The 72,089-nt window shown below is 41.5% G+C and overlaps 1 protein-coding gene across 1 annotated transcript; it reads right to left on the bottom strand.

Annotated features, from left to right (window-relative positions):
• Positions 1-16,940: 16,940 nt before the first annotated feature.
• On the bottom strand, positions 16,941-17,477 carry LOC145410459 (putative CENPB DNA-binding domain-containing protein 1). Its single transcript, XM_080280612.1, has one exon. It carries the CDS (start codon positions 17,475-17,477, stop codon positions 16,941-16,943), a length of 537 nt encoding a protein of 178 aa, XP_080136738.1.
• Between the last annotated feature and the right edge of the window lie 54,612 nt (positions 17,478-72,089).

Genomic DNA, 72,089 nt, shown 5'->3' with positions numbered 1-72,089 from the left:
CCCCGTTCCCAACTCACATCCCCCTCTCTCATATACCTCTCCACCCCATCCCTCCATCTCGTCCTCGGCCTCCCCCTCCCTCTTCCCCCCTCCACCCCACTCACATACACTCTCTTCATCAGTCTTTCACCCTTCATCCTCTCCACATGGCCAAACCACCTCAGTGTATTCCTCCCAACGTTTCCTATCGCATCCACATCCACACCACAACGGTCTTTTATGTTCTCATTTGTCAGCCTGTCTCTCCATGTGACTCCACAGGCTCCTCTTAAATAACTCATTTCCACTGCTCTCACTCTTGACTTGTGTCCTTCCACCAACGTCCAAGCTTCACTTCCATACGTTAGAGTTGGTATCACAATACTGTCATGTAGTAACTTTTTCACTTCCATGCTCACTTCCCTGCTTCTTATCACTGCTTTCAAAGAACCAGCAACCTTTCTTCCCTGCTGTACCCTCCAAACCTCCATCCTTACTCATCACACTACCCAAGTACTTAAACATACTCACATTTTCCAATTCCTCATCATCCAACCTCGCTGTACATTCACTGACTTCACCTCTCTCAAAGACCATCACTTTACTCTTCCCTACATTCACCTTTAGATTCCGTTTCATACACACTCTCCCAAACTTATCCACCAAGCCTTGCAGCTCTCCTTAGTCTTCACTCAACAACCCAGTATCATCTGCAAACAACAGTACAGGGAGTTGCCAAACACTACCCTCTCTCACCAGGGCCACTCCAACATCCACTACCCTACCTTGTACCTCTTTTATTACCCCATCCCTGTACAGATTGAACAGCCATGGAGACATGGCACATCCCTGTTTCAACCCAACCTTCAAAGAGAAAAATTCACTCAGTTCACCATCCGCACGCACTGCAGCCCTAGCTCCATCATACATACTCTTCACAGCATTCAACAACTTCCCATCTACTCCATATATTCTTAATACTTTCCACAATCCTTGTCTATCCACCCAGTCATATGCTTTCTCCAAATCCATGAAAGCCTCATACAACTTCCTCCCCTTCTCTAGAAACTTTTCCATTAAAGCTCTAAGAATGAATATCTGATCTGCACAACCTTTTCCCTTCCTAAAGCCTCCCTGTTCTTCTCCAACTAATTCCTCTGTTCTTTCTCTAACTCTGTCAATAAGTATCCTATCATACACATTTCCTATTTTACTAAGAAGACAAATGCCCCTATGATTACCACACACTTCTTTTCCCTCTTTTCATTTGTACAAGGGAATAATTATACCTGACTTCCAATCCTCCAGGACTCTACATCCTCCCAGGCCAATCTGCACATTTTCCATATCCATTCTACTACTCTCTATCCCCCATACTTCTGCATTTCACCACACACTCCATCAATTCCTGAGGCTTTCCCCAATTTAACTTTCTTCATTGCTTCCACAACTTCTGTCCTACTGATTTCTTACTGTCTTCTCACCTCCCTTCTCCTCCCAGCCATTCTCCAGCCACTTATACTCACATTACTTCCATCCTCTATGATCAACAATTCCTTAAAGTGTTCTCTCCATCTGCTCACTTTTTCTCCCTTCTCCACGAGTAATCTACCATTTTTATCTTTCACTCCCCTGCTAACTTCACTTCCACCCTGTCTTACTCTTTTCACCTCTTTCCAGAACATTTTCTTACAGTCCCTCCACTTTACACTCAAATTCCTTCCAAATTCCTTATCCTCTTTCTTCTTACTCTCTCTTACTAATCTTTTCACCTCTCTCCTTCTTTCTACATATAACTCTCTCTTCCACCTCTCAACTTCTTCCATGCCCCTATTTCTCATCCATTCATTGTATGCTTTCTTCTTTTGTGCCACAGCCTGTCTCACCTCTTCATTCCACCACGCTGTTCCTTGCACACCCCTCTGTCTTCTCTTCATCCCACACACCATATCACATGCTGCACATATTTCTTCAGTAAATATCCTCCACACACCCTCCACGTCCCCCATGTGCTCCAATTCATATTTGCCCAATCGTTCCTTCACTTCTCTCTTATACTCTGCCTTTTTCTCATCCTCTTGTAACCTTTCCACTCTCCTTACAAATACTCCTTCTTCCCATCCCTCCCTTCTTCTATTTCTCCATTCTAATTGGACCTTGATTCTGGCCACCACCAAGTAGTGGTCAGAAAGTCCACTCCCCCAACCTCTATAAGCTCTTGCATCCATTACACATTTTCGCATCCTTTCATTCACACACACACAATCAATCATTGCCTTCCTTTCACTCAATTCACCACCCACCCTTCTCATCACTCGCCATGTATACCTGTGGATCGTCTTGTGCCTGAAGAGGGTATTGGCTATCACCAACCCCCTCCCAGCACAAATGTCCACTAATGCACTGCCATTCTCATCTATCTCAGCAGGCACACCTCACTCACCAACTATTCCATCCACCTTCACATTCCCTACTTTGCCATTCTTATCACCAGTCAAAAACACTCTCTCATTCCTTCCAAACTTTTCCATGCACACTTCCACATTTGTCCAGAACTCTTCTTTCGCTCTGCTTGGACGATCTTGCGTTGGCGCACACACACAATCGCCCACATTTGTATTCCAACTTTCTATCTTACCCACACAATCCTTGACCCAACTGATCCATACTCTCTTATGCTCTTCTTCCATCTTTTACTCACAACTATACATACTCCTTCTTTTGCATTCTCATTCTCACCTACTCCTGCACATATACCCCATCCATAGTGGTAAGTAATGTCCTTCTTTGTGGTTAACAGGGAATTCTACCTCTTTTATAAATTTATTCTTCAGTTGATCTTTTATAATATTATCATATATGGTTAGATGTTCTGGTTTGTCTCTCAACTTTCATAGAAGAGAAATTAACTGAGCCTTAGCTGTTGGTAATTTGTTAGTAACTCTGAATGGTTTAGCTTCCATGGTACTCCTACCCAATACTGTCCATCCTTCATTTCCACAGACTGATTATACAAATCCAAAGTTATTTTATCTTCAGGGGTTGGTTCTTCAGAGTGTATTCCTACATCGTCAGGGTCCCATAAATTGTGTACATGTTCAATATTTTCATCCAGCAAGTCATTTATCTGAGTAGGTTCTAATTCTGCACCTCTTTTAGCTACCATAAATGACTGTGGGGGGGGTAACAAAGACTGAGTCTACCAGTTTGTCCTCTCTTTTTGCTTGCTTTGGAAAAGGCAACTGACCCACAATAAGGTTACCTCCTGGACTCTTGAACAACTGTACTTTATTCTTTTTGAAAGTCCTATGTAGGAATCTTCCACAGTAATCTGAACCAGTTATCATTTTTATGGGACCCACAGTTTCTGATTGCACATTCAGTTTAGCCAAACTAATCCTTGAGCTCTGTAGATGATCAGAGGTTTTCTTCAGTCCTTTTATATATATATATATACTTCTTTCCATATTATCCAGTACAGCTGCAGTTATACGGCATTTATATCTGCCAAGCTGTATTACAGGTCTAACTGATTCAAATGACTGAGCGTCCTTAGTAGTTAAAAACCCTGTAATGGCTAGATTTACTTTGCCAATAATAAGTAACTTTAATTTCTTCACAATGTCTGCAGAAATGAAGGTTTTTCTGTTCACCTATATCAAGAAGAGTACATGCTAATATGTTTCTATTTTCTGTCATCACCTTCACATCTGCAATTGGAACTGCAGCGGCATTATTACTGGAGTATTTGTTTTTGCAACTGTCATATTGACATGTGCAGTTTTAGGAACTTCATAATAATCCTTGGGCACAAATCACTGTGATGATTGTCTTTTTTACATTTGAAACAAAGATCTAGTTTAATCTTGCAGTCCCACGGAAGTGTGTTCAGAATTCATGCAAATCATACAACACGACAATTCCTGAAGCCTCACTATTCTAAAAGCGTAATCGGGTTAATGTTGACAAGATGCACTGGAATGTTGTTCACCACAAAACACAGACCTTCCTGGCCTTTACCATAGAAATTTTTACCTCTTTTTTTTCATCAGTTTGTTTATTCCTTGTCCTTAATGCTTTATCCTCAGAATTTAAAGAGCTAAGAAAAGTACAGTAAACCCTCTCTAATTCGAATTAATTGGGGGGAACCCCATGTCAAGATATCCGAAAATTTGAATTATCAGAGCACATGCCTGTCCCTGTCCCTGAAGCATACCCACACTCACTAAAACATGGCTTTTTCACAAAAAGATTGAACAATACAGTACAGTACTGTACCCATGTCCCATACCACCTACCACTGGCTGCCTGTGTTGTGTGAATGGTTGTTCTGATGAGAAGCATTTATTTGCTTACTTCCTGCTTCTGATTTCCTCTCAGAACTCTGAACACGTGGTTCCAAACTAACTTTAGTTAGGCTTAAGCACTCTGAAAGTGCTGTAAACACAACGAAAGTATTTATTCCAAAGGAAAATGTAAAATTGTTGGACAAAGTGACGTGTGATGTAGTTTAAATGCAAACAATCAGGCATAAAACGAGTCGGATGTGTTTACGATGTGGATAGTTTCTTTGCTGAAAAAAAAAAAAGTTAATGGTGAAGGAGCAGTAAAATTCATGTTTTTGCCTTTAGTGCAACAAGTGTGAAGAAAAAAAAAAAAAGGCTTTGTGCCTGACTTTTGTTATCAACTGACGGTCTTTGGTCGAGAAAATTCTGCTCTTAAAGGTATGTGAAGACACTACGTGTTGACGTAAATAGTTGGGTAAGATTATTATGTGAGTCCAGTTCTTGTGATTTATACTGTCATACAAATTATACTGCTTGGCTGACTTGTGTATTATTCACAATTACTGCATTCGTAGAGATACACAATCACTCCATGCTGACAACTTCAGTATAGTTTTTTTTTCCTTTATTGTTGATGACTAATGACTTTCAAGAATAGTTTCACACTGCATTTTTTTTTTTTTTTTTTAATGATTGCGTCAAAAGTGGTTCCTGGCAAAATATGCGTGATGCAAGGCGGCCATTGACGTGTTGGTTTGGTCAAGTTTTTTCTTGATTGGTAATAAGGACTTTCAAGTGGCTTAGTGGCAATCCTTGGTGGTTAGAATTTTTATGGGGAGTAGTAGGGGGCAAAACTAGTTGGTTAGGTTAGGTTGGAATGCACTGGTGTGTCCAGTCGGCGACATCGTATGTAAACACACTGCTTTGGGTGTCTTGTGGCTGACATATTAATAATAACCTATCTTTAAATATATTTATAACCAAAAATATGGGGCTCCTAGAACGTAACCTCCTATTTTACTTGTAAACATATATCACGTTTTAGGATGGAAACTACTCAGAGCATGTCTGTTACGGAGAGAGACTCGGTCAGAACTGAGCAGTGTGACGAGGAGACATTGGCAGGAATTCCCCGACTGGAACCCTTGTTCGGACTTGTCTCAATTCGCATTTCTTCCGAATTAAAATGATCTGTCTGATGGTCAAAAGGATTCGAATTAACCGATATCCAATTTATTTGGGTTCAAATTAGAGAGGGTTCACTGTACCTGTCTCTTCTTTAACCCGTGGATTGCGCAATTGCCTATTTTTATCCCAGTGGTGTGCAAAAAATGAAGGGAAAAAAAGTTTTTTCGTTTAGATTTTGTTTATTATAAACTTAAAGATAAACACCCAGGGCATCATCTGGTGAAAAAAAAAAAAAAAAAATCTCTCTCCATTTTTGCACAGGGCCATGCCTAAGTTTATGTAGGCAAGTAATGGAAAAAAAAAAAAAAAAAAAAATAGTTTTTGTTTTTATAAACTTGAAGATAAACATCCATGGCATTATCTAGTGAAAAGAAAAAAAAAATCTCTCTCCAGGTCTTTGCATAGCACTATGCATAAGTTTGCATGGGGGTCAAGTTAATATTAATGGTGATGCACGACCGGCACAGCCTGAGCTATGGCTCGCAATCCATGGGTTAAGTTACTTAATTCAGCCTTCTGTTTAATTTCAGCAGGCTTTACTGTTCCTTGCAAATGTTTACAGAGTTGCATTAAGCCGTCCTCAGTTTCCTCACGGGAGAAATCATCCTTTTGGTACCTACCATACAAGGTATCCTTGGTTCTAGGCAGCAGCTTTAAAGATACAATTGTAGAAAACACCCAATCCGTTGCTTTAACAACTTCGTAAGTATGTAAAGCCTTTAAATTACAACTCATCGCAATCTGAAAATTTTTCAAGGAATCAAAATCATGTTTAGGTATGGGTAATTCAATTAGAGCCTTCAGTAATTGGGTAATGACCTGCTGCCTGTCTTCATAATTCTGTCTATAGTAAGGATAGTCAAAGCCGCCTCATAATTTTTTCTTCCACAGGTAATTCCCGTATCAACTTGTAAGGCATCCCCTTGACCTATCCTAACAGATATGAGAGTTTACTCACATTGAGGAGATCTGTTCTGTCATGGACTAAGTATTAAAACTGATCCCAAAAGGATTTCCAATTTTGCTCCCTATCAATCTCTGGAAGCATAATTTGTTGCAGTGCAGCTTTACTCCACTGTTCCACAACTTTTGTTTGTGCGACAGTGTTAGCCAATTTTGACTCAGACAGCTTCACAATTGTTATATATTCCTCTAATTTACCTTCAGATTTGGTAGTCACTGACTCCAAAAGATCTTTATCATCATCTTTCACTATTGCTGTTTCTAAATTAATGTAACTTTCTTCATACTTAGTCCATCTGTCATTTAGTATATTCAAAACACTACTTAATTTCTCCCTTGTCTGAAGTGTTTCATCTAATAATTGCCTACAGTCATTTAAGGCTCTCGTTACCCATCTAGCCTTACCACTGGATGACCTCTGTAACAAGGAAATAGACATTTTAACTTTTTTTTTTTTTTTTTTTTTTTTTTTTAAATGTGAGGAAGAAGGAACCAAAGGCCATGAGCCTGCAGTAACAGTTCCCTCCAAGAGGAAAACAAAATACAATAGAGAGCCAAATTCAAGATCCGATCATTTTGAGATGCCTGGACACACTGCGTTTGAAAGACTGGAGATCATAGGCAGCAGGAAATACAGACAGAGGGAGACAGTTCCAGAGCTGACCTGTTGCATAAATGAAAGACTGGGAGTAACGGTTAACTCTTGCATTAGAGAGTTGGACAGAAAAGGGATGAGAGTTTGCTGCCAGACGGGTGCTACGCCCCCGTCGTAGAGGTGGAGGAATGCAAGCAGACAGTTCAGAGGAGCAGTGACCATTAAAGTAGCGATAGAAAAAAGATAAAGATGCAACAGTGCGGCGAAGAGACAGAGGTTGAAGGGAGTCAGTAAGAGGAGGAGAGTTAATGAGACGAAAAGCCTTAGACTCCACCCTATTGAGAAGAGCTGTATGTGGGGAGCCTCCCCACACATGAGAGTTGTACTCCACACAGGGGCAGATAAAACCCCTGTATAGAGTCAACAATTGTGCAGGGGTAAAGAAAGAGTGGAGTCGGCTTAGCACACCCAATCTCTTGGAAGCAGATTTTACAAGAGATGTAATATGATCTTTCCAAGATAAGTCCCGAGTAAATGAAACCCCAAGCATTTTCAAGGATGATGCAGGATTAAGCTGAATATTATTAAACATTAGTGGGTATACCTGTGGAAGATTTTGTCGGGTTGATAGGTGTAAGAACTGAGTCTTAGATGCATTAAAAACAACCATATTATTTTTACCCCAGTCAGAGATACGAGCCAAGTCAGACATTAGGTGTGCCATAGCTTCATCCCTTGTTTGTTGAAGTAACTGTTGAGATGGGCGTTGCGGGAACCAAATGGAAAGGTGAAGGGTGGAGTCATCAGCGTATGAGTGGATAGGGTTAGATGTACAGCTTAGATCATTGATGAATAAAAGGAAGAGAGTTGGTGATAGGACAGAGCCCTGAGGAACACCACTGTTGATAGATCTAGGAGAAGAACGATGGCCGTCTACAACAGTGGCTATAGAACAACCAGAAAGGAAGCTAGCGATGGAGGCACAGATAGAAGGATAGAAACCCTAGGAGGGCAGTTTGGAAATTAAAGATTTATGCCAGACTCGATCGAAAGCCTTTGAGGTGTCAAGTGCAATGGCAAAGCTTTCGCCAAAGTCCCGAAAGGAGGATGACCAGGAGTCTGAAAGGTAGGTGAGAAGATCGCCAGTGGAGCGTCCCTGACGGAACCCGTACTGACGATCGGAAAGAAGGTTGTGATAGGAAAGATGCCTTAAAATTTTTCTATTGAGAATTGACTCGAAAACTTTTGAAATACAGGACGTTAAAGAAATTGGACGATAGTTGGAGGGTTGGGAGTGGTCACCCTTCTTTGGGACTGGCTGAATGAGAGCAAACTTCCAGCAAGAAGGAAAGGTACAAGTTGACAGACAAAGGCGAAAGAGTTTGCCTAGGCAGGGTGTAAGCACAGAAGCACAGTTCTTGAGAACAACAGGAGGGACCCCATCAGGCCCATATGCCTTGTTAGCACTGAGGCCAGTGATGGCAGAAAATACATCAACTGAAGAAATTTTAATGTAAGCCATGAGGAAGTCAGAGGGGGGAAGTGATGGAGGAACAGCACCGGAATCGTCTAAGGTGGAATTGGAGGAGAAAGTCTGTGCGAAGAGATCTGCTTTATCAATAGAAGAAATAGCTACAGAACCATCAGAGTAGAAAAGAGGAGGGAAGGATGATGAGGTAAAGTTGTTAGAAAGATTTTTGGCAAGGTGCCAGAAGGAGCGGGAAGAATTTGAGTTGGAGAGTTGAGAGCATTTAGTATGGATGAAATTATTTTTAGTAGAGCGAAGAACAGACTTAGCACGATTCCGGGCAGAAACGTAAAGATGATGTGATTCAGGGGTGGGTTGGCTCCGGTACCTTTTGTAGGCCCTCTCCTTGTTGCGGACGGCATTAGAACAAGTGTGATTAAACCAAGGCTTTCTTGCGTTAGTCAAAGGATATGAGAAAGGAATGTATGCTTCCATGCCTGAGAGAATAACCTCCGTAATGTGCAAGGCACACTCAGATGGCTTCCGGCCATAGAAGCAATAATCATTCCAGGGAAAATCAAAGAAGTACTGCCTGAGGGCCTCCCAGTCCGCGGCTCCAAAATGCCACAGATGACGTTTCCCTGGAGGGTCCACAGGCCGTACTGGAGTGATAGGACAGGTTAAGGTAATAAGGTTGTGATCGGAGGAGCCCAACGGAGAGAAAAGATTAACAGAGTAAGCAGAAGGATTAGTTGTGAGGAAGAGGTCAAGTATGTTGGAGCTCTCTCCAAGGCAGTCAGGGATATGGGTAGGGTGCTGTACAAGCTGCTCTAGGTCATTAACCTGCCCCGTCCCGTCGACGTATGGGTACGTTGCAACGATTTGCATTTGCCAGTCCCGGCGACATACCAGTACGTCGTGCAATTGCAAGGTCCCTAATTTGCACAATTTTCAATTCGCGCATGATTTTTCGTATGTATACGCGGGACACCTTCCTCTATTCCTCTACAAGATGCCAAGCAGGGACAATGCCTTACACCGCATAACCTCCCCCCTCCCCCCCTCACGCCATTGTCTTGGCAAAGGACCTGTTACCAGTGACCTGGCTAGTAAAGATATTCAGGGCCAGAGTGATTCCCCAATCGATGACAATGTGGAGGACAATGTTTACATAGCATTAGAAGAAGAAACAGCCAGAAATAATGATCAGGTAATGTGGCAAACAGAGGTCAGGTATGGTGATTAATTGGTGAGTGAAACAATGCTTATAATGCCTTTATTACTGCTTGAAAACCAATATACTCTCATACTACATATACATTCGTACCAAGTAAATAAATAAATACTGTTTATGAGTGGATTTAACAGTTACCCTCCCATAGAACTCGTTTTCTTTGGTGCCAGCATGTTAGAAAACCCAGTCAGGTAAGGAGGAACTCCTACCTGGATTGGGTATTTTAAACCTCAGGTGAGCGATTTCTCTATGAATTTTCGATGTTTCTCACCAAAAGTGAAGGTTTTAGCCAAAAAATTTTTTTCGAAAATACCTCGGGACTGGGGGATGTCGGTTGTACGGAAAACCTCGGGACATGATGGGTTAACGATAGAAAAGATGTAGGCTTGTTCACCAGGTGGATCCATGAAAGGAGAGGAGAGCTGAAGGTGGTGGTGAACATTGAAATCTCCTAGACTGGAGATTTCAGAGAAAGGAGAAATGGATAGAATGTTTTCCATCATAGAAGTAAGATAGTCGAAGAATTTTTGGTAGTCAGTAGAATTAGGGGATAAGTAAACAGCACAGATATATTTAGTCAGAGAATGACAGGAAAGCCGAAGCCAGAGTGTAGAGAATTCAGAAGAATCGAGTTCAGGAACACGAGAGCAAGATAAGTCGTTGTGTATATATACACAACAGCCACCTTTGGCTTTGAAATGAGTATAGAGAAAGTAGGAGGGTACAGAAAAGGGTTTGCTGTCAGTTGCCTCAGACAGCTGAGTCTCCGTCAGAAAAAGAAGGTGAGGTTTAGAGGAGGAGAGGTGGTGCTCAACAGAGCGAAAGTTAGAGGAAAGGCCGCGAATGTTGCAGAAATGAAGAAGAAGAGAGTCAGACAGTGGTTCCAGGCACCTCAAGTCGTCACCGGGAAAGGGGCGGATGGTGGGGGCATTTATGGTCCCCCCCCCTGGGGACTCCGAGGCTTGGTGAAGAGACGCCATTTTTTTTTTTATTTTGAATAGGAAGTGTAGTGCGTACTGTGCATGTAGTTTGGTGTAGATAGTTAGAGAAATTTGTACTGGAGAGCATGCTGGCCTACTCTCTGTGTAACTGAGACACTGAAAAAGTTCAGCAAAGGGGGATGGTCAGGAACTAGTCCTGAGGGCTGATGAAACAGGAGCTCCAGCACTCCCTGTCATCAGCTTTCCATCCACCTCAGGGGTACTGCCCTACTCGACTGGTGCTACAGTCTACTCCTGATTTCTAATTTACTTGAATTACCATTAATTTCAATTTTACAACCACAAATTTACCTAAGCTTAGTAGTTATTAATAATTTTAAATTTTGAGGATTATAGGGATTGGGTTTAAGGTATTAAACCTATCTCCTTGGGTTGTTAAACCTCAGGGGTTATGTCTTTATCCCTACACTCAGTTTTCAAAATAACTCATATTTCCCTGAGCTCCGAACCAATTAACATAGGACCACCCAAACCTTGTACTGCGTAGAATTGTTCTTTCTTGAACTCAATGTAATTTATAAATTTCGCCAGAACCACTTCTCCTCCATGGTGATTCCAGTGTATACCATCGGCATTGAAGGGTTTTGCATTAAAGTAGGTAAAATCCTTTCCCTTACATATCCTGTGTAACTTTCTGTTTATGGCCTTCTAACTAATTTTTAAGTACCATAACAAACTCGTAAACCATGTGGTAGGTTTCTAGGCTCAAGAAAGATTATGGTTACCGAGGATTTACCCGACCCTTCAATGGTTCCCACCACGGCTAAAATGCACTCAACAGTTTCATTAACTTCCACATCTTCATGTCATTTCCTCCCAGGATAAGGATAGTGTGATCATGTTCCCAGTCCAATACGGCATTTAGACACTTATCATCAGAAAAGGAACTTGCTCTTCCACCAGGAGCCCTGTAGATACGTACAGAATTTCTGTGTCTGCTCCTTCTACGGGACACAGAAGTAGACTATGCTCCACAAACTTGACCTTGAAATTGTTCAGTGCATCTGCATATATCTGTTTCCTCACTCGGGGCACCAGAAATGTCAGAAATTTTATACACTCCTTTATCTGACGAGTGTTAGTCTAAACATGACCAATAGTAAATTTACATAAGTCTCTTAGGAAATTAAGGTATAATTAATACTCTAATTTGCCAGTAATTATATCCTTATATCCTAGCTAGTTCTCCCTGATTTGGCCAAATCATAAAGGTTACTTAGCTAGATAGAGTCGAAATAACAGATGACAACAAGCCTGAGGTCTTGGTTGGTTTGCCTGGGTCTTCCAGGCATCCTTAGGTGCGTATTTTGAAGCATGCAGCTTGAATGAGCTTTTTGAAGAGTGGTAAAAATGGTGAGTCGCTTCTCCCTCATAGGATTCAGAGATGCCAATTATTTATTAATGACAATTGGCTAAATACAGTTAAATTACTTCATGAAATATATAAGGCAAATCTGACAATTTTAGTTTTAATTAAACTAAAGCCAAATATTCCCTTTATCTTTGTAAATGTGTATCACGTGAAGGCACGTTATCTCACCACACAAGTGCAGTTAGGTCAGTGGAAAATTCCTAAGTATTTACATGTATTTACAATATACAGATATTCACAGAGGAAATATGTGGAGCATGTGAGGTGGTGTGTGGGGTAAAGAGAAGACGAAACGGGGTGCAAGGAACAGCATGGTGGAATGAAGAGGTGAGACAGGCTGTGGCACAAAAGAAGAAAGCATATAATGAATGGATGAGAAATAGGGGCGTGGAATAAGTTGAGAGATGGAAGAGAGAGGTGAAAAGATTAGTAAGAGTGAGAAGAGACGACGTTCGTTTTTAAAGGCTCCAACATGCTTGCATGTGTCGGCCTTGGTCACCTAATGGCGGCTCTCCATGCTGCACGATCCATTGCAGCCTCCCTGTTCAGTCCCTTAACCCTAAGGTCACACTTAATGACCTCGTCCCATGTCTTTCTCGGTCTACCCCTCATAACCCCACCCCCAATACTAACACTTCTTACCTTCCTCACCCAACTATCATCCCCCATCCTCTCCACATGTCCAAACCACCTCAATCTACCTCTCCTCATCACAACACCAATACACTCCAGTCCCATCCTACCTCTCAACTCTTCCATTGTAAACCCAATGTAACGAACGTAAGAGAGAGGATGAGGAATTTGGAAGGAATTTGAGTGTAAAGTGGAGGGAATGTAAGAAAATATTCTGGAAAGCAGTAAAGAGAGTCAGACAGGGTGGCAATGAAGTTAGTAGGGGAGTGAAAGATAAAAATGATAGATTACTAGTTGAGAAGGGAGAAAAAGTGAGCAGATGGAGAGAACACGTTAATGAATTGTTGAACATAGAGAATGGAAGTAATGTGAGTAAAAGTGGCTGGGGAATGGCTGGGAGAAAGAAGGAGGTGAGAAGACAGGAAGGAATCAGTAGGATGGAAGTTGTGGAAGCATTGAAGAAAGTCAAAATGGGCAAAGCCCCAGGAATTGATGGAGTGTGTGGTGAAATGCTGAAGCATGGGGGAGAGATAGTAGTAGAATGGATGTGGAAGATGTGCAGATTGGCTTGGGAGGAAGGTAAAGTCCCAGAGGATTGGAAGTCAGGTTTAATTATTCCCTTGTACAAAGGGAAAGGGGAAAAAGAAGTGTGTGGTAATCAAAGGGACATTTGTCTTCTTAGTGTAATAGGAAAAGTGTATAGTAGGATACTTATTGACAGAGTTAGAGAATAACAAAGGAATTAGTTGGAGAAGAACAGGGAGGTATTAGGAAGGGAAGAGGTTGTGTAGATCAGATATTCATTTTTAGATCTTTAGTGGAAAAGTTTCTAGAGAAGGGAAAGTTGTATGCCTCCTTCATGGATTTGGAGAAAGCATATGACAGGGTGGATAGACAAGGATTGTGGAAAGTATTAAGAATATATTAGAGTAGATGGGAAGTTGTTGAATGCTGTGAAAAGTATGTATGAGGGTGCTAAGGCTGCAGAGTATGTAGATAGTGAACTGAGTGAATTTTCTATTTGATGGTTTTGTTGAAACAGGGATGTGTCACATCTCCTTGATTGTTCAATCTGTATATGGATAGGGTTATAAAAGAGATATAAGGTAGGGCAGTGGATGTTGGAGTGGCCCTAATGAGAGAGGGCGATGTTTGGAAACTCCCTGTACTGTTGTTTGCAGAAGATACTGTGCTGTTAAGTGAAGACGAAGGTGAACCTCAAGGCTTGGTGGATGAGTTTGGGAGAGTGTGTAAGAAATTGAATTTAAAGGTGAATGTAGGGAACAGTTATGGTCTTTGAGAGAGGTGAAGTCAGTGAATGTACTGTACAGTGAGGTTGAATGATGAGGAAGTGGAAAATGTGAGTACATTTAAGTACTTGGGTAGTGTGATGAGTAAGGATGGAAGTTTGGAGGGTGAAGTGCTTGAAAGGGTACAACAAGGAAGAAAGGTTGCTGATTCCTTGAAGGTAGTGGTAAGAAACAGGGAAGTGAGCATGGAAGTGAAAAAGTTATTACATGACAGTATTGTAATACCAACTCTGACGTATGGAAGTGAAGCTTGGACGTTGTTGGAGGGACACAAGTCAAGAGTGAGAGCAGTGGAAATGAGTTATTTGAGAGGAGCATGTGGAGTCACATGGAGAGACAAACTGACAATTGAGGATGTGAAGGAGTTTTGGGGTGTGGACGTGGATGTGATAGGAAGCATTAGGAGAAACACACTGAGGTGGTTTGGCCATGGGATGTGGACGTGGATGTGATAGGAAGCAATAAGAGAAACTCACTGAGGTGGTTTGGCCGTGTGGAGAGTATGGAGAGTGAGAGACTGATGAGAAGAGTGTATTTGAGTGAAGTGGAGGGGGAGAGAGGGAGGGGAAGGCCAAGGATGAGATGGAGGGATGGAGTGGAGAGGTACATGAGAGAGGGGTGTGTGATTTGGGAGCAGGGCAGTGAAATGGTGGGGGACAGGGTGACACGGAGGCAATTTGTTTGTGGCCACCCCATATAAGGGATTAAAGCGTCTGGCAATAGATAGATAGTTAGGCATACCCCGGTTTAACGATCTAATTGATTAGGTAAGAGCCCATCATTAGGCAGGGTATTGTATATCAGGGTAATTTTAACATGTATTTCAATGTGGACCGTTTACCAGCCTTGGGTTTCCCCCCAGACTAAGTCCAAAACCCACCCTGATGAGCCCAAAAATAGTTTTAAAGGCAATCTAAATGGCCTAACAGCTGTCAAAGAAGCTAACCCAAGCCTAACACCTGTAAATAACTCACTGATAGCGACAAATAAAACCTGGAAATCATAAGGAATAGGTTAGAGAATATCAAACACTTCTCATCACTTACTTCTTGTAAGTCCATGTCCAGTCCTGGTCATCATCCTTGCTATCCACCCTGGGGCTAGGGGACATGTGGTGCTCCCCAACACTCAGTACTCCTCCTCAAAGCCCTCAAACCCTATCTCCAGGGGAGGGTTAGAGGGGGTTGGCGGTGGAGTGCGATGCAATGACTCAGGTGGAGGGAATGGGGTGTGATGCGCTGACTCAGACGGTGGCGATGAGGTGTGATGTGATGGCTCTGGAGGTGGCAATGGAGTGCGATGCGATGATAGAAGAGGTGGTGTGGGAGACAGCTGCGATGTCCGGTGAGGTGGTGAGGGAGACCACTGTGATAAATGATGAGGTAGCGATGGAGTCAGTTGCAGTAGCTCTCGTCGTGACAAGGGAGACAGAGGCAGTGGCTAAAGTGGTATGGGAGATAGAGGGTGGGACGAGGAAGGCAGCGATGGAGTAGCAGAGTGCCTTAGTGGAGACACAAGTGTCACGGGAGATGGCAATTGGCTGGAGGTTAGGTCCAGCACAACGGGCCGAGCACGTCCTCGGTGGGAGGTGTCCCTCGGTGTTTCTCTGCTGGTTGAAGGTTGGGGAGATGCTCTGCTGGTTGAAAGCTGGGGAGATGCTCTGCTGGTTGAAAGCTGGGGAGATGCTCTGCACGTTGAGGGCTGGGGAGATCCTGTGCGACTTGCTGGCCTGGTGGGGGCCTGCTGAAAGGAGGCTGTGATCATTGTCTGCCTGGCCGCCCTCTTCTTCTCCAGCATCGTCCTGTAGACTTTCATACCCTCCTCGAGCTGATTAGCTGTGTCCCTGCTTCGTCCTGGGAGGGGGTCGTATGTTTTCATTGAGTCTGTGATTTCATCCAGCTTCGTTAGCATCTCCTTGAGGATCTTGATGTTGAGAGCTTGGACCTCAGGCACAACCTCCTCCTCCTCCTCCTCGCCTCCTGGTGCACCCACTGGATCTCCATATTGAGGAGCTTCTCATTGCTGAGCTCCTCCCTGTGGCTCTTGAGAACCTCCTTCACGTCATTCTTGTCAACCTCCCCGAAGCCCGCCTCGTGTGACAACTCGACAATGTCCTGCCACACATGCTCGACAGGCGGAATGTGCACGCCCTCGGGGAAGCCGGTGAAAGAGTGAGCACACTCAGGCCACAGCTTTTTCCACACACCGTTCATTGTCGTCTGGCTCAGCTCATCCCATGCAGCAGTTATATTCTCCAAGGCGTGGCGTATGTTGTACCTCCTCCAGAACTGCTATACTGTAGTCCTGTCATCACTGTTACAGGTCCTTACCAACTGCTTCATCATGTGGTGGAGGTAGTAGGCTTTAAAGGCAGCGATCTCCCCCTAGCCCTTCGGCTGCAACAAAGACATGGTGTTGGAGCACCACCTTAATATTGCTGGCCCATTCCTTCATCATAGGTGGGTGGCTAGGCGTGTTATCCACCACCAGGAGAAATCTGTTTGCCAGATTTTTACAAGACACATACCTCTTCAGTACACGAGAGAGGTGTGAGTGGAAATAGGATGAACAGATACACCAAGCCTTCTTGTTTGACTTCCAGATAACTGCAAGGTTCTCCTTAACATACCCCACCAGAGCCCTGGGGTTCTCCAAGTGGTAGATTAGGAGTGGTTTCAACTTGAGGTTGCCCTCGGCGTTTGCCCCCAGCAGCGGTGTCAGCCAGTCCTTTGAGGCCTTGAATCCTTGCGTAGACCTTTCTTCTGTTGCTAGATTTGTCTTGGAGGACATTCTCTTCCAAAAGAGCCCAGTCACGTCAAAATTCAAGACTTGGTTTGCACAATAGCCACGCTCCGCGATGATGAGTTTCAGCTCTTGTCAGGAAACGCTGCTGCTGCCACCGTATCTGCACTCACCGCCTCACCGTACAATTCACGTGGTGGAGATTTGCCTGCCTCTTAAACTGGTCAAACCATCCGCAGGTAGCCCTAAAGGTCTCGCTTTCCTCAAGCTCATGCCTGACCTTTAGCTCGTCCCAGAGCAAGAAAGCCTTAGTGCAAATAATAGCCTGGCTCATGGGTGCCTTGCGCCAGTTCTGATCTTCCATCGACTTGCACAGCATCCGCTCCAGCTCATCCATCGCAAGCTCTTGTTGACGGGTGATATGGGAGGCAGATGAGGTTGCAACCTCCCCAGCAGCAGCCTTAATGGCTTCCTTCTTCTTTATGATCGTGGAGACAGTCAACTGGGCCAGGTGGAGAGCCGAGGCAATAAAACACACACCTTCGCCTTTGTCATGCCGCTTAAAGATGTCCAATTTCACCTCCAGTGACACAGTCTTAAGTACATGCTTCACGGGAACATCACCAGCACCACCACTAGCAGGCCGCTTACCACCACGACTAGGGCCTCCACTAGTCCCACCATGTGCAGCACCTTTGCCAGACATTATCTCACTTATTTGCGCCCAAAATCACACAGTGTTGCACTCCACACACGATTAGTATCATTGCTCTGCTCACAGCACTGCCCGAACACAGTTACGATGCACTACGATAGCAACTTGCGTAACGTTGGTGGTGCAACACGATGCGTGGTGGGCGAGCATAAGGGAGATCCTCATTGTGAGATGGCTGGTGGAAGAAGAGCGATATGGGTGAGTGCGGGGTGAATGATGGCTGTGGGGCCTGCGCAAGTGTTTCTGCGCATCCTGGGAGGTGAGTGGGCTCAGCTGGCTGTGGGAACATGTGCAATTAAAAATTTTGGCCTGTTGTCCACGGGTGAGACATCAGAGGGCCCATCATTAAACCAGGGCTCGCCCATCAGGTATCGGGGCCTAGTGCAATTTGTACCCCCATCGCTAAGCCAAGGTATCATATCTAGGGATATCATGTATCGGGTTATTATTGTAGTTGTCCACAAGGGTTAAATGCAGTAGCATTTAATTTATTAATAATAAGAATGATTAAACAGAGCATAATTTCTGGGTTATAAACCACTTCAGTTAGTCATTAAAGCTCTCCGTGTTTTCCTCTGGTTTCAACAGGGACAGCTATTTTAACCCTTTGTTAGTCCTGTGGGGTATTCAAACATGGTTATTCTAGTGGGGTGTTACAACACCCCAGTACAAAAATGCATGTGTAATATATATTCATACTGCCTCTTCAACATATCTCTACAATCACTGATAAAAAGATTGAATGCTTTGCAGGTGGTGTTTATTAATTTATAATAATAAAATACAATAAATTATCTATCTATCTATCTATAGCCCGACGCCCTAATCCCGCAAAGGGTGGCCGCAGACAAAACGCCTCCAAGTCGCTTTGTCACCCACCATTTGACTACCCTCCCCCCAACTCACCCCCCCCTCCCTCATATACCTCTCAACTCCATCCCTCCACCTCATCCTTGGTCTACCTCTCCCTCTCCCTCCTCCCACCTCACCCACATACACCCTCTTAGTCAGTCTTTCATTCTCCATTCTCTCCACATGTCCAAACCACCTCAGTGTATTTCTCCTAATCTTCTCAACCACATCCACATCCACCCCACAGCGTTCCTTCACTTCTTCATTCGTCAACCTGTCCCTCCACGTCACTCCACATGCTCCTTTCAAGTAACTCATTTCCACTGCTCTCACTCTTGACTTGTTCCCTTCTTGTAAGGTCCATGCCTCGCTTCCATACGTCAGGGTAGGGATCACAATACTATCATGCAGTGACTTCTTAACTTCCATACTCACCTCCCTATTTCTCATCACTGCTCTCAGTGTACCAACAACCTTCCTTCCCTGCTGTACCCTTTCACGCACTTCATCCCCCAAAGTTCCATCCTTACTCATCACACTACCCAAGTACTTGAATGCACTCACATTCTCCATATCCTCACCATCCAACCTCACTGCACACTCTGTGACTTCATTCCTCTCAAACACCATAACTTTACTTTTGTTTACATTAACTTTCAGATTCCTCCTCCTACACACTGTCCCAAATTCATTCACCAAACCTTGCAACTCCCATTCATCTTCACTCAACAGCACTGTATCATCAGCAAACAGCAACACCGGAAGCTTCCAAATCTCACCCTCATTCATTAGAGCCACCCCCACATCCACTGCCCTACCCTGCACCTCCTTTACAACCCCATCCATGTATATATTAAACAGCCATGGAGACATCACACAACCCTGTTTCAGTCCCACCTTGAGATCAAAGAACTCACTCAGCTCACCATCCATTCGCACTGTAGCCCTAGCTCCCTCGTACATACTCTTCACAGCACTCAACAATTTCCACTCCACTCCATATATTCTTAATACCTTCCACATACCTTGCCTATCTATTCTGTCATAAGCTTTCTCCAAGTCCATGAAGGCAGCATACACTTTCCTTCCCTTCTCTAGATACTTCTCCACTAAACATCTTGGAACAAATATCTGATATACACGCCCTTTTCCCTTCCTAAATCCCCCTTGTTCTTCTCCAACTAGCTCCTGTCATATGCCTAACCCTATCAGTGAGTATTCTACCATATATTTTACCAGTCACACTAAGTAGGCAAATACCCCTATGGTTACCACATACTTCTCTCTCTCCTTTTCCTTTGTATAAAGGAACAATTATACCTGATTTCCAGTCCTCTGGAACCCTTCCCTCTTCCCAAGCCAATCTACACAACTTCCATATCCACTCCACAACAATCTCACCCCCATACCTAAGCATTATAATATCAGTAAAAAATTAGCAAATGGACTCATATCTCATTTGTCAGATAAACACGCACAGGAAAATACATTTTGTGATTTTTAAAATCAGTATAATGATTATCAATAAGCAAAAATAAGATCAAAAACCAATCTATATCACAATATGATCTAAATGGTTAGTTTGATGGAGTGACTGGACATCCCAGGGGGGGAGGGGGGGGAAAGTGCCCCTCTCTCTCACTACAGTAGAGGCAGGACTAAACCAGTCCACATGCTCCCTCCCTTCACTGAATCAGGAGAGTACTGGAATGGGGAGAAATGTTCAAATTACGGGCTAGAAAATACGAGCCAAAACATCCCACCTGACTAACGAAGGCTTAAAAGTAAAGAGCACAACCACTCTGGGGGAATATGTTTCCCACACTTATACTCAGAAAACCCATGAAAGATTTACAAATCATCATTATCATTTTCATCATCTGGACCTCCTTTCCCACCTAGGGCAGAGTGAGGAGTAGCAATGTCCAGAGAGCCAAAGTTTACCCACTCCAATGGGCCATGCTTCCAGTCACTCATCATTCAAGCCCTTGGAATCCTGGCTTTATCTAATATGCCAAAAACTTTTAACCCCTTCTGTAGCTTCACTTAAATGTATCCGATAGAGTCCGTGAAGTAAACATAAACAAGATTGACGTACTGTATTTATAATCAGAAACCCCTGAATGATTTTAACATGAGATAAGTCATTGCAGGTGTCAATATCAGCATCAGAAATGAGAGTATCTCCTACAGTTCTGCCCCGCTAACTGTAAAATTTGTCAGCATTCAGTGACGTGGTCAGTAATACCTAGACTCTGGGGGGGGGGGGAGTTACACGGAATGCTAGGTGGGGTACCGGACGACCCCCAATGAAGTTTGCACCCTCCTAACTCCGGAGCTAAAAGAGTCTCTCACTCAAATGTTGTGTGCTTATACACTGGCCAAAGACAAAAGAAGTCATGGTTTGCCAAATCTCTAAAACAATAAGTGGCTGAAAGGCATCATTTTAAAAATATGTCAGGGTCAATCTGACCCCACATGGCGTACGAAGGGTTAAGGTTTAATGCCTACATAATACCCCAGAGATGAGCAAATGGTCACTTACCCTTAGTGTCTGGAAGGAGTAACCTACCCCCGAGTCCGTATACTCCTTATGGGGCAGTAAAGGATTGAATGATGAGTGGATGGATAAGTTTTATAGGTGATTTATATAATTAAAGTTTCTTGTTACTTGAGGTTGTGAATGTATTGATGTAGTTCTTCTGGGAATATAGAGATATATAACCCTTTCACAATGACAGTGTTTTGCTTGGGTTGTTTCCAGGCAGTTGTATTGAGTGTAGATTAGCTCCTGGTGATGAGATGTTTAACAAAGGCTGTTGTCTGCCCCAGCCAGAATAAAATCTGTATCCAAAACTGAATAGTAATAAAAAAGAAAAATTAGGTAAAATTTTCAATAGAAATTATCATCATCATCAATATGACCCCTATTTCTGTTTTCATGATTGGATGAGGTAGGATCTAGAAACAAGGAAAAGTACAAAAATGAGAGAACTATCAACAGCATGGCCAGTGAGATCAGATACAGTACACGTTATTCACACATCATTCAAGCTGCCTGAATCCTGGATGTGTGTGTAATTCACCTGGTCGGTCAGGATCACTTGATGGTCGTTATCGTCAACTTTTACCCTCCTGGAAGGGAGCTGGGAGCTCATATAGTCCGATCTAACGGCAAGGCTGTGACCTTCACACACACACATACAGCGAACAGTCACAGTGAACAGACGTATCTTGACTGCTCCCAGGCCAAGGCTCAACCACCGCTGCAAACCTTAAGTAGTTTTCAGGAATGTATGTTTATCCTGTCTCCTATGGTCTTGTATTCAGTTTAAAATATTGTAAGTTAATATAGACCTCCAAAAATGTAAAGATTTATTGGCAAGAGTATACATGAATGTTTGTAGTATTTTCGGTAACAGCTGTTTTGGTACTGTAAGTTGTAACCAACCTCAATCATGGCCGAAAATGTAAACACGGAGGGACTCGAATTTCCAGGATTTGATAGAAATACTAATGTCATGGATCTGGTTAAAACATTGATTATGAGGATTAGTGAACTTGAAAAGAAAGTGGAGAATCTAGTGTTAAAAGATGTGTCTGAGAATACGGAGATTACTATACAGAGTTTTATCCAGTCTAATGAGATGGCGAATGAAAAGATCAGAAATTTGAAGCGTGAAAATATTGAATTGAGGAGAAAACTAGAAGAGAGTACTAATAAAACGGAGAAGGTGAGCAATGTATTGGAAGAGCAGAAGGCTAAGTGGGCACATGTAGAAGAAGAACAAAAAGAAGTGGTCAGCTTAAGAGAAATCATCCAGGAAGAAAGAGAAATGAGCAAGATAAAATTGGAAGAAAATGTAGTGAAAATAATGAAGAAAAAAGAGAAAATAGTGAGAGAAATTGTAGAAAGGAACAGATGTATGGTAATATTTGGAAACAGGGAGGAGGAAGAAAAGGTTAGATCCGTGAGACTCGAGAAAGACACAATCTTGGTAAGAGGAATATTAGGAAAGATTGATCCCGAAGGAGACAAATCGGTAAAAGAAATTGAAGAAGTAAGGAGAATAGGGCCTTACAAGAAAGGGGAAACAAGACCAATGAGAATCAAGTTGTCAGCAGAAAGTGTAGTAGATGACATACTGAAAGTGACCTGGAAATTAAAGAAAGAGGCAGGGATGGAAAATATTATAATAAGAAAAGATTTGAATGAAGAAGAGAGAGAAGTTTTAAAATCATTGAAAGAAGTAGTAAAGGAAAAAAATGATAGAAGGGCAGAGGAAGAATGTAATACTTTTTTTGGAGAGCAATGGATATGAAAGTAAGGAAGTGGTATTTAAGGAAATAGAAGTGAAGGAAACTAAGGGGGATGGCTGTGAAAGATCAGAAGTTGAGGAAGTGGTACTGACGGAGAGTAGGAGAGAAGAGGGTATAAAAAAACATCAAAAATAATTTGACGGTGATATATACTAATGTTGATGGTTTAATATCGGCAAGGCTCGGAATTAACGATTTCTTGAGAGAACATGAACCTGATGTCATATGCTGTGTAGAGACCAAATTAAGAGAAGATACTGATGTTCATTTGGGAGATGGTAAATACAAACTGTGGAGAAAAGACAGAAAAGAAAAAACGGGACGAAGAGTGATGATAGCAGTGAAGAACAACATAAATGTAGATACCGTGGAAATGGGAGAAGGCAGGGCTGAAGTGATGTATATGAAATTAGAAACTGGAGAGAATGTTAAGAGAGATATGGCGGTAGTGTATGTACCCCCTAAGACGAGAGCATGCAATGATGACTAATACCATGAGATGTTGTCAGATATGGCTAGCTATTTACAAAAAATAATTGAGAAAAGCAATAATATAATTTTGGTGGGTGACTTTAATTGTAAAGAGGTGAACTGGGAGAAATGGTACTCGGGAGGCGGCGAGGATTCATGGGGCACTATGTTATTAAATATAATAATGAATAATGTGATGATGCAGTGGGTCAAAGAAGAGACACGGTTTCGAGGTGAGGACACACCAGCAAGGTTAGATTTACTGTTTACCAAAAAACCCGATGTAATAGAATCATTGAAATATCTCTGTCCTTTAGGAAAAAGTGATCATGTGGTCATTGAGTTCCAGATGATAATAGGGAACATCAAGCCAAGAGACAAGCTTCATAGACAGGGAAGATACAACTTTGGGAAAGCAAATTTTACAGGATTGAGAAACTTTTTTGAAAATGCAGATTGGAGAAAATTCAGAAAAACAAGAGAGATACAGAGGAAGTGGGATATCTTTCTAGACCTCTATAATTTGGGAGTGGAAAAATTTGTACCAAGAGTAAGAGGTAAAGAAAACAGGAAAAAGGAGTGGTTTAATGGAAGGTGTATGATAGCAAAAATAGAGAGAGATAAGGCAAGGAACAATTGGAGAAAGAGAGGTTACAACAGAACAAAGGAAAAATATAAAAGAATTAGAAATGAATACACAAGAATACGTAGAGAAGAAGAAAGGAATTTTGAAAAAGGTATAATAGACAAATGCAAGGATGAACCCAAACTGTTTTATAGATTTGTTAATGGCAGACTGAAACAAAAGGAAGGAATCACCAAACAGAAAGTAAAAGGAGAGGTCTATAAAGATGCAGCAATGCAAGCTGAAATAACGAACAAATGTTTCCAATCGGTTTTCACTAATGAAAAAGAGTTTGTGGAAGGGGAGGGAGTGATTAGAAATGTCCTGGTGATAAAAGATATAAAAGTGGAGGTACAGGAAGTGTATAAATTACTGGAAACTCAAGATGTCAGGAAAGCCCCAGACCTGATGGAATTTCTAATTGGGTACTGAAGGAATGCAAAGAACAACTGGCGGATAAAATTCACAGTTTAATCGTGTGTTCTCTGGAAGAGGGGAAAGTGCCACAAGAATGGAAGAGGGCAAATGTGGTACCAATTTATAAGGGAGGAAACAGGGAAGAACCCCTGAATTATAGACCAGTGTCTCTAACCAGCATGGTCGCCAAATTGTGCGAGAGAATCCTGAAAGACAGATGGATAAAATATTGGGAAGAGATGAATAAATTGGCTGATAGTCAGTTTGGATTCAGAAGTGGAAGGTCATGTGTTTCTAACTTGTTGAGCTTTTACTCAAGAGTGATTGACGTGGTACAGGAGAGAGATGGTTGGGTGGATTGTGTATACTTAGACTTAGAGAAGGCCTTTGACAAGGTACCTCATAAAAGACTAACGTGGAAACTAGAATATATAGGAGGACTGAAGGGGAAACTTCTGGAATGGATGAGAGACTTTTTGAGAGACAGACAAATGAGGACAGTAATAAAGGATAGGATGTCTGGATGGAGGGAAGTAACAAGTGGAGTCCCTCAAGGCTCGGTGTTGGGCCTAGTAATGGTCCTGATTTACGTAAATGATATGGTAGATGGAGTGAACAGTTATGCAAGTCTGTTTGCTGATGATGTAAAGATCTTGAGGAAGGTAGAGGTTGAGGAGGATTGTAAAATGCTGCAGGAGGATTTGGATAGGATACATGATTGGAGCCTGACGTGGGAAATGAAATTTAATGTAAAGAAGTGTAAAATATTGGAAATGGGTAAAAGTACCAAGAGGCCATCACTGAATTATTTGTTGGGTAATGAATTAATCACAAAAATGAGAGACGAGAAAGATTTGGGAGTGCTGGTCCAAGATAGTTGGTCACCAGAAAAGCACATTAACAGGATAGTTGGAGAGACTTATAAACTCTTGACTAACATAAGAGTAGCATTTCATAATATGGATGAGATGATGAAAAAATTAATAATGGCCATGATCTGCCCCAGGTTAGAATATGCAGTGGTAGTGTGGTCCCCACACAAAAAGAAAGATATAAACAAGATTGAGAGAATACAAAGAACAGCAACCAAGATGGTCCCCAGTATGGCAGACCTGTCGTACAGAGAGTGGCTGGAAAAGCTGGATTTGCCTTCCTTAGAGGAAAGGAGAAAGAGGGGAGACATGATTGCAGTGTTCAGGACCATGGTGGGAGTAGATAAAATTGACAAAGAAGATCTGTTTGTATGGGATAAGAGAGTAACAAGAGGACACGGAATGAAATTGAAAAAGTCAAGCTGCTTGAAGGATATCAAGAAATATAGCTTTCTTTACAGAAGTATAGACTTGTAGAATAGCCTGGACAAAGAGATTGTCCAGTCTAAAAACTTAAACGAGTTTAAAGCTAAATTTGACTTATTGAGAAACAGTGACGGAAACCCACGAGCATAGCACATTCCGTGTATATCACAATTAGGTATATTAGGTAAATACATAAATATTTGGAACGATTTAGACGAAGAGGTGGTGCATGAGAAAAACATTCATGTGTGTAAAGGTAGACTTGATAAATGTGGATTTGGAGACAGGACAACACGAGCATTGCTCAATTCATGTATACTACAAATAGGTAAATACAAATAGGTAGATATCCGTCCCCTTGCTCAAGGGGGACAGGAACCACCAACTTCGTCAATGAAACTTTTCGCAACCTGAGCGAGGCGCGAACTCCCATCTACCAGATGGCAAGCGAGAACGCTACCACTGAGCCAGCGAGTGTGTGTGTGTACTGTGTGTGTGTGCGTGTGTGTGTGTGTTTGTGTCACAAACCTAGCCATGTCCTGTATGTATACAATTATTTTACCCTCCTGTAATGGGAAATGACTACATACATGAGGGATGTGCACATATTATTGGTATTTGTATGATTCTGATATTTATATAATACTGAATGGTAAGTGAATGAGTGTGTGGCCCATTTCACTGGGCATGCTGTTAATTACTCCCTCCTCTGTTGCATTTTCTCTTTCCATGCTTTGTGTATCCTTCTTTGCCCAATCCATAGGTGGGTAAAAGAGGTTGGGAGTACCCTTTATGATATGATGTTCTGCAGGATATGTTGATACTGAATTAGTTGTGTTTTTCAGGCATTCTTGACACCTGAGTACATAGCGAGCCACCCAGAGGATGAGGACAACTTGGAATCGCTAAAGCAGCTCATTGCTGCCCAGGTAACTTTCTTTTTGACTTGTAGAGGACAGTTTGGAGTCTCTGAGACAACTTCTTGCAATCCTTGTAATTTCTTTCTCACAAAGAATTTAAGAAATTCTATCTTAGGCTTATGAGCATATTCAAGCTCAAGAGCCAGTTCAAGCTTCATTCAGCAGAAGTGCTCAGAAATATAACACCTTTATAATTAAAACATTTGCAGTTGAAAAGATTGAACACATTTTGTAGAATTGATTTGTTATTGAGAGAAAGGTTGTGAATACCTAATTATTTTTTAATTGGATGTCAGAGGAAATAGATAATTTTATTTATTGTAAAACATTACTGGAAGCTCTGAGTAAAGTAATATCATTTAGTAATACACTAGAGTCACAATTGCAGACAGAGAGAAGCAATGATTGTGCAATAAGATCATATTACCTTGCTTGTAATATCTGCTTCCAAGAGATTAGTTGTGTTAAGCTGACTGTGTGCCCTCTTTATCCCTGTACAGTCATTGACTTGATACAGGGATTTGCCCCTGTGTAAAGTACAACTTCCATGTATCAGCAGGTTCCTCACATATAGCTTTTCTCAGGAAGTTGAAGTCAGAGGCTTTTTGTCTCATTTGTAAAAGTGAATGTATGTGGAATACCTGAGACAAAATTGATACGTGAGACTGTGAGAGAATGGGAGTATGGATGGGTATATGTGCAGGAGTAGGTTAGAATGAGAGGGCAAAAGAAGGAGTTTGTATTGTTGTGTGCAAAAGATGTAAGGAGAATTTAAGACAGTATGGATCCATCGGCTGAAGGATTGTGTGGGGAAGACTGAAAGTTGGACAACAAATTTGTGTGTATGCGCCAACACAAGATCATGCAAGTAGAATGAAAGAAGAGTTCTGGACAGATGTGGAAGAGTGCATGGAAACGTTTGAAAGCAGTGAGAATGTTTTTGATTGGAGATATGAGTGGAAAAGTAGGGAATGTGAAGGTGGATGGAGTAGTTGGTGAGTGGGGTGTGCCTGCAGAAGTGGATGAGAATGGCAATGCTCTAGTGGACATTTGTGCAGGGAGGAGGTTGATGATAGCCAATACCCTCTTTAGACACAAAATGATCCATAGGTGTATGTGGTGAGCGATGAGAAGGGAGAATGGTGAACTGAATGAAGGGAAGGCAATGATTGATTATTTGTGTGTGGATGATAGAATGAGAAGGTGTGTAGTGCATGTGAGAGCATACAGATGTCAGGAGAGTGGACTTTCTGACCACCGCATGGTGGTGGCGAAAGTCAAGGTTCTAATGAAATGGAGGAGGAGAGGGGAAGGACAAGAGGAAGTAGTCCATACAAGAAGGGTAGAAAGGTCGCAAGAGGATAGAAAAAAGGCAGAATATAAGAGAGAAGTGGAGGAATGATTGGGTAAGTATGATTTGGAGCAGATGGGGGTCGTGGAAGGTGTGTGCAGGATATTCACAGAAGAAATCTGTGCAGCATGTGAGGTGGCATGTGAGGTGTAGAGAAGACTAAAGTGAGTTCATGGAACAGCATGGTGGAATGACGAAGTGACATGTGGTAGTGCAAAAGAAGAAAGCATATACAGTAGTGAGTGGATGAGAAACGGGCGTAGAGGAGGTTGAGAGACGGCAGAGAGAGTTACATGTAGAGAGGAAGAGAGAAGTGAAAAGATTAGTAAGAGAAAGAAGAGAGTGGATGAGGAATTTGGAAGAAATTTGAGTGTAAAGTGGGGGTAATGTAAGAAAATGTTCTGGAAAGAGGTAAGTCGAGGAGTGAAAGATAAAAATGGCAGATTGCTAGCAGAGAAGGGAGAAAAAGTGAGCAGAAGGAGAGAACACTTTAAGGAATTGCTGAACATAGAGAATGAAAGTAATGTGAGTATAAGTGGCTGGGGAATGGTTGGGAGGAGACGGAAGGTGAGAAGAGAGGAAGGAATCAGTAGGATGGAAGTAGTAAAAGCAGTGAAGAAAGTCAAAATGGGGAAAGCTCCAGGAATTGATGGAGTGTGTGGTGACATGCTGAAGCATAGAGGAAAAATAGTAGCAGAATGGATATGGAAGATATGCAGATTGGCCTGGGAGGAAGGTAAAGTCCCGGAGGATTGGAAGTCAGGTATAATTATTCCCCTGTACAAAGGAAAAGGGGAAAAAGAAGTGTGTGGTAATCATAGGGGTATTTCTCTTCTTAGTGTAATAGGAAAAGTATGTTGTAGGAGGCTTATTGACCAAGTTAGGGAAATAACAGAGGAATTAGGTGGAGAAAAATAGGGAGGTATTAGGAAGGGAAGAGATTGTTTAGATCAGATATTCATTCTTAGGTCTTTAGTGGAAAAGTTTCTTGAGAAGGGAAAGAAATTATATGCGGCCTTCATGGATTTGGAGAAAGAAAATGTCAGGGTGGATAGACAAGGAATGTACACAGTAATGGAGTAAATGGGAAGTTGTTGAATACTGTGAAGAGTACTGAATGTATGAGGGTGCTAAGGTTGCAGTGCGTGTGGATAGTGAACTGAGTGAATTTTTCTATCTGAATGTTGGATTGAAACAGGGATGCATCATGTCCCAATGGATGTTCAATCTGTATATGGATGAGGTTATAACAGAGATACAAGGTAGGGCAGTGGATGTTGGAGTGACCCTAATAAGAGAGGGCAGAGTTTGGAAACTCCCTGTACTGTTGTTTGCAGATGATACTGTATTGTTATGTGAAGACAAAGGGGAACTGCAAAGCTTAGTGAATGAGTTTGGGAGTTTGTGTAAGAAATGGAATTTAAAGGTGAATGTAGGGAAGAGTAAAGTTATGGTCTTTGAGAGAAGTGAAGTCAGTATACTACTGTGAGGCTGGATGAGGAGGAAATGGAAAATGTAGGCTGGATGAGGAGGAAATGGAAAATGTGAGTTCATTTAAGTACTTGGACAGTGGGATGAGTAAGGATGGAAGTTTAGAGGGTGAAGTGCTTGAAAGGGTACACCAGTGAAGAAAGGTTGCTGGTTCTTGGAAAGCGGTGATAAGGAACAGGGTAATGAGCATGGAAGTAAAAAAGTCACTGCATGACATTATTGTGATACCATCTAACTTATGGAAGTGAAGCTTGGATCTTGTTGGAAGGACAGAAGTCAAGAGTGAGAGCAGTGGAAATAAGTTATTTGAGAGGAGCATATGGAGTTACGTTGAGAGAGATCGACAAATGAGGAAGTTAAGGAGTCCTGTGTTGTGGATATGAATGTGATAGAAAGTGTTAGGAGAAATACGCTGAGGTGGTTTGGCCATGTAGAGAGGATGGAGAGTGAGAGACTAGTGAGGAGAGTGTATGGAGTGAGGTGGAGAGGGGGAGAGGGAGGGGGAGGCCAAGGATGAGGTGGAGGGATGGAGTGGAGCGGTATATGAGGGAGGAGGGGTGTGACATGAGAGCTTGGCAGTGAAGTGGCATTGGACAGGGCAACATGAAGGCAGTTTGTTTGTGGCCGCCCCTTACGGGATTGAGACGTCTGGCAGTAGATAGATAGATAGAACTCTCCTCCTCTTACTGGCTTCCTTCAGTCTCTGTCTCTTCCCAGCACTGTTGGATCTTATCACCTTATCAATTGCTAATTCAATGGTGACTGTCCCTCTGAACTGTCTCCTTGCATCCCTTCACCACTATGGTGGGTGCATAGCACCAGTGTGTGTGTATGTGTGTGTGTGTGTGTGTGTTTTTTACGTGTCCGACACTGGCAAAGGCTCAGGGCCTATTTCTTGGGGGCAGTGGCCTATCCCAAGGCCCAGTAGTCCTCCTACACCTCCACTTGTCATCACTTCGGCACTAACACCCACCGTCCATATTGAATACATGCTGGGGCTGTCTCATACAGGATTGGTGTATTGGTATTAGTGGGGGTACTTTACGACATGTCGACGGGTCATCTGGTAGGTCAGGAAAGTCTGCTTTTTTAGGAAATTCAAATCCTTAAACTGTTCCCTGTCCCAGCCGGGATTCGATCCTGGGTCCATTAGGACTGCAAGCCACCTCTCTATCGATTCACCCACCGCCTCCCCCAATTAGCAGGAAACTCTCTTCACTTTTCAGCACAACTCTCTAATGCAGCAGTTAGCCATTAATGCCAGTCCTTCATGTATGCAGCAGATCATTTCTGGAACTGTCATCCTCTGTCTGTATTTCCTGTTGTCTATGGCTTCCAGTCTTTAAAGTGCAGTGTTTCTAGGCATCTCGAAAGGATCTTGAATTTGGCTCTTTTATCTTTTCATTTTTTCAAGGGGGAGACAGTCTTGCAGGCTTCTGGTCTTTGGTTCTGTCTTCCTTGCATTTTCATGGGGGAGACAGTCTTGCAGGCTTTTGGTCTTTGGTTCTGTCTTCCTTGCATGAAAAAGAAATTAATTTCTCTTGTTATTTAGTAACATGATAATTTTGCTCTGTTGTCTGGGAGAAACAAAGTGGGTCCATTTAGGTACTGGATATCCAGATGGTTGTGATTGTTTCCAGTTTGTGCCTTGTGCTTTTGTCGATCACTACAAGGGTTCTGTGTCCCAAGATTGCCCACACAATGCATGTCATATGCCTGCTTGCCACAGCCTCTGTCATTGTGTCTCAAAGCATTTTTTTCTTGCTCCTCATTTCATCCCAAAACTCTGACCATTCGGCTCCAGATTAACTCACTTTTGATGCCTAAGTGCCCAGCAAGTGCTTCATCTCACAGTGAAAGTACTGAAAACACAAGAAAAGCATTTATCCCTGAGGAGAAAGTAAAAATATCAGACAAAGTAGTGTTTGGTTTGGGAGCTTAACCTTTATGTTCTTGGCTTTTTCACGCTGCTTCCGCGCAGGTTACGGGCAATTTTCACACAGTGGCTCTATTTCATTTACTCATAGCTCAGCAACCATACAACTTAGTTTGTTCAGATAAAGCTTATATTACTCATCAAGTCTTCCTCTTTCCAATGGAAGTTCCCCAGGTTGCTAGATGGTGGCATTTTGGAGTGAGGATGAATTGATTGGAGGTAATTTTTGGCTTTTGATTGTGTCAAGTGACAGGACCTGGCACTGCCCTGGGGCATGAGCTGTGCCACCCTGTCACTCATCAGGACCCAGAGTGTAAAGGTTAATAAGAATGAGAGATTAACATTCAGACAGCCAGAAAGAAATGAGCCAAGTGTGTGTGTGTATAATGTGTAGAGTGATAAAAACTCTAAAGAGGTTAATGATGAGGGAGCACTAAAATTCATGAGCTATTATGTTTTGTGCAGTGAATGTGGACAGGGTTTAGTCATTGACTTTTGTTGTGAGTTGATGGACTCAAGGTTAGAGAATTAGGCTCTTACAGTATGTAATGAGTACATGTTGACATACGAAGTTTGTTAAGATAATTATATGAATTCATGTGAATTGTGTTTTCACACACATTTATACTCCTTGACTGACTTGTTTATTATACGGGATTACATGTGGGTCCCATTATATGAGCATCCACTCCATGAGAAAACAATGACATGACAGTGGGGTATTTAGATCCAAATTCAGTCATGGAAGCACACAAATACGATGTTGTGAGAAAGTGGCTTGGCACGTGGAAAATTTGACAAGCGTTCTGTTTCCCACCACAGACTAAGCAAGTTGTGATATAGAGGTGTGTGGGAGGACCTAGCGAGCCCCCACCTCACATCCTCTCCTTCCACTCCCCGCCTCTCTCTCTCTCTCTCTCTCTCTCTCTCTCTCTCTCTCTCTCACACACACACACACACACACACACACACACACACACACACACACACACACACACTGTACCATCAAGGAGGAATTCGAGGCAAACTGTTTTGTTGGATGCAAGATTTTCTCATAAAAAGAGAAATGAGAACAGTACTAAGAGGAAACTACTCATCATGGAAAGAAGTGACTAGTGGAGTACCACAGGGTTCAGTGCTGGCACCAATCATGTTTTTAGTGTATATAAATGATATAAACAGTAACACTGGAAATGAGAGCTATCTGAATATGTTTGCAGATGATGCAAAAATACAAAGGAGAATTACTAACACAGATTCTTCTAAAGAGCTACAAGAAGAATTAAATAAACTTCATGAATGGAGTAATACATGGCGAATGGAATTCAGTGTGGACAAGTGTCATGTAATCAAGTTTGGTAAAAGTGGAAAAAGACCTGATTGGGATTATAAGTTAGGAAATAAAACCCTATACACATCAGAAAGAGAGAAGGACCTAGGTGTGATTATCAATAACAGACTATCTCCGGCTGACCACATCAGCGAGAAGGTACGGAACATGTATACACTGCTTGCAAATATGAGAATAGCATTCACATACAAAAATGAAGACATGCTAACAAGGATAATAACATCATTCATTAGACCAACCCTGGAATATGCATCAGTAGTCTGGAGTCCTCATCTCAAAAAACACATAGACAAGATTGAAAAAGTTCAAAGGGCCGCTACAAGATGGATACCAAGCTTAAAGGACCTAAGCTACAAAGAAAGACTAAATAAACTGAATCTACCAACACTACAGGAGAGAAGGAAAAGAGGTGACATGATAATGCTATATAAGTGCATATCAGGGAAGGAGAAACTAGACATAAATGATTACTTAACATATGGAGAAGCATCAGCAAGAGGACACTGCAAAAAACTGCATAAGAAGAGAGGTGATAAAGACGTAAGGAAATTCAGTTTCCCAAACAGAGCAATTGATCAGTGGAATGCACTACCAAATGAAATAGTGTGTACCAAAACAATTCACAAATTTAAGGATATGTACGATAAATATGGTTTAAGACACGGGACAGTACAAGCTTGACTCATTCCTGTAAAGATACAATTAGGTAAGAACAATTAGGTAAGAACACACACACACACACACACACACACACACACACACACACACTCAAAAAAAAAGTAGAGAATCTAGCGATAAACGATGTGTCAGGAAATACGGAAACCACCATACAGAGTCTAATCCAGTCCAACGAAACAGCCAATGAAGAGATTAGGAATTTGAAGAGGGAAAATGTTGAACTGAGGAGGAAACTTGAAGAGAGTACTAATAAAACGGAGAAGGTGAGTAATGTATTAGAACAACACAAGGCAAAGTGGGCACACGTAGAAGAAGAACAGAAAGAAGTGGTCAGCTTAAGAGAGATCATCCAGGAAGAAAGGGAAATGAACAAGAAAGAAATGGAAGAAAATGTAGTGAAAATACTGAAGAAAAAAGAGAAAATAGTGAGAGAAACTGTAGAAAGGAACAGATGTGTGGTAGTATTTGGAAACAGGGAAGAGGAAGAAAAGGTTAGGTTCGCAAGACTCGAGAGAGACACGAACATGGTGAGAGGAATATTAGGCAAGATTGACCCCAAAGGAGAAAAATGGGTAAAAGAAATTGAGGAAGTAAGGAGGATAGGGCCTTATAAGAAAGGGGAAACAAGACCAATGAGAGTCAAGTTTACATCAGAAAGTGTAATAAATGAGATACTTAAAGTGACCTGGAAATTAAGCAAAGAGGCGGGGATGGAAAATATTATAATAAGAAAAGATCTGAATGAAGAAGAAAGAGAAGTTTTAAAATCATTAAAGGAAGAAGTAAAGGAAAAAAATGATAAGAGGACAGAGGAAGAACGTAATACTTTTTTTTGGAGAGTATTGGATATGAAAGTAAGGAAATGGTATTTAAGGAAATAGAAGTGAAGGAAACTAGGGGGGATGGTTGTGAAAGATCAGAAGTTGAGGAAGTGGTACGGACAGAGAGTAGGAGGTGATATATACTAATGTTGATGGTTTCATATCGACAAGGATCGAAATTAATGATTTCTTGAGAGAACATGAACCTGATGTCATGTGCTTTGTAGAAACCAAATTAAGAGAAGATATTGATGTTCATTTGGGAGATGGTAAATACAAACTGTGGAGAAAAGACAGAAAAGAAAAAAAGGGAGGAGGAGTGATGATAGCAGTGAAGAACAACATAAATGTAGATACTGTGGAAATGGGAGAAGGCAGGGCTGAAGTGATATATATGAAATTAGAAACTGGAGTGAATGTTAAGAGAGATATGGCGGTAGTGTATGTACCCCCTAAGACGAGAGCATGGAAGGATGACGAATACCATGAGATGTTGTCAGATGTGGCTAGCTACTTGCAAAAAATAATTGAGAAAAGCAATAATATAATTTTGGTGGGTGACTTTAATTGTAAAGAGGTGAACTGGGAGGAATGGTACTCGGGAGGCGGCGAGGATTCGTGGGGCACTATGTTATTAAATATAATAATGAATAATGTGATGACGCAGTGGGTCAAAGAAGAGACACGGTTTCGAGGTGAGGACACACCAGCAAGGTTAGATTTACTCTTCACCAAAGAACCCAATGTAATAGAATCATTGGAATATCTCTGTCCTTTGGGAAAAAGTGATCACGTGGTCATTGAGTTCCAGATGTTAATAGGAAACGTCGAGCCAAGAGATGAGCTTCATAGACAGGGAAGATACAACTTTGGCAAAGCAAATTTTACAGGATTGAGAAACTTTTTTGAAAATGCGGATTGGAGAAAATTCAGAGAAACAAGAGAGATACAGAGGAAGTGGGATATCTTTTTAGACCTCTATAATTTGGGAGTGGAAAAATTTGTACCAAAAGTAAGAGGGAAAGAAAACAGGAAAAAGGAGTGGTTTAATAAAAGGTGTATGATATCCAAAAAAGAGAGAGATAAGGTGTGGAACAATTGGAGAAAGAGAGGTAACGACAGAACAAAGGAAGAATATAAAAGAACAAGAAACGAATACACAAGAATACGTAGGGAAGAAGAAAGGAATTTTGAAAAAGGTATAATTGACAAATGCAAGGATGAACCCAAACTGTTTTATAGATTTGTTAATGGCAAACTGAAACAAAAGGAAGGAATCACCAAGCTGAAAGTAGATGGAGAGGTCTTTAAGGATGTGGCAATGCAAGCAGAAATAATGAACAAACGTTTCCAGTCAGTTTTCACTAAAGAAAAGGAGCTTGTGGAAGGGGAGGGAGTGATTAGAAATGTTCCGGTGATGAAAGATATAAAAGTGGAGGTGCAGGAAGTGTATAAATTACTGGAAACTCAAGATGTAAGGAAAGCCCCAGGACCTGATGGAATTTCTAATTGGGTACTGAAAGAATGCAGAGAACAACTGGCGGATAAAATTCACAGCTTAATTGTATGCTCACTGGAAGAGGGGAAAGTGCCAAAAGAATGGAAGAGGACAAATGTGGTACCAATTTACAAGGGAGGAAACAGGGAAGAACCCCTGAATTATAGACCAGTGTCTCTAACCAGCATGGTCGCAAAATTGTGTGAGAGAATCCTGAAAGACAGATGGATAAAATATCTGGAAGAGATGAATATTTTGGCTGAATGTCAGTTTGGATTCAGAAGCGGAAGGTCATGTGTTTCAAACTTGTTGAGCTTTTACTCAAGAGCGATTGACGTGGTACAGGAGAGAGATGGCTGGGTGGATTGTGTGTACTTAGACTTAGAGAAGGCCTTTGACAAGGTACCTCATAAGAGACTAATGTGGAAACTAGAATATATAGGAGGACTAAAGGGGAAACTTCTGGAATGGATGAGAGACATTTTGAGAGACAGACAAATGAGGACAGTAATAAAGGAAAAGATGTCTGGATGGAGGGAAGTAAGAAGTGGAGTCCCTCAAGGCTCAGTGTTGGCGCCAGTAATGTTCCTGATTTACGTAAATGATATGGTAGATGGAGTGAACAGTTATGCGAGTCTGTTTGCTGATGATGTAAAGATCTTGAGGAAGATAGAGGTTGAGGAGGATTGTAAAATACTGCAGGAGGATTTGGATAGGATACACAATTGGAGCCGGACGTGGGAAATGAAATTTAATGTAAAGAAATGTAAAATATTGGAAATGGGTAAAAGTACCAGGAGGCCATCACTGAATTATTTTTTGGGTAATGAATTAATCACAAAAAGGAGAGAAGAGAAAGATTTGGGAGTGCTGGTCCAAGATAGTTTGTCACCAGAAAAGCACATTAACAAGATAGTTGGAGAGACTTATAAGCTCTTGACTAACATAAGAGTAGCATTTCATTATATGGATGAGGAAATGATGAAAAAATTGATAGTGGCCATGATCCGCCCCAGGTTAGAATATGCAGCGGTAGTGTGGTGCCCACACAAAAAGAAAGATATAAACAAGATTGAGAGAATACAAAGAACAGCAACCAAGATGGTCCCCAGTTTGACAGACCTGTCATACAGAGAGAGGCTGGAAAAACTGGATTTGCCTTCGTTAGAGGAAAGGAGAAAGAGGGGAGACATGATTGCGGTGTTTAGGACCATGGTGGGAGTAGATAAAATTGACAAAGAAGATCTGTTTGTATGGGATAAGAGAGCAACAAGAGGACATGGAATGAAATTGAAAAAGTCAAGCTGCTTGAAGGATATCAAGAAATATAGCTTTCCTTACAGAAGTATAGACTTATGGAATAGCCTGGACAAAGAGATCGTCCAGTCAAAAAATTTAAATGAGTTTAAAGTTAAATTCGACTTATTGAGAAACAGCGACGGAAACCCATGAGCATAGTACATTCCGTGTATATCACAATTAGGTATATTCTTAAATATTTGGAACAACTTAGACAAAGAGGTGGTGCATGAGAAAAACATTCATGTGTGTAAAGGTAGACTTGATAAATGTGGATATGGAGACAGGACAACACGAGCATTGCTCAATTCCTGTATACTACAAATAGGTAAATACAAATAGGTAAATACACAATTGGGATCATGGAAAGAATATAACTATCAACATGTTGCAGCAAGAAATTAATGCATTATGACCTTGACAGTAAAACAAAAACATTAACAACGGCCACCTCAGGCCTCCTGTGTTGGGTGCACTGCTTTGCAAAAACACACACACACACACACATACACACACACACACACACACACACACACACACAAAATATCTAGAAGAGATGAATATTTTGGCTGAATGTCAGTTTGGATTCAGAAGTGGAAGGTCATGTGTTTCCCACTTGTTGAGCTTTTACTCAAGAGCGATTGACGTGGTACAGGAGAGAGATGGTTGGATGGATTGTGTGTACATAGTCTTAGAGAAGGCCTTCAACAACGTACCTCATAAGAGAGTAATATGGAAACTAGAGTATATAGGATGACTGAGGGGGAAACTCCTGGAATGGATGAGAGACTTTTTGAGAGACAGACAAATGAGGACAGTAATAAAGGATAGGATGTCTGGATGGGGGGAAGTAACAAGTGGAGTCCCTCAAGGCTCGGTGTTGGTGCCAGTAATGTTCCTGATTTATGTAAATGATATGGTAGATGGAGTGAACAGTTATGCAAGTCTGTTTGCTGATGATGTAAAGATCTTGAGGAAGGTAGAGGTTGAGGAGGATTGTAAAATGCTGCAGGAGGATCTGGATAGGATACATGATTGGAGATGGATGTGGGAAATGAAATTTAATATAAAGAAATGTAAAATATTGGAAATGGGTAAAAGTACCAGGAGGCCATCGCTGAATTATTTGTTGGGTAATGAATTAATCACAAAAACTAGAGAAGAGAAAGATTTGGGAGTGCTGGTCCAAGATAGTTTGTCACCTGAAAAACATATTAACAAGACATTTAGGGAGACGTATTAACTCTTGACTAATGTAAGAGTAGGATTTCATTTTATGGATGAGGAGGTGATGAAAAAATTGATAATGGCCATGATCCACCCCAGGTTAGAATATGCAGCGGTAGTGTGGTCTCCACACGAAAAGAAAAATATAACCAAGATTGAGAAAATACAAAGAACAGGAACCAAGATGGTCCCCAGTATGGCAGATCTGTCATACGGAGAGAGGCTGAAAAAGCTGGATTTGCCTTCCTTAGAGGAAAGGAGAAAGAGGGGAGACATGCTTGCAGTGTTCAGGACCATGATGGGAGTGGATAAAAGTGACCGAGAAGATCTGTTTATATATAGATAAGAGAGCAACAAGGGGACACGGAATGAAATTGAAAAAGTCAAGCTGCTTGAAGGATATCAAGAAATATAGCTTTCCATATAGAAGTATAGACCTGTGGAATAGCCTGGACAAAGAGATCGTCCAGTCTAAAACATTAAACGAGTTTAAAACTAAATTTGACTTACTGAGAAACAGCGACTTGATAAATGTGGATATGGAGACTGGACAACATGAGCATTGCTCAATTCCTGTATACTGTACTACAAATAGGTAAATAGGTAAATACACACACACACACACACACACACACACACACACAGTTATTGGCAGAGAGTACACATGAATGTTTGTAGTATTTTCGGTAACAGCTGTTTTAGTACTGTAACCAACCTCAGACATGACCGATAATTTAAACATCAAGGGACTCGAATTTCCAGGATTTGATAATGAAACTAACGTCATGGATTTGGTTAAAACATTGTTTATGAGGATTAATGAACTTGAAAAGAAAGTGGATAATTTTGTGTTAAAGGACATGTCAGAATATGCTGAAAATACTATACGGAGTCTGATCCAGTCCAATGAGACGGCGAACCAGGAGATCAGGAATTTGAAGTGAGAAGATATCGAATTAAGGAGAAAACTAGAAGAGAGCAGTAATAAAACGGAGAAGGTGAGTAGTGTGTTAGAGGAGCAAAAGGCAAAGTGGGCACATGTGGAAGAAGAACAGAAAGAAGTGATCAGCTTAAGGGAAGTCATTCAGGAAGAAAGGGAGATTAACAAGAAAATAATGGAAGAAAATGTAGTGAAAATACTGAAGAAAAAGAAAAGATAGTGAGAGAAACTGTAGAAAGGAACAGATGTGTGGTCATATTTGGAAACAGGGAGGAGGAAGAAAAGGTAAGATATGTGAGACTCGAGAGGGACATGAATATGATGAGAAAAATATCAGGCAAGATTGATCCCAAAGGAGACAAGTGGGTAAAAGAAATTGAGGAAGTAAGGAGGATTGGGCCTTAAAGAAAGGGGAAACAAGACCAATGAGAGTCAAGTTGTCATCAGAAAGTGTAGTAAATGATATACTTAAAGTGACCTGGAAACTAAGCAAAGAGGCAGGGATGGATAATGTTATAGTAAGAAAAGATGTGAATGAAGAAGAAAGAGAAGTTTTAAAATCTTTGAAGGAACAAGTAAAGGAAAAAAATAATAAGAGGACAGAGGAAGAATGTAAAACTTTTATGGGGGGAGTGATGGATATGAAAGTAAGGAAGTGATATGTGAGGAACTAGAAGTGAAGGAAACTAAAGGGGATGGCTGTGAATACAAAAAAGAGAAGTTATTGGAGAGTTGTAGATCAGAAATTGAGGAAGTGGTACTGACGGAGAGAAGGAGAGAAGAGGTATAAAAAACATCAAAAATAACTTGTAGGTGGTATATACTAATGTTGATGGTTTAATATCAGCAAGGCTCGAAATTAATGATTTCTTGAGGGTACATGATCCTGATGTCATGTGTTTTGTAGATACCAAGTTAAGAGAAGATATTGATTTTCGTATGGGAGATGGTAGATACAAACTGTAGAAAAGAGACAGAAAAGAAAAAATGGGAGGAGGAGTGATGATAGCAGGCAAGAACAACATAAATGTAGATACTGTGGAAATGGGAGAAGGCAGGGCTGAAGTGATAAATATAAAATTAGAAACTGGAGGGAATGGCAAGAGATATATGGCGGTAGTGTATGTTCCCCCTAAGACAAGAGCATGGAATGATGATGAATACAAGGATTTGTTGTCAGATATGGCTAGTTATGTACAAAAAATAATTGAGAAAAGCAATAATATAATTTTGGTGGGTGACTTTAACTGTAAAGAGGTGAACTGGGAGGAATGGGACTCAGGAGGCAGCGAAGATTTGTGGGGCACTATCTTGTTAAATATAACAATGAATAATGTGCTGACGCAATGGGTCAAAGAAGAGACACGGTTCCGAGGTAACGACACACCAGCAAGATTAGAGTTACTGTTTACCCAAGAATCCGATGTAATAGAATCTTTGAAATATTTGTGTCCTATAGGAAAGCCCCAGGAATTGATGGAGTGTGTGGTGAAATGCTGAAGCATGGGGGAGAGATAGTAGTAGAATGGATGTGGAAGATGTGCAGATTGGCCTGGGAGGAAAGTAGAGTCCTGGAGGATTGGAAGTCAGGTATAATTATTCCCTTGTATAAAGGAAAAGGGGGAAATGAAATGTGTGCTAATCATAGGGACATTTGTCTTCTTAGTGTGATAGGAAAAGTGTATGGTAGGATACTTATTGATAGTTAGGGAAAGAACAGAGGAATTAGTTGGAGAAGAACAGGGAGGCTTTAGGAAGGGGAGAAGTTGTGTAGATCAGATATTCATTCTTAGATCTTTAGTGGAAAAGTTCCTAGAGAAGGGAAAGAAGTTGTATGCGGCTTTCATGGATTTGGAGAAAGCATATGACAGGGTGGATAGACAAGGATTGTGGAAAGTATTAAGAATATATGGAGTAGATGGGAAGTTATTGAATGCTATGAAGTGTATGTATGATGGTGCTAAGGCTGCAGTGCTTGTCGATGGTGAACTGAGTGAATTTTTCTCTTTGAAGGTTGGGTTGAAACAGGGATGTCATGTCTCCATGGTTGTTCAATCTGTCCATGGTTGGGGTAATAAAAGAGGTACAAGGTAGGGCAGTGGTTGTTGGAGTGGCCCTGGTGAGAGAGGGTAGTGTTTGGAAACTCCCTGTACTGTTGTTTGCAGATGATACTGTGTTGTTGAGTGAAGACGAAGGGGAGCTGCAAGACTTGGTGGATAAGTTTGGGAGAGTGTGTAAGAAACGGAATCTAAAGGTGAATGTAGGGAAGAGTAAAGTGATGGTCTTTGATAGAGGTGAAGTCAGTGAATGTACAGTGAGGTTGGATGGTTAGGAAATGGAAAATGTGAGTAAGTTTAAGTACTTGGGTAGTGTGATGAGTAAGGATGGAAGTTTGGAGGGTGAAGTGCTTGGAAGGGTACAACAAGGAAGAAAGGTTGCTGATTCCCTGAAGGCAGTGATAAGAAACAGGGAAGTGAGCATAGAAGTGAAAAAGTTACTGCATGACAGTATTGTGATATCAACTCTAACGTATGGAAGTGAAGCTTGGACGTTGTTGGAGGGACACAAGTCAAGAGTGAGAGCAGTGGAAATGAGTTATTTAAGAGGAGCCTGTGGAGTCACATGGAGATACAGGCTGACAAATGAGGATATAAAGGAGCGTTGTGGTGTGGATGTGGATGTGATAGGAAGCATCAGGAGAAACACACTGAGGTGGTTTGGCCATGTGGAGAGGATGGAGAGTGAGAGGCTGACGAGGAGAGTGTATGTGAGTGAGGTGGAGGGGGGGACAGGGAGGGGGAGGCCGAGGATGAGATGGAGGGATGAGATGTAGAGGTATATGAGAGAGGGGGGTGTGAGTTTGGAGCAGGGCAGTGCAATGGTGGGGGACGAGGCGACGTGGAGGCGATTTGCTTATGTCCACTCCGTACGGGATTGAGGCGTCTGGCAATAGATAGATAGGTAGATATCCATAACACAAAATTGCCCATTACCCTCCCAGTCATTTTCAAAATTGCCCCCAAAAGTGCAATTTACAGCCATTCAAATTTAAACACAAATCATCTTCCAAAGTCGTCCAGTCTGGCGCGAAGATGCTCACACCTTGCAATGCTGGTCCCAGCTCATGGAGCGGGAAGGCAAGGGTATATCAAGCTGGCAGACATATGATCGGTTTTACCAGGTGTACAGGAAGCCTGTTGTGCAATTTTAAACTTTATTCACAATCATCTGTCAAGATTTCTATTGCATATATTAGGCCAAGATTTCTGTTGTGGCCACCGTAGTTGTAAACGTAGTGTGACCTCTCAGTTTATGCGAGGGTTGTGTATTGTAAACAGTCATGCAATGTGTATTTCATTTATCTGAAGCATAATTATCCCATAATTAAAGATAAGTGAGGGGGTTACTTTCTGTAGTCATAAAACATTGCAGTTATTTACTCTGCCTAATGTTCATTTACCACTTTGTACATACAATCACCGCAAACTTTTTTGATGTTTAAAGTATTCATTACCTTGAAACAAAGGCTTTGTTGTTGTTGTTATTGTTGTTGTTGACCTGTTAGCTATTTCTTCAAGCTGAAACAGCTGGCAAAGTGAGATGATAGTCACACTGACAAGTGGTGTGATTTGTTCCACACTGCACTAACAACAACAAAGGCATGGATCCTGCCATGAGAAAAATTCTAACACTGTCTTGTGGGTCTGAAAACTGGTACTGTGCATGTCTGAATAAAAAATTTACTACATACAGATGATGATAAGCAGGCCATGGTGAAGCTTGTTTACAGATGTGTGCAGCTAGTCACCGGGGAGTTTGAATAATGATTTTATGATATGAGAAAATATTCAGAATTACTAAGAAACATAGGATTCAAACTTTATTTCACCAGTAATAATTAGCTCCACATACTCTAATAGAATATTTTGTTTACTGTTACAAAATTGATATTAAGTTCATATTAGTACTTGGTGCAATAGAGGTCTGCAAGCCAAATTTGTTTTCTATCTCACAAGTGAAATTGCCCAGGTTATCAGTAATTTTGGCTCATGGCTCACAAAAACAGTTGTTTTTAGCCCAGTATTACACCACTTTTAGTAGGAAATCCTCTGTAGTTTTCTCGCTCTTTTAAGAATTAATTTGTGTATTGGTACTTCAACATGTAGTTTTTTCTGTCCATCCATCTATCTATTGCCAGACGCCTTAATCCCGTAAGGGGCAGCCACAGACAAATTGCCACCATGTTGCCCTCTCCCCTGCCATTTCACTGCCTTGCTCCCAGCCCACACCCTCCTCTCTCATATACCTCTCCAATCCATCCATCCATCTCATCCTTGGCCTCCCGCTTCCACTCCCCCCCCTTCACCTCACTCACATGCACTCTCCTCATCAGTCTCAGGCACTCCATCCTCTTCATATGGACAAACCATCTCAGTGTATTTCTCCCAATGCTTACTGTCACATCCACATCCACACCACAATGCTCCTTCACTTCCTCATTTGTCAGTCAGAGTCTCCATGTGACTCCACATGCTCCTCTCAAATAACACATTTCCACTCATTTCCACTGCTCCCATTCTTGACTTGTGTCCCTTCAACAATGTCCAAGCTTCACTTCCATACATTAGAGTTTGTATCACAATACTGTTATGTAGCAACTTTTTTTACCTCCATGGTCACTTCCATGTTTCTTATCAATGCTTTCAAAGAACTAGCAACCTTTCTTCCTTGTTTTATCCTTTCAAGCACTTTATCCTCTAAATTTCCATTCTTACTCATCACTCAACCCAAGTACTTAACCCCTACGCGCCGGTTAATGTTTATAGCCATCATGATTTTGGGCGCGGAGCAACGCTGGTTGACGTATAGCCGCAAGCATCGTCCGACCACCGTTTGAACTTTAACTTACCTTTACTCATCAGTGGGACCACCTGGTGATGTGGAGATATTTTCATTTGAAAGAGGAAGAGTTGGAGAGTCTTGTGCATCTTTAATTTTTTTCTAGCTCTTATAGTTTGGCAGATATTAGGGTTTGAAGTAAGAGTATTTTTTCCAAAATCACAGTAATCCCCTTTAGGGAGGAGTGTGCGACATCGGAAAACCCCTGGCGTGTAGGGGTTAAATGCACTCACGTTTTCCATTTCCTCCTCATCCAAACTCACTGTACATTCAGTGGCTTCATTTCTGTCGAAGACCATAACTTTACTGTTCCCTGCATTCACCTTTTGATTCCGTTTCTTACACACTCTCCCAAATTCATTCACCAAGCCTTGCAGTTCCCCTTCATCTTCATTTAACAACATAGTATCATCTACAAGCAATAGTACAATGAGTTTCCAAACACTGCCCTCTCTCATTAGGGTTGCTCCAACATCCACTGCCCTACCTTGTATCTCTTTTATAACCCCATCCATATAGAGACCTAACAACCATGGAGACATGACACATCCTTGTTTCAGTCCAACTTTCAAATAGAAAAATTCACTCTGTTCACTGTCTACAGGCACTGCAGCCTTAACATACTCTTCACGACATTGGCAACGTCCCATATACTCCATATATCCTTAATACTTTCCACATTCCTTGTCTATCCACCCTGTCAAATGCTTTCTGTAAATCCATGAAGGCCACATACAATTTCTTTCCCTTCTTTAAAAACTTTTCCAGCAAAGACCTAAGAATGAATATCTGATCTACACAACCTCTTCCCTTCCTAAAGCCTCCCTGTTCATCTCCAACTCTGTTATTTCCCTAACTCTGTTAGTAAGTATCCTACCATATACTTTTCCTATTACACCAAGAAGACAGATGCTCCCATGATTACCACACACTTCTTTTTCCCTGTCTTCTTTGTACAGGGGAATAATGATATCTGACTTCCAATTCTCTGGGACTTTGCCTTCCTTGCAGGCCACTCTGCACATCTTACACATCCATTCTACTACTATCTCTCCCCCATGCTTCAGCATTTCACCACACAAATGAATATGGCAGGTACCATTTTTAGAGAACATTATTTCAGAACATGTAAGTCAGTTTCACATAAGTTAAGAAGTCACTGTATTGTGATTTTATGTAATTTTATCAATAAGTTAGAGCCATCAACCATTTTATGGTTGTAGCCTTAGTAGCCATTGGATATACTTTCCCCCCCTCCCCTCCAAGCCCTGGACCCAAATGCTTGTGATGGGGCACCAAGGAGCTGGATGATATATAGTGTATAAGTACAGTATGTTTATTCATACAGTAATATGTGATTAACTACGGCAGGTACCATTACTGGAGGTAGCACTGGGTATCCATGCAAGCCGAAAGACAGATTCTGAGGCAGGGCTTCATCAGCACATGGTGTCCACTTTCACCAAACTGAAGTCTGATCTGCAGGAGAAGTACGGCCAAGCAGTGAGTACAGTACAAACTAATTGCTACACCCATTCTTAGAGTTTTAGCCCACTGAAACTTGATCCCTGTTTATTTGTTTTGTCCTTGCCATCTCTTAATGATTTCATTCAGCAGAGGAAAGACTTTCTGAACTCGAGGGGTTAGATGCAGCTATAGTAAACTTCTTCAAGACAAGAGACCTTTCCTGAATTGAATAAAATTATCTGATTTGCTGCAAGAAGCTAAAAAGGATGTCACCAAGATTCAGAGGGTTATGTCGTACATATTTAAAATGTTGGGAGTTAAAGAAGTATAGTAATTAACCCTAGTTATATGTTTGTAATTTGTTTCATAGTGTCACAACTTTTCCATATAACTGAATGATCATCTATGTAGGGAGCAGTGTAAATTAGTAGGCAATTTTTCTTTAAATTGCAATGAGTTTAATAAAATAAAAATGTCAAAAGTGGCAAGACATAACAAGGGCTTTCTGCTGCAAGGATTAATTATCATCACTAATGGGATAAATGATGATGATAACTCCATTAGCCTGAAGATATTTAATTTTATTGTGGCAAACAACAAACAGTTTTGTTATGTTAGGAAGGACCTCAAGAAATGAAGCTGAATAACAGTGTCTGGAAGTAGCAAGAAGAAAATAAAATTTTTAAAAAGTTAAACCAAAACACATGAAAAATTATAGAAATTAATCATTTGCATCACTAACATCCAACAGGCCCATGCAGCCCAACACACATAATAAAGTACAGCACATCACATGCTACACTAAGATGCAGACACAATATTAGCAGTGTAGGGAACTTACGGGACAACCCTGTAGGGGCAGTTGCTTTTCTGCTGTTTGACAGGTCTGCTTGGTGAGGCGGGCTGGGGTTAAGCCAGATCATCATCATCATCATCGTAAACCAGTATCCCATGCTCACATAGGATGGAGATATCTGTAATAAGGCTGTTTGATTTTTTGTAGGGACTTTAATCAGAGTATAAAGGAAACCTCAACAGCAGTCTCATGCCATTGGAGACAGTGTTAGCAGTGAGGTCACCATTATTGTATAACAGTACTGTACACTATGGAGGTGGTAGATCCTGCAGCTTGATGGCATTTGTGTGTGTGTGTGTGTGTGTGTGTGTGTGTGTGTGTGTGTGTGTGTGTGTGTTCTTGTTGTATCCAAATCATTCAGTCAACTTCGGACACTTTTGGAACTGCAGGGCTTAGATACTGAATGTGACCTTGATGAGCTTCATCAGTATGAGATCATTCCTGAGTTGTATAAAATTGTCTGGGAGTATCAGCAGTAGGAAATAGAATATACTTGAGATTTTTTCTCCCCTGGGTGGAATTTTACTGATTTTCGTATGTTAACCAATATATTTTACCTTGTTGCAAAATATGTAAGTTTGTCTCTCATTGGGTTTCAAACCAGGTATGGTGAGAGCCAATTATATATAGTGCTGTGATATTTTCTACCTTAACTTGACAGATATTTTACCCCTTGCAGCTTATTTCCCATTATTTCCCATAGCTTAGGGGCAGAGTAAGGCAGAACCACAACTCTGCATCCTTTCCATAGCACATCTTTGTAACCAGTAACTTTTCCTAGTATTAATCTCTTGTTACAGCTCAGTGCCAGGATAAGATCATACTGTAGCTCTACATCCTTTCCATAGCACTTTTTCAGTGACTAGCACCATATTCTAGTGCTAATCTCTTGTTACAGCACAGCATTCAGGATGGAGAGATGGCAATTTTAGGCCAAGTTAAAGTGAACAGAGTATAGGTAAGTATAGGTAGAGTGATTTGTAATGGAGGGGTTGAATGTTTATAGGGTTAGGTAGAGTGGTTTTGTTTTGAAGGGGCTGTGTATATAAAGTTTTAAGGAGTGTTTTGGTCTGGAGGGGCTGAATGTATATAGTCTAGGTCGAGTGACATTCAGGAGGGGGTTCTGTATATGTAGTGGTAGGTAGAGTGAGGGGGCCAAACGTTTGTAGTGCTAGGTAGAGTAAGGGAGTCCAAATGTTTGTAGTGCTAGGTGGAGTGAGAGAGGCCAAATGTATGTAGTGCTAGGTAGAGTGAGAGGGCCAAATGTTTGTAGTGCTGGGTAGAATAGGGGGGGAGGGGCTGAGTGTATGTCATACTAGGCACAGTGAGGGGGGCTGAGTGTATGTAGTGCTAGGTACAGTGAGGGGGGCTGAGTGTATCCAGTGCTACATACAGTGAGGGGGGCTGAGTGTATGTAGTGCTAGATACAGTGAGGGGGGGCTCAGTGTATGTAGTGCAAGGTACAGTGAGTGGGGCTGAGTGTATGTAGTGTTAGTTACAGTGAGGGGGGCTCAGTGTATGCAGTGCTAGGTAGACTGAGGTGGGCTGAGTTTGTGTAGTGCTAGATACAGTGAGGGGGGCTCAGTGTATGTAGTGCTAGGTACAGTGAATGGTCTTAGTATATGTAGGGCTAGGTACAGTGAGGTGGGCTGAGTTTATATAGTGCTAGGTAGAATGAGGGGGCTGAATGTCTGTAGTGCTGGGTACAGTGAATGGGGCTAAGTATATGTAGTGCTAGGTACAGTGAGTGGGGCTGAGTGTATGCAGTGCTAGGTAGAGTGAGGAGGGGCTTCGTGAATGTAGTGCTAGGTAGTGCTCTGTTATGGAGGGAACTGAGTATATGTAATTCTATTTATCTATTTGTCTATCTATCTATCTATCTATCTGTCTCTATCTATATATAAATGAGGTGCTACCCAAAAGTTCCATTAATTTGAATATTGTAGGAAAATAAGTTACCTTACCTCCTAGTTCTCACTGTCGCCTTCGAAGTAGTCCCCTTGGGCATGTCTACAGTGGTCCCAGGATTTTTTCCAAGATTCCATGCATCCCTGGAAGGCTTCAGGTGTGATGGTCTGGAGCACCTCCTGTGATTCTGTCTGGATCTCCTCAGTTGGGTCAAATCAACGACCTTTCAGGTGTAATTTCAGCTTGGGAGGTAGGAAAAAGTCCCAGGGGAGAAGGTCAGGCAAACAGGTGGGTGGGGAATGACTCCCATGTTAATGGAAGCCAGGAACTGCCACACAACAGTTAATGTGTGGGTGGGGGCATTGTCATGATGCAGAACCCAGTCCTTGTTCTTCCACTGTTCTGGACGTTTGTGGCGGATGTTCTCCTGCAGATGCAGCAAAACTTCACAGTAAAACTTTCCGCCGACAGATTGACCAGGTGGGACGAATTCCTCATGAACAATCCCTTGGATATCGAAGATAATGATCAACATTGACTAGACATTGCTGAGCCATTGGTCCACCATTGCAAAACCACCAAACCACCTACACACAATGTTACAATAGAAAGCATAGCTCAACAACACGTCCGCTTACGGACATGGCTAGGGAAACACTGATGCACAAGGGGTGCTGCTGACTCCTAATGGCAAAAGGCAAAACTGCAAATGGTTGGCACCCTCTGTTCAAATTACAGGAACTTTTGGGTTGCACCTCATATATATATACCGGTATATATATATATATATATATATACACCGGTATATATATATATATATATATATATATATATATATATATATATATATACACATATATATATTTATTGTTATGTCCCAGTCCCTCACTGCCACAGGCTCCAGCAGCAGTAATACAATATAGGAAGGACATTGCCCAGTGAGTTGTTATTCCTATGATTAGCCTTTAGGTGTGCAGTGCACAAGATCAGCTGAGGCAAAAATAAATACTGGCTCCTTAAAGTTCACTGGCTTTATTTTCCAAACAGTTCCACTTAATTCTTTCCAACTTCACTGTTCTCACAAGCACTGGAGCTATACACACTTTACCAACTGCTAATACACTTAATGCTTAACAACACTTCAAAGTTATTACACTTAATGCTTGACGCTTCACTGTTTTCCCAACTTCCAATGATATACAAACTTCATTAACTCGTCACTCTTTGCCACTGTTTTGACAAGTACCAAAAATATACAGTCTTTACTGACACTGACACTGCACTACACTGAAACCAAAACCAACTGCACTTCACTCAAACTGACTTGACACTTGACTAAACTTGTAATAATCTCTACCCCATCTTATATAAGCTTGCATTATTTGAGAAACGACTACATTTTACAAGTATACTCTCGACAGGCAACAGTTGCTAACTCAGACACATCAAAACATGCTAAAGCTGTCTTACATTACATAACACTCTAAATCATGTACCATATGAACTTAAATTACATAATTTAACAAGCAATCACTTAAATAAAACATTATAGAGAAAAAGAGCACAAAAATTAATGCATAACTTATGAAATAACTACGCTCACAAACAGCAGGCAAACTGGCAACTCTGACACATGCTGGAACTTATGGTACGAGAAACGTCTCGAAGGTACGAGACTACCTAACTGGCAAATCTCCCTTCATAACACTCCCCCCTCCCTAGTTCTTTGTCGTCCCGACAAAACTACACAGTATATACAAACATAAATCCTATTCCTAACGAAACATCTAACTATACACAAAATAATCCTTCAGCTTGTCATGTATTCTTCATCTGATGCTGGCCCTGTCACTGCAGTACAGCAGCATTTCTTCCTGTGATTCCCATTCCTACTACACTGCATGTCGTCTGTTCTTCCATCTTCTTGCATGCTATTCATCAAGATTCTCCTGCATTTCTTCAGTGGTGGAACTTCCTGGGAAACACTGGCTGGTTGTTGCCCCTCGTCACCAGCCTTCACTAATGTACCCTCATCCATATCATGCGAACACTCAAAGCTGAAGTGTCCCACCTTACCACATGTCCAACACGCTTTTGTTGCAACTGAAGAACTTGCACTGCTCTGTTCTTGTTCCGTCTTCCATTCGTGACAGTCCTCCTTCTTGTGCCCCAACTTTCCGCTGAACCAGCAGCCTCCTCCGGTCTTCTCCTGTTCCCTCATCCACTTGTAGCAGTTCTCTTTTCTGTGTCCTGGCTTTTCACAGTACCAGCAACTTCCCTCAAATTTTTCCTTTTCACATACCTGCCCCTTTCTTGCCTTGAATCCTGCACTACGACCTGCCTGAAAGGTGGACGTACTGGACCTGACGTAGGACTCAAATTCTAGAGCCCTGGCTAGCGCTTCTTGCATGCTTCTTGGTTGTGCCTGCTTCACTTGCATTTTCAACTCTGCACTTCAAGAGCATTGATGAACTGGTCCCTCAGTAGAATAGCCAACAGGTTAGGTGCTGCTCCAGGGTATGTCTTATATGCCATACTCTCCAGGTCATCAGCAAGCTGCTGTAGGGATTCTCCTCGAGCCTGTACATGGCTCTGAAATCTTGCTCTATAAACCTCAGTCTGGTACATGGATCCATATCTGCTCTCCAGCACTTCTGCAAGGGATTGATAACTGTTCCTCTCCGTCACTGACATCTGACCCAGAATTTGCATTGCGGTACCCTTAAGGCTAGTAGCAAGCTGCACTGCCCTCTGCCAATGATCACAACCATTCTGATCCGCAGGTAACTCAGATTGTGCACAGTAAGCTTCCCAAGATACTCTACCATCAAATTCCTGAGGTTTCTTTTTAATTGAACCCCCATTATAGCCATGCACTTCACTGGTTTTTAGGCTATGGTTTAGGGCCTAAAAACTGGGGCATCATAATTACCATATGTCCAGGACTTGAACCTCCAACATTCTGATTATTTAACCCTACAATGCCATCTTCAGATGCCCGGGATCTGCCAAGATTCACCATACACTGTCCACTCCTTTCATATCCTCTCTGTACACTAACCTGAGACTCGGCAATGTGGTATTTCTCTACAGCCTCAGTTTTCTCACCAGTTATCTTCATATGCCCACCTACATGCTTCAGCTGGTTGTCTACATGCTGTTTTCACTCCATCACTATTTCCTCGCTAATCTTCAGTTGGTTTTCCACATGCTGTTTGCACTCTGTCACTATTTCCTCACTAACTGTCTTCAACTGTTCGTCTGCGTGCTGTTTACACTCTATCACATTATTTCTTACCTCATACCGGTACTTCTGCTGCCATAGCTCAGTTTATACCTCCTCCTTCAATTGTTCCTGTTCTTCCTTCATTTTCCCCATGAAAGCATCAAGCTGTCCTTGCATTCTCAGCTGTAAATTCCCTCTGTTGCTCCTGTAGTGCCTTCAGAAGCTGTTCATATCGTTCTTTCTGTTCTTCATTCTGTGCCTGCAATTGTTCTTTGATTTCTTTCTTCTGTGCCTGTAACTGTTCTTCGAGCTTTTTCTGTCCTTCGTTCTGTGCTTGTAGTTGTTTTTTTATGTCGTTTCTGAGCTTTTTCTGTTCTTCACTTTGTGCTTGTAATTGTTCTTTGAGTTCTTTCTTCTCTGCCTGTAATTTTTCTTGTAATGGTTCTTTAAATTTGTTTCTGAGCACTTTATTTTGTGCCTCTAGTTCTCACAGATATGCATCTATATGTGGTTTAGTGCTTGTAATAGTTTCATAATTCCATCCAGCGATGCCTCTTCCTGCCTAGCTTGGCCTCTTGTCTGGACATCGTCTTGCTTTATGTCGAAGATTAGCTTCACTGCAGCCCTGAAATAATAATCCAACACTCCTGACACCAGTGTTACATCCCAGTCCCCCACTGCCACAGGCTCCAGCAGCAGTAGTACAATATAGGAAGGACATTGCCCAGTGAGTTGTTATTCCTATGATTAGCCTTTAGGTGTGCAGTACACAAGATCAGCTGAGGCAAAAATAAATACTGGCTCCTTAAAGTTCACTGGCTTTATTTTCCAAATAGTTCCACATAATTCTTTCCAACTTCGCTGTTCTCACAAGCTGGAGCTATACACACTTTACTAACTGCTAATACATTTAATGCTTAACAACACTTCAAAGTTATTACACTTAATGCTTGACGCTTCACTGTTTCCCCAACTTCCAATGATATACAAACTTCATTAACTCCTCACTCTTTGCCACTGTTTTGACAAGTACCAAAAATATACAGTCTTTACTGACACTGACACTGCACTACACTGAAACCAAAACCAACTGCACTTCACTCAAACTGACTTGACACTCGACTAAACTTGTAATAATCTCTACCCCATCTTATATAAGCTTGCATTATTTGAGAAACGACTACGTTTTACAAGTATACTCTCGACAGGCAACAGTTGCCAATTCAGACACATCAAAACATGCTAAAGCTGTCTTACATTACATAACACTCTAAATTATTTACCATATGAACTTAAATTACATAATTTAACAAGCAGTCACTTAAATAAAACATTATAGAGAAAAAGAGCACAAAAATTAATGCATAACTTATGAAATAACTACGCTCACAAACAGCAGGCAAACTGGCAATTTTGACATGAACTGGAACTTACAGTACGAGAAACGTCTTGAAGATACGAGACTACCTAACTGGCAAATCTCCCTTCATAACTATATATATATATATATATATATATATATATATATACCATCATCATCTGGACCTCCTTTCCCATCCTAGGGCAGGGTGAGAAGTAGCAACATCCAGACAGACCAGGTTTGCCCAGTTCAGCGACTCATGCTTCCATTCACTCATTCAAGTCTCCGGAATCCTGGCTCTGTCTGATATACCAAAAAACTTTCACCACGTTCTGCAGCTTCACAAAAACATATCCGATAGTCAGTCCAGACGCTGTCATAACAAAAAGGGGTGCCAAATCCCTGATCATGCACTTCTTCTCACAACATTCATCCAGCCAGCGTGATCACTTGTCAGTCCCCTCACCTCACCAGCTTCCATACATCTCTTCCTCACACATCCCTCCACCTTCTCCTGGCCTACCTCACCTCCTTCCTCTGTAAAATTCGCTCAGATATACTGTAACTTTTTCACCACTCTATTGCCATCCATTCTCACCACATTATCATACTATCTCAGTACACTCTGTTCGATTCTGGTGTCCACAGACTTCCTCACTCCACATCTTTCACGAATCACATTACTTCGTATCCTATCCACTCTGTACTCCACATACATTCCTCAGCAATCCCATATCCACTGCTTTCACTTTTGACTTTTCATTTTCATGCCACACCGTAGTCTCACATCCATATGTTAAAGTTGGCACTAACACTCCTTCATGTAAGCCTCGTGCAGCTGCAGCACTCAAGCCTCTGTTTCTTATCAAGGCCTTCATAGCACCATCTACTTTCCTTCGTTGTGTCCCTCTACTTTCCACTTGTTTTGCACATTTTTCTCTCTTTTCTATCACTGTACCCAGGTATTTGAACTCTCTCACCAATTCCAGTCTTTCCATTCACTGCAACATCACACTGGGAGTCACCTTCTCTCTCAGTTACCATCACTTTACTCTTTTCTCCATTTACTCTCAAGGCATGACACTCACAGACATCAACAAACTCTGTACTTGTCTACCAAGTTCTTGTTTGGTATTTGTAAGTAGTACTGGATAATCACCATACAATAAATTTGAGATATTCCATCCATCACTATTCATTACCAGCGCCATCCCTCTCTCCATTACTTGTGTTTTTACTTCTCTCATCACCCCTCCCACATATACCCAGTCAGACCCCTACTTACAAAGGATCAACTTATAAAAAATCTGCAGATTAAAGAAAAAATGTGTGTGTTTGTGTGTGTGTGTGTGTGTGTGTGTGTGTGTGTGTGTGTGTGTGTGTGTGTGTGTATTTACCTATTTGTAGTATACAGGAATTGAGCAATGCTCGTGTTGTCCTGCCTCCATATCCACATTTATCTAGCCCACTTTTACACACATGAATGTTTTTCTCCTGCATCACCTTTTCGTCTAATTCGTTCCAAATATTTATGTATTTACCTAATATACCTAACTGTGGTATACACGAAATGTGCTATGCTCGTGGGTTCCCATTGCTGTTTCTCAGTAAGTCAAAATTAACTTTAACTTCGTTTAAGGTTTTAGACTGGACGATCTCTTTGTCCATGCTATTCCATAAATCTGTACTTCTGTAAGGAAAGCTATATTTCTTGATATCCTTCAAGCAGCTTGACTTTTTCAATTTCATTCCGTGTCCTCTTGTTGCTCTCTTATCCCATACAAACAGATGTTCTTTGTCAATTTTATCTACTCCCACCATGGTCCTGAACACTGCAATCATGTTTCCCCTCTTTCTCCTTTCCTCTAAGGAAGGCAAATCCAGCTTTTCCAGCCTCTCTCTGTATGGCAGATCTGCCAGACTGGGGACCATCTTGGTTGCTGTTCTTTGTATTCTCTCAATCTTATTTATATCTTTCTTTTTGTGTGAGGACCACACTACCGCTGCATATGCTAACCTTGGGCGGATCATGGCCACCATCAATTTTTTCATCATCTCCTCGTCCATATAATGAAATGCTACTCTTATGTTAGTCAAGAGTTTATACGTCTCTCTAACTATCTTGTTATTGTGTTTTTCAGGTGACAAACTATCTTGGACCAGCACTCCCAAATCATTCTCTTGTCATTTTTGTGATTAATTCATTACCCAATGAATAATTCAGTGATGGCCTCCTGGTACTTTTACCCATTTCCAATATTTTACATTTCTTTACATTAAATTTCATTTCTCATATCTGACTCCAATTATGTATCCTATCCAGATCCTCCTGCAGCATTTTACAATCCTTCTCAACCTCTACCTTCCTCAAGATCTTTACATCATCAGCAAACAGACTTGCATATCTGTTCACTCCATCTACCATATCATTTACGTAAATCAGGAACATTACTGGCGCCAACACCGAGCCTTGAGGGACTCCACTTGTTACTTCCCTCCATCCAGACATCCTATCCTTTATTACTGTCCTTATTTCTCTGTCTCTCAAAAAGTCTCTCGTCCATTCCAGGAGTTTCCTCTTCAGTCCTCCTATATATTCTAGTTTTCACATTAGTCTCTTATGTGGTACCTTGTCGAAGGCCTTCTCCAAATCTAAGTACAGTACACACAATCCACCCAACCATCTCTCTCCTGTACCATGTCAGTCGCTCTTGAGTAAAAGCTCAACAAGTTGGAAACACACGACCTTCCACTTCTGATTCCAAACTGACATTCAGCCAAAATATTCATCTTTCCTAGATATTTTATCCATTGTCTTTCAGAATTCTGTCACACAATTTTGCGACCATGCTGGTTAGAGACACCGGTCTATAATTCAGGGGTTCTTCCCTGTTTTCTCCCATATGAATTGGTACCACATTTGCCCTCTTCCATTCTTGTGGCACTTTCCCCTCTTCCAGAGAACACACGATTTAATTGTGAATTTTATCCGCCAGTTGTTCTCTGCATTCCTTCAGTACCCAATTAGAATTTCCATCAGGTCCTGGGGCTTTCCTTACATCTTGAGTTTCCAGTAATTTATACACTTCCTGTACCTTCACTTTCATATCTTCTCACCGGTACATTTCTAATCACTCCCTTCCCTTCCACAAACTCTTTTTCATTAGTGAAAACTGATTGGAAACTTTTGTTCATTATTTCAGCTTGCATTGCTGCATCTTTATAGACCTCTCCTTTTACTTTCAGTTTGGTGATTCCTTCCTTTTGTTTCAATTTGCCATTAACATATCTATAAAACAGTTTGGGTTCATCCTTGCATTTGTTTATTTTACCTTTTTCAAAATTCCTTTCCTCTTCTCTACATATTCTTGTGTATTCATTTCTAGTTCTTTTATATTCTTCCTTTGTTCTATTGTTACCCCTCTTTCTCCAGTTGTTCCATGCCTTATCTCTCTCTTTTTGTGCCATCATGCACCTTCTATTAAACCACTCCTTTTTCCTGTTTTCTTTCCCTCTTACTCTTGATACAAATTTTTCCACTCCCAAATTATAGAGGTTTAGAAAGATATCCCACTTCCTCTGGATCTCTCATGTTTCTCTAAATTTTCTCCAATCTGCATTTTCAAAAATTTTTCTCAATCCTGTAAAATTTGCTTTCCCAAAGTTGTGTCTTCCCTGTCTATGAAGCTCGTCTCTTGGCTCGACGTTCCCTGTTATCATCTGGAACTCAGTGACCACATGATCACTTTTTCCTATAGGACAGAAATATTTCAATGATTCTATTACATCGGGTTCTTTGGTAAACAGTAAATCTAACCTTGCTGGTGTGTCCTCACCTCGGAACCGTGTCTCTTCTTTGACCCATTGCGTCATCACATTGTTCATTATTATATTTAATAATATAGTGCTCCACGAATCCTCGCTGCCTCTTGAGTCCCATTCCTCACAGTTCAACTCTTTACAGTTAAAGTCACCCACCAAAATTATATTGTTACTTTTCTCAATTATTTTTTGTAAATAACTAGCCATATCTGACAACATCTCCTGGTATTCGTCATCATTCCACGCTGTCGTCTTAGGGGGAACATACACTACCGCCGTATCTCTCTTGCCATTCTGTCCAGTTTCTAATTTCATATATATCACTTCTGCCCTGCCTTCTCCCATTTCCACAGTATCTACATTTATGTTGTTCTTCACTGCTATCATAACTCCTCCTCCCATTTTTCTTTTCTGTCTCTTCTCCACAGTTTGTATTTACCATCTCCCAAATGAACATCAATATTTTCTCTTAATTTGGTCTCTACAAAGCACATGACATCAGGTTCATGTTCTCTCAAGAAATCATTAATTTAAAGTCTTGCTGGTATTAAACCATCAATATTACTGTATATCACCTTCAAATTACTTTTTATGTTTTTTATACCCTCTTCTCTCCATCTCTCCGTCAGTACCACTTCCTCAATTTCTGATCTTTTATAGCCATCCACCTTAGTTTCCTTCACTTCTGTTTGCTTACATACCACTTCCTTACTTTCATATCCATCACTCTCCAAAAAAAAGTATTACATTCTTCCTTCGTCCTCTTATCATTTTTTTCCTTTACTTGTTCCTTCAGTGATTTTAAAACTTCCCTTTCTTCTTCATTCAAATCTTTTCTTATTATAATATTTTCCATCCCTGCCTCTTTGCTTAGTTTCCAGGTCACTTTAAGTATATCATTTACTACACTTTCTGATGACAACTTGACTCTCATTGGTCTTGTTTCCCCTTTCTTATAAGGCCTTATCCTCCTTACTTCCTCAATTTCTTTTACCCACTTGTCTCCTTCGGGGATCAAGCTCTCCTAATATTCCTCTCACCAGGTTCGTGTCTCTCTCGAGTCTCACGGATCTAACCTTTTCTTCCTCCTCTCTGTTTCCAAATATTACCACACATCTGTTCCTTTCTACAGTTTCTCTCACTATTTTCTCTTTTTTCCTCAGTATTTTCATTACATGGTTAATACTTGGATGGGTGACCGCCTGGGAACACCAGATGCTGTTGGCATCCCTACATGTCAAGTGTGGGGTTGGTGGAGGATTAGTGCCCCTCCCTGTAAAACAGTTAACTCTAAGCCGTTGGCCACCCCGTTTGGGATACTTGGCGTCTGGCAATGAATGAAAAAAAAAATTTCATTACATTTTCTTCCATTTTTTTCATGTTCATTTCCCTTTCTTCGTGGATGATTTCTGTTAAGCTGACCACTTCTTTCTGTTCTTCTTCTACATGTGCCCACTTTGCCTTATGATCTTCTAATACACTACTCACCTTCTCCGTTTTATTAGTACTCTCTTCTAGTTTTCTCCTCAATTCGATATTTTCACACATCAAATTTCTGATCTCCTGATTCGCCGTCTCATTGGACTGGATCAGACTCTGTATAGTAATCTCCGTATTTTCAGACACGTCCTTTAATACTTGATTCTCCACTTTCTTTTCAAGTTCATTAAACCTCATAATCAATGTTTTAACCAGATCCTTGGAAATTCGAGTCCCTCAATGTTTACATTCTCGGCCATATTTGAGATTGGTTACAATACCAAAAACAGCTGTTACCGAAAATACTGCAAACATTCATATATACTATTGCCAATAAATCTTTACATTTTTGGTACTCTATATTAACTTACAATATTTTAAACTTAAAACAAGACCATAGGAGACAGGACAAACATGATTCCTGAAAACTACTTAAGGTTTGCAGCGGTGGCTGGGCCTGTGAGCAGTCAAGAAAACTCCGTTCGCTGTGGTTGTTCGCTAGTGTGTGTGTGTTGTGTGTGTGTGTGTGTGTGTGTGTATTTACCTATTTGTAGTATACAGGAATTGAGCAGTGCTCGTGTTGTCCTGTCTCCATATCCACATTTATCAAGTCTACCTTTACACACATGAATGTTTTTCTCATGCACCACCTCTTTGTCTAAGTCGTTCCAAATATTTAAGTATTTACCTAATATACCTAATTGTGATATACATGGAATGTACTATGCTCGTGGGTTTCCGTCGCTGTTTCTCAATAAGTCGAATTTGGCTTTAAACTCGTTTAAGTTTTTACACTGGACGATCTCTTTGTCCAGGCTATTCCATAAGTCTGTACTTCTGTAAGGAAAGCTATATTTCTTGATATCCTTCAAGCAGCCTGACTTTTTCAATTTCATTCCGTGTCCTCTTGTTGCTCTCTTATCCCATACAAACAGATGTTCTTTGTCAATTTTATCTACTCCCACCATGGTCCTGAACACTGCAATCATGTTTCCCCTCTTTCTCCTTTCCTCTAACGAAGGCAAATCCAGTTTTTCCAGCCTCTCTCTGTATGACAGGTCTGTCAGACTAGGGACCATCTTGGTTGCTGTTCTTTGTATTCTTTCAATCTTGTTTATATCTTTCTTTTTGTGTGGGGACCACACTACCACTGCATATTCTAACCTGGGGCAGATCATGGCCACTCTCAATTTTTTCATCATCTCCTCATCCATATAATGAAATGCTACTCAATGTTAGTCAAGAGTTTATAAGTCTCTCCAACTATCTTGTTAATGTGCTTTTCTGGTGACAAACTATCTTGGACCAGCACTCCCAAATCTTTCTCTTCTCTCCTTTTTATGATTAATTCATTACCCAACAAATAATACTGTGATGGCCTCCTGGTACTTTTACCCATTTCCAATATTTTACATTTCTTTACATTAAATTTCATTTCCCACGTCCGGCTCCAATTGTGTATCCTATCCAAATCCTCCTGCAGTATTTTACAATCCTCCTCAACCTCTACCTTCCTCAAGATCTTTACATCATCAGCAAACAGACTTGCATAACTGTTCACTCCATCTACCATATCATTTATGTAAATCAGGAACATTACTGGCACCAACACCGAGCCTTGAGGGACTCCACTTGTTACTTCCCTCCATCCAGACATCCTATCCTTTATTACTGTCCTCATTTGTCTGTCTCTCAAAAAGTCTCTCATCCATTCCAAAAGTTTCCCCTTTAGTCCTCCTGTATATTCTAGTTTCCACATTAGTCTCTTATGAGGTACCTTGTCAAAGGCCTTCTCTAAGTCTAAGTACACACAATCCACCCAACCATCTCTCTCCTGTACCACGTCAATTGCTCTTGAGTAAAAGCTCAACAAGTTAGAAACACATGACCTTCCATTTCTGAATCCAAACTGACATTCAGCCAAAATATTCATCTCTTCCAGATATTTTATCCATCTGTCTTTCTGGATTCTCTCACACAATTTTGCGACCATGCTGGTTAGAGACACTGGTGTATAATTCAGGGGTTCTTCCCTGTTTCCTCCCTTGTAAATTGGTACCACATTTGCCCGCTTCCATTCTTGTGGCACTTTCCCCTCCTCCAGTGAGCATACGATTAAACTGTGAATTTTATCCACCAGTTGTTCTCTGCATTCCTTCAGTACCCAATTAGAAATTCCATCAGGTCCTGGGGCTTTCCTTACATCTTGAGTTTCCAGTAATTTATACACTTCCTGTACCTCCAATTTTATATCTTTCATCACCGGAACATTTCTAATCACTCCCTCCCCTTCCACAAGCTCCTTTTCTTTAGTGAAAACTGACTGGAAACGTTTGTTCATTATTTCTGCTTGCATTGCTGCATCCTTAACCCGCCCCATCCCGACGTTTTTGGACCTTTTTTTTTTTTTTGGCTCATACATTCGCTTTTGGTGAGAAACATCGAAAATTCATAGAGAAATCGCTCACCTGAGGTTTAAAATACCGGATTTAGGTGCGAGTACTTCCTTACCTGACTGGGTTTTCTAACAGGCTGGCACCAAAGAAAACAAGTTCTATGGGAGGGTAACTATTTTATCCACTCATAAACAGTATTTATTTATTTACTTGGTATGAATTTATATGTAGTACAAGAGTATATTGGTTTTCAAACAGGAATATAATCATTATAAGCATTGTTTCACTCTCTAACTCATCACCATTCATGACCTTTTTTTTCCCACATTACCTGATCATCATTTCTGACTGTTTCTTCCTCTAATGCTGTGTAAATACTGTCCTCCACATTGTCATCGATTGTGGAATCACTCTGGCCCTGAATGTCTTTATTGGCCAGGTCACTGGTAACAGGTGAATTGCCGAGACAATGGTGTGCAGGGGGGGTGGGGGGGGGAGGTTATGCGGTGTAAGGCATCTCGTAGAGGAATAGAGGAAGGTGTCCCGTGTATATGTGCCAAAATCACTCGCAAAAATTGAAAATTGTTCAAACTAGGGACCTTGCAATGTTGCCGTGTTAATTCACATCGCCGGGACGGCGCGGGTTAAAGACCTCTCCTTCTACTTTCAGTTTGGTGATTCCTTCCTTTTGTTTCAGTTTGCCATTAACAAATCTATAAAACAGTTTGGGTCCATCCTTACATTTGTCTATTATACCTTTTTCAAAATTCCTTTCGTCTTCTCTATGTATTCTTGTGTATTCATTTCTAATTCTTTTATATTCTTCCTTTGTTCTGTTGTTACCTCTCTTTCTCCAATTGTTCCACGCCTTATCTTTCTTCCTTTGTTCTGTTGTTACCTCTCTTTCTCCAATTGTTCCACGCCTTATCTCTCTTTTTTTTGCTATCATACACCTTCTGTTAAACCACTCCTTTTTCCTGTTTGCTTTCTCTCTTACTCTTGGTACAAATTTTTCCACTCCCAAATTATAGAGGTCTAGAAAGATATGCCACTTCCTCTGTATCTCTCTTGTTTCTCTGAATTTTCTCCAATCCGCATTTTCAAAAAAGTTTCTCAGTCCTGTAAAATTTGCTTTCCCAAAGTTGTATCTTCCCTGTCTATGAAGCTCGTCTCTTGGCTCGACGTTCCCTATTAACATCCGGAACTCAGTGACCACACGATCACTTCTTCCTAAAGGACAGAGATATTTCAATGATTCTGTTACATCGGGTTCTTTGGTGAACAGTAAATCTAACCTTGCTGGTGTGTCCTCACCTCGAAACCATGTCTCTTCTTTTACCCATTTCGTCATCACATTATTCATTATTATATTTAATAACATTGTGCCCCACGAATCCTCGCCGCCTCCCGAGTACCATTCCTCCCAGTTCACCTCTTTACAGTTAAAGTCACCCACCAAAATTATATTATTGCTTTTTTAAATTATTTTTTGCAAATAGCTAACCATATCTGACAACATCTTATGGTATTCGTCATCCTTCCATGCTCTCGTCTTAGGGGGAACATACACTACCGCCATATCTCTCTTAACATTCTCTCCAGTTTCTAATTTCATATATATCACTTCAGCCCTGCCTTCTCCCATTTCCACAGTGTTTACAATTATGTTGTTCTTCACTGCTATCATCACTTCTCCTCCCTTTTTTTCGTTTATGTCTTTTCTCCACAGTTTGTATGTACCATCTCCCAAATGAAGATCAATATCTTCTCTTAATTTGGTCTCTACAAAGAACATGACATCAGGTTCATGTTCTCTCAAGAAATCGTTAATTTCGATCCTTGTCGATATGAAACCATCAACATTAGTATATATCACCTTCAAATTATTTTTGACGTTTTTAATACCCTCTCCTCCCCTACTCTCTGTCCGTACCACTTCCTCAACTTCTGATCTTTCACAGCCATCCCCCTTAGTTTCCTTCACTTCTATTTCCTTAAATACCACTTCCTTACTTTCATATCCAATACTCTCGAAAAAAAAGTATTACATTCTTTCTCTGTCCTCTTATCATTTTTTTTCCTTTACTTCTTCCTTTAATGATTTTAAAACTTCTCTTTCTTCTTCATTCAGATCTTTTCTTATTATAATATTTTCCATCCCCGCCTGTTTACTTAATTTCCAGGTCACTTTAAGTATCTCATTTATTACACTTTCTGATGTAAACTTGACTCTCATTGGTCTTGTTTCCCCTTTCTTATAAGGCCCTATCCTCCTTACTTCCTCAATTTCTTTTACCCATTTTTCTCCTTCGGGGTCAATCTTGCCTAATATTCCTCTAACCAGGTTCATGTCTCTCTCGAGTCTTACGAACCTAACCTTTTCTTCCCCTTCCCTGTTTCCAAATACTAGCACACATCTATTCCTTTCTACAGTTTCTCTCCCTATTTTCTCTTTTTTCTTCAGTATTTTCACTTCATTTTCTTCCATTTTTTTCTTGTTCATTTCCCTTTCTTCCTGGATGATCTCTCTTCAGCTGACCACTTCTTTCTGTTCTTCTTCTACGTGTGCCCACTTTGCCTTATGCTCTTCTAATACATTACTCACCTTCTCCGTTTTATTAGTACTCTCTTCTAGTTTCCTCCTCAATTCAACATTTTCACGCTTCAAATTTCTAATCTCTTCATTCGCTGTTTCATTGGATTGGATCAGACTCTGTATGGTGGTTTCCGTATTTTCAGTCACATCCTTTATCACTAGATTCTCTACTTTCTTTTCAGGTTCACTAATCCTCATAATTAATGTTTTAACCAGGTCCATGACATTGGTATTTGTATCAAATCCTTGAAATTCGAGTCCCTCAGTGTTTACATTTTCGGCCATGTTTGATGTTGGTTAAGTACCAAAACAGCTGTTACCGAAAAAAACTACAAACATTCATGTATACTCTAGCCAATAAATCTTTACATTTTTCGTAGTCTAATAACTTTCATTATTTTAAATTTAAAACAAGACCTTAGGAGACAGGACAGACAAAATTCCTGAAACTACTTAAAGTTAGCAGCAATGACTGGGACGTCTGCTCTCTCCGGCTGTTTCTCCGTGTGTGTGTGTGTGTGTGTGTGTGTGTGTGTGTGTGTGTGTGTGTGTTCTTACCTAACTGTATCGTTACAGGAATAAATCAAGCTTGTACTGTCCCATGTCTTAAACCGTTTTTATCATACATATCCTTAACTTTATGAATTGTTTTGTCACACACCATTTCATTCGGTAGTGCATTCCACTGATCATTTGCCCTATTTGGGAAACTAAATTTCCTTGCGTCTTTATTGCCTCTTTTTTTATGCAGTTTTTTGCAGTGTCCTTTTGCTGATGCATTCCTATAGGTTATGTAATCATTTATGTCTATTTTTTCCTTCCCTGATATGCATTTATATAGCGTAATCATGTCTCCTCTTTTCCTTCTCTCCTGTAGTGTAGGTAGATTCAGTTTTTCTAGTCTTTCTTCATAGCTTAGATCCCTTAAGCTTGGTACCCATCTTGTAGCGGCCCTTTAAACTTTTTCAATGTTATCTATGTTTTTTTTTGAGGTGAGGACTCCAGACTACTGATGCATACTCCAGGGTTGGTCTGATGAATGATTTTATTATCTTTCTTAGCATGTCTTCATTTACGTATGTGAATGCTGTTATCATATTTGAAAGCAGTGTATACATGTTTTGTACCTTCTCACTGATGTGGTCATCTGGAGATAGTCTGTTATTGATAATCACACCTAGGTGCTTCTCTCTTTCTAATGTGTGTAGGGTTTTACTTCCGAACTTTTAATCTCAATCCGGTCTTTTTCCACTTTTAGCAAACTTGATTACATGACCCCCCTGTGGTGGGGGGGACACAATCTGGCCGCACTGTGGGGTGGTACTACTACTCTGCAGCCAGGTTGTGTTAGGAAGAATACTGGCACCGTATTCCCTGCTTATCATAAATGGCGACTAAAAGGGACGGGGTGAGGGGACTAGGGACCCCCTCCTCTGTTCTTAGTTCCTAAGAAGAGACAGGCTAGAGAATGGGATGAGGGATTGAGTTATCCTCGTACCCTGGAGATTGGGTCTATGAATGTGCATGGATGTAGTACGATTGAAGCTAAAAGGGAGGAGATTGGGAGAATGTTTGTGAGAAGAAAGTTGGATGTGTTAGCTCTGAGTGAAACGAAGATAAAAGGGAAGGATGAGTCTATGTTTGGAAGTGTTAATGGAAGATTGTCAGGTGTGTATAGAGGAAGGGCAAGAGAAGGTGTGGTCTTGTTAGTGAGTCTGGAAGTACACCAGTGTGTGACTGAATGGAAAGAGGTGTCATCGAGACTGATGTGGGTGAAAGCGAAATTTGAATGTGAGTTGTGGTGTTTGGAGTGCATTTGGGCCTGGTAGTGAAAGGGATGAAGAAGAGAGGGAGTCTTTCTGGAATGATGTTGATGAGTGTCTGCAGAGTTTTGGAGCGAATGTGATTGTGGTAATGATGGGAGATCTGAATGCTAGAGTGGGAAATGTAGCAGTTGAAGGTGCAGTTGGTAAGCATGGTGTGCCTGGAAGAAATGAAAATGGGGAATGAATGAAAGGGATGTGTGTTGAGCAAGAGATGGTGATTGGAAATACGCTGTTCGAGAAGAAAGATATTTAGAAGTATACGTGGGTGAGACAAGAGGGTGGAATGGTTGTGGATAAAGCATTGATAGACTATGTAGTTGTGTCTAGGAATGTAATATGATGTCACAGGGGGATGTGAACTTATGAATTAAAGAATGCTAAATATTACTTGAAAACAGAGACAAGGAATTAACTTGTGAAAATCTAGCAGTAAGTTTTACTTTATGCCGGCTTACTTCGCCAATTCTCTAAGGATGAGAATTTATAATCTTTCTCAACAGTGCACAGCAGAGACTAATTACTCACGCTTGCTGTTTGTTAGTACTGTTAGCCTCATGAGAAAGTGACTCCACCCCTGACAATCAATAACTAATGCTAATAATAATAAGCAGGTTCTTGCCGATGCTTAACTCCTTGCTGGCACAACGGATTTAAATTCGATACAAAAGAACTGGCCTAAGTACCAGTTAAGGATAATGTAAAGAGTTTGTGCAAACTAGGAGCTGCAACTAAAATAAGTTTAATGTGGAGAAATAAAACACAAGTTTAATTACATTAAGCTCAGAGAAAAGAACTGTAAATTTATTGATTACAATGAAATAAATTTACGTTATATGAATCTCAAAAATGAATTCAAAATAACAAGGAGAATACACTCACTCGCTCATTCAAAATCTAAACACACTTAAGCCTAGAAAAACGAACAGAAATACTGGTCAGTGGAGGGGAGCCGAACGAGTAGTCTGGGCGCCTGTGATGAACATCAAAACGCTACTATTCGCTAAGCCCACTCCGCCAGTTCACTGTCTAGGTGGAGATTCATGAACTCGCTGTACAACGGAGGCGCTGCTCTACTCTGGGCACAAACGGTCCTACCCTTGAGGTGACTCAAAGCTGACTAAAATTCAAATGGAGAAAGAGGTAGGGGCTGGCCGTGTTTGCCGGAAGTAGGGCGTTGCCTAACTTCAACGGTCAGCGGAAAGAAAGTGAATGATATAGGCTCACAATAAATCACTCAGTGAAAGCGCTAATGTTGTGGATAAGAATGGTCACTTGCGAAACAGTGACAAATGTTCTGAAAACCATCCCGATCAAAGTGAATACAAGGACGGTTGAACTGAGTGATGCTCAGTGGGAATTCCACTAGAGAGTGTGGTTTTCTCACTAAAGTACAATGTCCATCCATCCATCCATCCATCATCCAATTTTACATTGCCCCATGAGAAGTGTAGAAGCCCAGGGCTAGGCAATTTGGTCCTGACATTTAAGATGAGAGTGACCAGCCTCACTCATCCCTGAGTGGCATTACATGAGCAGTAACCCCAACCATCCCTTGGATATAAACCTTCACCGGCTCAGTCCGATTGGAGTGCTGTAATTACCCACTAAACCACCAGGTGCCATAATTCGGTTATATGGTTACCACCCAGCATAGTAAATGCTGGTGTACAGGAAACCATTAGGCTTGTCACTCAGTGTAGAGTCACCCATAGGCGGAAGGAAAAGGAAAGAAAGACAAAAGAGGGAGTGTAAAGTCACCCGTAGGCAGAAGGACGAGGAAAGAATGAAGTAAAGAAAGACAGAAGAGGAAGGAAGGAATGGAGAGAGGAGAGGAAAGCACAGACACCCGAGAGCAGCACTACATCGAGTGAGTGGATGGTGAGCGCCCCCACCTACCACAAAGTACAATGTCACGATTTGATAAATACGCTCGCGCGAATTCGTGACATAGGAAGATTGTTGGATGTGAGAGTTCTGAGAGGGGAGGGTGGAGGTATGTCTGACCACTACCTGGTGGAGGGAAAATTAAGAGTAGGTAAGGGATGGGTGAGAGCTAGGAGAATTAGGTGTGGCAGGGAGGTTTTGAAAGTGAGTGAGTTGGATAAAAGAGAGATAATGATAGAGTATCAGGAGATATTGAAAGATGAGTGGAACGCAGTGAAAGATCAGGAAAATGGCAGTGTGAAGGAGGAATGGCAGTTTTTTAAGAGTGCTGTGGTGGGGCATGCAGAAGAGGTGTGTGGTGTGAGACGTGTGGGTGGTGGTGTAAGAAAAGAAAGTGAATGGTGGTGCGAGGAAGTAAGTATGGCTGTGGATGAGAAGAGACGTGCATATGAAGTGTGGCTGCAGAGGAAGGATGAGGTGTCATATGAGAGGTACAGTAGGCTCGCACAGTGCGCGAGAGATTGGGCGGTCCACGACCTCGCGCACTGGGAATTCGTACACTGAGAATACATAATCTTATGGGAAAAATTACATATGGGCGGTACCCTCTAATACCTGGACATTTTTTGGCCCTTAGAGACATAAAAAAGGTCAAATTTTTCAGACATTGTACTACAGATATAGCTGCAGTAACAAAAATATGGGCAGTCACCTTAACAACAGTAGACAATAGGCCTGATGGATTTAAACAACAAAAGTTCTGAGGCGTGGCAACTCACTTACAGTGCCCCCGCCACCACCCCGGCCGCACCACGCTTGTTTAACGGTTGCCAATGTTGTATTATTCCAGGCTTTGACGAAGAAATTTACGGCCTGTTGAATGTTACATTTCTTCCAGAATGCAGCAACAGTCATTATGGTGGGGGTTGCAGCTATGCCAGGTGAAGCAGGTGAGTCAGGTGGGGCTGTGAAGATGGAGAGGGAGGCGGCTGGTGAGTCAGGTGGGGCAGTGGAGGACGGCAGTGGGCGTGTCAGGGGAGGTGGTGAGGGGAGAATCCTCCCTCTCCTCCTCGCTACTGCTCACATTTTCGGCAATTTCCTTCATCTCTTCTTGCTTGTTTGTTTCATTCCTCATCTTGTTATGGACGTATTGGCAGTATAACAACTTGGTATTCACGAAATAAACATCATTATTATAGAAACTGGGTATCTATTCTAACTTACTGTTATTGCCGAAAACGTTATTATTGAAGCTGTTATTGGCGATATCTTATTGTAGACTCCTCTTGAGCACCTTCCCCATGAGCCTTTAGGTCACTATTGGCACATTGTGTGGGGGTGGGTTGCGTACTGATGGAAATTGGCGTTTTTAAGCCACTTCTTGTCTCTACCTCGTGTTTTTTTCTGGGGTAAACTCGCGCATTCAAGGTTTTTCGTTATGATTTTTGGTCACTCGCGCACAATGCGATTCGCGCACTGTGATGACGCACACTGGGCGAGCCTACTGTATAAGGAAAAGAGGAATAGGGCGAGAAGGGCTGTGTGTGATGCTAAAGTGGCAGCAGATGAGAGCTGGGGTAGGTGGCTGACTGAGAATTTTCAACAGAATAAGAAAATGTTCTGGAAGGAGGTTAAAAGGGTGCAAAAGGGAGAGTCTGGGAAGGAAGAGCGAGTAAAAGCAGAGGATGGAAGGATATTAATTGAGATCGATGCAGTAAGCAAGAGATGGGCAGAGTATTTTGAAAGATTGTTAAATGTAGAGGAGGAAAAGCTGGCTGAGATTGTGGCAGATGGAAGGGTGCAATGAATAAATGTGTTGGGAGAGCTGAATGATTCATTGATCATGTAGGAGGAAGTGGAGAAGACAGTAAAGGAGATGAAAACAGGGAAAGCTGCAGGTATGGATGGGTGTGCTGTGGAATGCCTGAAGGGTGGTGGAGTGACTATTGTTGACTGGTTAGTAAGATTGTTGAATGTGTGCTTTGTGAAAGGTATGGTGCCAGTTGACTGGGTAAGTGCTTGTGTGGTCCCGTTGTTTAAAGGCAAGGGTGATAAGTATGAATGTACTAGCTTTAGGGGTATAAGTCTGTTGAGTGTTGTAGGTAAGGTGTATGGTAGAGTGTTAATTATGAGAGTTAGGGAGGGTACAGAGGGAGTGATTGGTGATGAGCAGTGTGGCTTTAGGAGAGGGAGGGGATGCGTGGATCAGGTGTTCGCTGTGAGACAAGTGTGTGAAAAGTATTTAGCAAAAGGCAAGGGTGTGTTTTGGACATTCATGGATTTAGAGAAAGCGTTTGATAGAATTGATAGGGAGGCTTTGTGGACTGTTTTAAGATTGTATGGACTTGATGGTAGGTCACTAAAAGGGGTGAAAAGTTTTTATTTAAATAGCAGAGCGTGTGTAAGAGTGGGACATGCTGTGAGTGATAGGTTTTTCATGAGAATGGGGCTGCGACAGGGATGTGTGATGTCGCCTCGGTTGTTTAATATTTATATGGATGGTGCTGTAAGGGAGGTGAATGCAAGAGTTTTAGGTGGAGGTCTGAGTCTGGTGAATGTTGATGGTGGAGAGTGGAATCTGAAGCAGCTGCTGTTTGCAGATGATACTGCACTGGTGGCTGATTCAGTGGAGAAATTGAGACAGTTGGTAGAGGAGTTTGGAAGGGTGTGTGAAAGGAGGAAATTGAAAGTATACGAGAATAAGAGTAAAGTGATGAAGTGTACGAGATTGGTAGATGGTAGGGGGATCAATATAGTTTTGAATGGTGAGTTGCTTGAGGAGGTAGAGTGTATTTTAAATATTTAGGATCACATGTTGCTGTGGATGGAAGAATAGATGCAGAAGTGAAGTTTAGAATGAATGAAGTAGGTAAGGTGCTGGGAGGAATAAAAAAAGTGTTTAGATGTCGTTCGCTTAGAATGGATGTAAAGACAAGGCTGTATGAGGGTGCTGTGGTACCGACTGCGTTATATGGGGCCGAAACATGGAATATGGGTGTAGCAGAGAGGAAAAGTTTGAATGTCATGGAGATGAGGTGTCTGAGGAGTATGTGTGGAGTGACGCGTATGGATCGAGTGGTAAATGAAGTGCGAAGGAGAACTGGAGTTGTTCAGGAGATGGCCAGTAGAGTTGAACAGAGGATGTTGTGATGGTTTGGGTATACGGAGAGAATGGATAATGAGCGATTGGTGAAAAAGATAACTAGATCTGATGTGAGAGGTGTAAGGCTGAGAGGGAGACCACAAATAGGATGGATGGACAGTGTGAAGAGAGCGCTGGATGCAAGAGGGATGTCTGTTGAGCAAGGAAGAGTGGCTGTGCGTGACAGATATAAATGGAGAGAAATTGTGAATGAATAAATGATGACGCAGTGCTGAGGGGATATTCTCCCGCATTTGGTCTGATCAGCTAGTCAGGTCAAGTGTGGGTAAGGGCATGGGTCTGTTATGATGTGTCAGGGGTAAATCAGCTCTGCTGTCAGGCCCTGCTGCAGATGTCACTGATTGCACTGCGCAGTTGACCCTTGTGTGGTGTGGTGCGGTGTGGATCTGTCCCTTCTCCCCTTTGGGGCTAAGATGTGAATGGATGTGTTTGAATGGATGAGTAAATGGGGAGTGTGTCGTCCTGTCTCGGCTACCTCCCTTTCCTTGGGGGAAGCAGCCTAGGTATGTAGATAGATAAATAGATATATTGCTCCATTCATGAAGTGTATTTAATTCTTCTTGTAGCTTTCTACATGGGTCTGCGTTAGTAATTCTCCTTTGTATTTTTGCATCATCAGTTAACATATTTTGATAGCTTTTATTTCCAATGTTGCTATCTGTATCGTTTATATACACTAAAAATATAATTGGTGCCAGCACTGAGCCCTGTGGAACTCTGCTAGTCACTTCTCTCCATGATGAGTAATTTCCCCTTAGTACTGTTCTCATTTCTCTTTTCTTTGAGAAAATCTTGCATCCTACAATACAGTTTGCCATGGATTCCTCCTTGATGGTACAGTTTCCATAAAAGTCTTTGGTGTGGTACTGTGTCAAATGCTTTCTTGAAATCTAAATAGATACTGTCCACCCATCCTTCTCTTTTCTGTGCTGTGTCTGTTACTCTGTCATAGTAGCTGAACAGATTAGTTACACATGATCATCTCTTTCTGACACCAAACTGTCTTTCTGTTATAATATTGTGTTCTTCTAGATGATTTACCCAAACTTTTCTTATCAGCTTTTCTAATACCTATTTTACAACACTGGTTAGTGATACTGGTCGGTAGTTGAGTAGATTTTGTCTATTCCCTTTCTTGAATAAGGGAACAATGTTTGCTTTCTTCCAAATATCATGTAGTTTACCTTCTCCCAACGATTCCTTGACTATCTATCTATCTATCTATCTATTGCCAGACGCCTCAATCCCGTTTGGGGTGGCCACAAACAAATCGCCTCCAAGTCGCCCTGTCCCCCGCCATTTCACTGCCCTGCTCCCAACTCACACCCCCCTCTCTCATATACCTCTCCACCCCATCCCTCCATCTCATCCTCGACCTCCCCCTCCCTCTTCCCCCCTCCACCTCACTCACATACACTCTCTTCGTCAGTCTTTCACCCTCCATCCTCTCCACATGGCCAGACCACCTCAGTGTATTCCTCATAACGCTTCCTATCACATCCACATCCACACCACAACGCTCCTTTATATCCTCATTCATCAGCCTGTCTCTCCACGTGACTCCACAGGCTTCTCTTAAATAACTCATTTCCACTGCTCTCACTCTTGACTTGTGTCCTTCCAACAATGTCCAAGCTTCACTTCCGTACGTTACAGTTGGTATCACAATACTGTCATGTAGTAACTTTTTCACTTCCATGCTCACTTCCCTGTTTCTTATCACTGCTTTCAAAGAACCAGCAACCTTTCTTCCCTGCTGTACCCTTTCAAGCACTTCACCCTCCAAACCTCCATCCTTACTCATCACACTACCCAAATACTTAAACGTACTCACATTTTCCAATTCCTCACCATCCAACCTCGCTGTACATTCACTAACTTCACCTCTCTCAAAGACCATCACTTTACTCTTCCCTACATTCACCTTTAGGTTCCGTTTCTTACACACTCTCTCAAACTCATCCACCAAGCCTTGCAGCTCCCCTTCGTCTTCACTCAACAACACAGTATCATCTGCAAACAACAGTACAGGGAGTTTCCAGACACTATCCTCTCTCACCAGGGCCACTCCAACATCCACTACCCTACCTTGTATCTCTTTTATTACCCCATCCATGTACAGATTGAACAACCATGGAGACATGACACATCTCTGTTTCAGCCCAACTTTCAAAGAGAAAAATTCACTTAGTTCACCATCCACACGCACTGCGGCCTTCGCACCAT

Source organism: Coenobita brevimanus, chromosome 85 (genome assembly GCF_032717465.1).
Source record: "Coenobita brevimanus isolate Jiangsu-jjx chromosome 85, ASM3271746v2, whole genome shotgun sequence".
Lineage (NCBI taxonomy): Eukaryota > Metazoa > Arthropoda > Malacostraca > Decapoda > Coenobitidae > Coenobita > Coenobita brevimanus.
This window is presented reverse-complemented; position numbering and strand designations above follow the sequence as displayed.

What these genes read in the sequence shown, in the direction of transcription:
- LOC145410459 (XM_080280612.1), bottom strand. Translation starts at nt 17,477, where the DNA reads ATGTCTGGCAAAGGTGCTGCACATGGTGGGACTAGTGGAGGCCCTAGT.